The sequence below is a fragment of the Tursiops truncatus genome, chromosome X (assembly GCF_011762595.2).
Source record: "Tursiops truncatus isolate mTurTru1 chromosome X, mTurTru1.mat.Y, whole genome shotgun sequence".
Lineage (NCBI taxonomy): Eukaryota > Metazoa > Chordata > Mammalia > Artiodactyla > Delphinidae > Tursiops > Tursiops truncatus.
Genome location: NC_047055.1, coordinates 128,025,077 through 128,096,940, shown reverse-complemented (window position 1 = coordinate 128,096,940; position 71,864 = coordinate 128,025,077). Strand labels below are relative to the sequence as shown.

At 49.4% G+C, this 71,864-nt stretch overlaps 1 protein-coding gene across 1 annotated transcript; it reads right to left on the bottom strand.

Annotated features, from left to right (window-relative positions):
* Positions 1 to 40,348: 40,348 nt before the first annotated feature.
* Positions 40,349 to 60,365, bottom strand: LOC117310242 (cytokine receptor-like factor 2). Its single transcript, XM_033849348.1, has 8 exons — positions 60,312 to 60,365; positions 60,154 to 60,215; positions 50,188 to 50,351; positions 49,137 to 49,270; positions 47,078 to 47,240; positions 46,193 to 46,298; positions 43,801 to 43,885; positions 40,349 to 41,509 (listed from the first exon to the last, which is right to left on the bottom strand). The coding sequence occupies exons 1-8, from the start codon at positions 60,363 to 60,365 to the stop codon at positions 41,243 to 41,245; spliced, it is 1,035 nt and encodes a 344-aa protein (XP_033705239.1). The 3' UTR covers positions 40,349 to 41,242.
* Between the last annotated feature and the right edge of the window lie 11,499 nt (positions 60,366 to 71,864).

Here is a 71,864-nt window from a genome sequence, read left to right as displayed (position 1 = left end):
CTCCAGTAAAAAAAAAAAAAAAAAAAAAAAAGAATGCAACTATGAGGGTGCAGAAAGAGAAGGGTCCCCGCTGTGTGAGACAGTTTGGGTGGTGAGGGAGACATCTTTGCAAGTTGACAGGATATTTCACTGAGTTCTCTCCATTGGGGTAGAGGTTGGTGGACGTGCAACCAGATGCCCTGCAGACCGAACCTGTCAGCGTTGGGTTGAAGCGTAGATCCTTGCATGAAACTCTTGATGCTTACCAATACCGATTTGCTTTCCATACCCTGTTTAAAGTCGTACAGAGGGTATCGTGAAACGCCCACCCCAGGAGGGTTTTTTGGAAAGATCTTCCAGAAACTGAAACGTAATCAAAAACCATTTGAGCTGTGTAAAGGCTGTATGACTGAAAGCATCTTTGAAAAGGCATTTGACACACAATGCCCCCTTACATCCCTAGGCATGATGACAGCTTAACCCCAAAATATAGTTTTAAAAAAAATCAGTGTCATTTTTTAAAAATCTCTGTACCTGTTTTTCTGGACAATTGGAGGTGAAGTAGTTCCCCCATTGATAGGGTAACCATGAATTAAACTAGAATCAAAATAGTGTGAAAAGAATTTAGTGAAAATAATATTGTTTGGACGTGGGATGTAAATCCTACTGATTTGGCAAAATTACATGCTCCTATGAGCAGAATGGCTGAGCTCAGAACAGTGAGGTAAGCCCTGTTACACACCTCCACTGTCAAGTGGCATTTTTGCCCACTCTAGGGAAAATCCAACTGGGATGTCTTCATGGAGGAATCTGGGGAGACATGGCCCATGTCCATGGCTAAGTGAGGGAGAGACGGGAGGGATGCAGCCACAAGCCCAGGGACACCTGGAGCCCCTAGAAGCTGGAAGAGGCAGGAAGGACCCTCCCCTGGAGCCTCTGGAGGGAGCATGGCCCTGGGACACCTTGACTTCAGAACAGGACCTTATTTGGACAAAAGGTCTTTGCAGATGTGATGAAGGGAAGGGTCTGAGATGAGGTCCCCCTGGATGAGGGTGACCCTGTATCCAATGATAGGGTCCTTACAAGACACAGAAGAGGAGAGACCCAGACACAGAGGAGAAGCCGCATGAAGACGGAGGCAGAGACGGGAGGGAGGCGGCCACGAGCCGAGGGACGCCTGGAGCCCCCAGAAGCTGGAAGAGGCGGGAAGGACCCTCCCCTGGAGCCTCTGGAGGGAGCACAGCCCCACCAACAAACTGACTCCCAAGTTTTGGTCTCCAGAAATGGGAAAGAACAAATTCCTGTTGTCCTAAGACCTCTAGTTGTGGTCACCCCAGGAAACTCATGGTCTCCAAACAGACTTTGGGAGGAGGGGCGGGGGGTAGATCAACTCAAGGTGGTTTGACCCCTGAAAACTTTCAGCACAGGGAATGCTTTACCCACCCAAGTGCACATGTCTCCTGGCCACCCACCCCATGTGACAAATAACCAACTAATGCTACAGGACCTTCTTAGGACCCAAGGCTACCACATGGGACTGTGACCTGCCATCCACCCAGAATCAGAAGAGCAGAGATTAGGACCTGGGAGATCTGAAGAATCTTCTTTGAACCCCAGTCTGAACTTGTGGTTGGAGAACCATGGGTCAGAGTTCTTGTGCCCTCAAATCTGGGACGTTCATTTGCTTTACATAGAGAAATACTGGTTCTAACCCATCACTTTGTAGATGAGGAAAACAGGGAGGGAAGCACGGGGACTCAGCAGAGGGAGAAATGGATTCATGGTTATCCTAGGCGTTCTCGAATCTGACCCAGGTTATAAGGCTTACGTTGTAAGTCCCCTGTGCTCTAAGCAGCTTATTTTACTCTGTGCGACCCAGCAGATGGCACCAAAAAATAGAATAACGTGACTCAGCGTTGGATTCCTCTGTTGAAAACACTCACATTTGTTTATCTTTGCGCATGTCCCTGACTTAGTATTTTTCTGTTTGCTCGTTCACATACTAATAAGTATAGCTTTACTGTCTTTTCAAGCATCAGTATATACGATCTCTTTCTTTTCTTTTTCCTCCCCACTGGATGGTATGAATATTCTATATCATCTTCTGTTTATTTATCATTGTTGCCACCTTCCCCACTCAGTGGTAGCCTCCACCAGAGCTGGGACCAATGACCGAGTTTGCTTACAGCTGCATCCCCGAATCGAGCAGTCAGCTGGTGAATCCACGGGTGGTCCCGTCATCGTTGCGTTGGGAAGACTGAGGACACAGAGGCAAATCTGTCTTCTGCAGCGCCGTTCATCTGAGATGCTCCAAGGCATCCCGTGGCTGAAGAGACAAGACTGACTGTGGTGGGGCAGCAGGGGAGGATGGGGCTGGGAAGAAACAAGCAGACCTTGGCGGAGGACGAAGCATCAGTCTGCCAGTGCTGGTCAATCCCTGTACCTTAGGTTCAAAATAGCCCTGGACGAAACAGTCCTGGAGTAGATGTGGATTCATCTCGGGCCTAGATCCTAAGCTAAGATTGTCAAAGGCACGGGGCATCAAGGTAAGGGGGCCCTACTTCACCTCATCAAGTGAACAGAGGTCTCACAGTGTTCCAGGGTGACCCCAGAACTCACCCCAGTCAGGAGCACAGAGAAGACACCACCTCACAGCTGACCCTACTGAAGTAGACCCAATGGGCACATCTCCTTGGGGTGGTCCCACAGCTGACCCCAACTACGGGGACTCACTGAGCACATCTCACCGGGGTTGTCCCACAACTGACCCCACTCCCGACGTGTCATTAGCTGGAAAGCTTCATGGGTAGGGAATCTTGTCAAAGGAATGCCCTAAACTTGGGGTCTTCACCTGGGTCCAGAGATGCCCAGAAGCATCAGGGATATCCTGATGTTATAGGGGAATTTTTATGTGTGTTTTTCTAAGAGGAGATCTGTACTTTCATATGATTCTCACAAGGTCTTTATCTAAAGAAGGTTTAGATTTCCTGCCATGGGAAGTTAAGAGAATTTAGAAATGGGGCCTCCCCCGACGAAGAATGGAGGGGACGCTGCTTCTAAACCCAAACTTTGGGCGATCCAGCAAGGCAGTGGTCTGGCCATACTGGTGCCCCAATGGCCATGTCCACGGGCCTCCGGTCACATGGTGCTCTTACCAAATGACCCAGGAGACAGAATTCCAGACAATGGCACCCTGTTCAGTTGTACAAAATGGCAGACCCCTGGGAAAACCCACCCAGACCCCAGACCGGCTCATCCCCTACTCCTGGTTGAAACGTCGTCGAAATTCACTCTGATGATCTCTTGAAATGACCGGATTTATTTTTTTTATACTGTCTTGATTTTTTTTAATTGTTTCTTTTGCTTCCAGGCTGAAATTGTATGCCTTATTTCAGCCTACAGCGGATTTTAACAGCTGAGTTATAAGCCCCTAAAAATAGGGCTCTTCAGCCAAAGTGCTGACGCCGCTCTATCTCCTAAGGAATGAAGGTGGCACAGCTATAATTAAAAGGACCCAGAGTACTCTGTCTTTGACTAACCTAAATAGCTATCAGGTTAACTTAAAATAAAGTTTCTCTGCATTACGGAAGGCTGCAGGACATAGAAACCGTGTTCTTCCCTGCAACCAAAACGGATTACCCAATTCCGATGATAGGTGAAGAGAAGCGAGGTTGTCTGTGGGTTTCCAAATGACACTAATAAAATATTCTTTGAAAATGCACGGAGACTGGACAGCAGGTGGGGAAACGGGCTCTGCAGAACCCGTGCAGAAACGGCTAAGATGATTCTCTCCGCATCGTCCAAAGGCACTTGCCTTGAAGGAGGTTTCAGCCAGGCCGTTTGATGGCAAGTGTAGCTGTTAATGCTTAAATCGGATATTAGGTAATAAAAATAAGCACTTCCCCTCCTGTATCTCTCTTTTTTTTTTTTTCAAGCGCCGTGGCTATTTTTTTCTCTCTCTCTTCTGGATCTGATCTTGCGTTGATTTCTTCAGCCTGTGAGAATGAGAGCATCTGGGATGATTTTTCATGTTCATTTTTGCTTAATAATATTTTCTTCTTAAATTTCGTTGGATGCCTTGATAAAAGCCCTCCTGCATTATAACTTAGGTTTTATGACTTCCCTTCACCATTGTTCCCATGTTCACTCTGAGTTTTTCTTTCTTTTTTCTCTTTCTTTCTTTTCTTTTCTTTTTCTCTCCTCTTTCTTTCCTCCTTTCTTTCTTTTTTCTTTCTCTCTTTCTTCCTTCTTTCCTTCCTTCTTTCCTTTCTCTCTCTCTCTCTCTCTCTCTCTCTCTCTCTCTCTCTCTCTCTCTCTCTCTCTCTCTCTCTCTCTCCCCCCTGATTTGGGCTTGCTTCTCTCTTAGCTCCTGATTTCCAATACACTGTTAGGAAAGGAGGTTTTCCAAAGCTGGTAAAATAAGACACGTCTTGTTTTTTATTTCATGTGGATAAATTGATCTCTGGGATGTTCTCTGTGGATTCTTTTCTTCTGAATAGGAAGGATGGGTGAGCCCTAAGATGGGATGTTGAAAAAAGAAGAAAGGGAGAAAGATGGAAATTTCATCCTTAGCCCAGAGGAAGCAGAAGAAGTAGGAGAAACAATAAAATCAATGCGACTGTTCTTGGAGATGTAAAGGTTTCCACCCCACCAACATCGTCATCATCAACATCATAATCATCACCATCGTCATCATCACCTTCATCACCATCATCACCACCAACATCACTACCCTCACCATCACCAACATCACCACCGTCACCATCATCATCACCACCATCATCACCACCAACATCACTACCATCACCATCACCAACATCATCACCACCAACATCACTACCATCACCATCACCAACATCATCACCACCATCATCACCACCAACATCACTACCATCACCATCACCAACACCATCACCACCATCATCACCATTATCATCTTCACCATCATCACCGTCACCATCATCATCACCACCATCATCACCATTATCATCTTCACCATCATCACCGTCACCATCATCATCACCACCAACATCACTACCATCACCATCACCAACACCATCACCACCATCATCACCATCATCATCTTCACCATCATCACCACCGTCACCATCATCATCACCACTACAACAACAACATAATGACCATCTACATGAATTTGGAGCAGATTCTTCAGTTCCCATGTGGCTTTCCAGGTTTCAAAGCTGAGTGTTCTGAGACCCCCCTTCTGAGAAACCCTGTAGTTCTGGATACCTCTCATCCCAATTTCTAGTGTTAGTCATCGTTCAGAACTGCCCCTACTGCTGCCTTCTGAGCCTGGGGCGGGGGTGGTCCTGGTCCAGTCTTTCACACAGGATGAGGGACATTTAACAGGCTTTGGTGGGTTTTGACTTTTGGCTGCTTTTACACACAGCGTCTCAGAATTTTGGGAAGTTGATGACCTGGCAGGTTGTGAACCTTGGGGACGGAGAAATGCCTTCATGCTTTTTATTTCAATAGAGGGTGCGGTTTTGTCCTTGAGCTCAGAGCCAGGCTCCCAGACCATGGAGGTGGTTGCATGTTCAGGCAGAGTCGGCCTCTGCAGGACGGCCAGGAAACCGGGATGTGTGTTCGTCGGATGCCCTCTGCTGGGGGAATCTGAAGCTTCTCTCTTGCTTTCACATCCCTACATCCTGGGGCCTGTGGAAGGGATGGTTGCAAAGATCCAGTTGCATTCCTTAAGAGAGTCTGGAGGAGGGGAAAAACCCAGGTATGGTGACCCTGAAATTCTACCTGTGGTCAGGACCCACTGAGAATGCAAAGGTAAAGTACAGGGGCTGCTGGTGGTGGTACTGGGAAGTTACTTACCCTAAAGGGCACCAAGAGAGAAGGGGTCTGTGCAGGGAGAGATGGTGGTGTTCATACCTAACTCCACATACCAGCAGACCCCATACCTGCTAGCCACTGCGCCCCGAGTCCCAGTCATCCCAGCCCCCAGGAATAAGCGGATGGGCATTACGTTGCTTTCCTAGGGTTGGTGCAAGAACTACTCCAGACGCAGTAGCTTAAACACCACACACTTATCACCTTGCAGTTCTAGGGGTGAGAAGTCTCAAAGGGCTGAAGACAAGGTGTAGGCAGGGCTGGTTCCTTCTGGAGGCTCCAGGAGAGAACCCGTTTCCCCCCTTTTCCAGCATTCCCTGGCTCGTGGCCCATCCCTCCATCTTCAAAGGGCATCACCGCACCCTTCTTCCTATCGTCCCATCTCCTCTGGCTCTGACCCTCCTGCCTCCCTCATATGAGGATGCTGGGGATGACACTTGGTGGATCCAGGACCATCTCCCATGTCAGGGTCCTTAATGACACCTGTAAAGTCGCTTTGCCCCATAAGGTAACCCTCAGAAATTCTGGGGGCTTGGGGTGTGGATGTCTCTGGGGACATCATTCTGTCCTCCACATACATCTCTGAACTGAATGTACCATCCTCATTGCCAGGTTGACCCAAGGGGACTTTCCTGTCACCCACGACTCACCATCAGGGGGCTTCGGGACATCAGACAGTGGACACCAACCCACCCAAGAAGGGGCTGAACCAAAGCAGTCAGTGTAGGAAGAGCTGGAGGGCAAGCAGAAGTGGGAACAGGGCTGAGCTGGCATGGACACCAATCTGCTCCTGGATCACTGCTCCCAGCAGAGCCAGAGCCAGTGTCCGGAAGGTTCCAAGCTTTCACTTCCTTCCCTCAGCGGTTTCCCTACCTCCCCCCAGCTCCTCGAAGACCACAGCATTAACCTCCCCAGACATCACGGACGCGGGCCATCCAGCGCACGTGCACCCAGGTACAAATGCATGTTGAAACCAACGTGGGAGCAGACCCTTACAGGAAAATCTCCGTGCTAGGCAGAGTGGCAGGTGCAACCCAAGGAGACCCAAGTCCCTCCTGAACCAAGCACATTCGTCTCTGGGGACCCACAAAACACCTCTGGATTTCGAAAAGCCCTAACAAGCAAGCGAGGGTGCTTCTGGGGGTGGGGGGTGGCCAGGGCCACAATGCTGGGGGCTAGAAGCCTCCCCTTCAAGCTGCAGGTCACCCGAATTCTACTGGAACAGAGGGACAGCTAAACGGCAGGAACACACACCAGAATGCCACCCCGAACAACCAGCAGAGGTAATTCCACTGTGCGTGGAAAACCCTTCTCCTGGCATATAGGTTTAGCCCTGGAAGGCTTGAGACCCTGGGAAGCAACGTCCTTGTTTCTGATCTGCATCATTTTTACGAGTTTCAGTCGACTTAATGTTCTGGGCTGTAGGGTTGGGGTTAGGGTTTAATTTCCTTTTCTTTTGTGCATTTGTAATTAAAAATCTGGAGTTAGGAAAAGGACAAAGGAAAGAAACCTCATACGGCCCCTGTGCACGAGGACTCTTGATGAAGGGCATTTTTCCTCTTCTGCGACGGATCAAGTTTAAGTGATATCCACACTTAACCAATACACAAGGGGACCCCATCCTCCCTGCAAACGCAGGGCTCTGCCCAGCCTCAGACACACATGGCAAGCACACGCCAGAGACCATCTGAAACGGAGCGCCTGGCTTCTGGGGCCCCGTTTCCCTCTGTGGTACCACATCCATCTGCTTAGAGTGTTTGACCACTGGCAAGAGAGAAAAAAAAAACACTGTTCTGATCTCATATTATATATCACATACAGGTCTCATGTTTTAAAAGGTAACAAAAGGGCTTCCCTGATGGCGCAGTGGTTGAGAGTCCGCCTGCCGATGCAGGGGACACGGGTTCGTGCCCCGGTCCGGGAAGATCGCACATGCCGCGGAGCGGCTGGGCCCGTGAGCCATGGCCGCTGAGCCTGCGCGTCCGGAGCCTGTGCTCCGCAACGGGTGAGGCCACAACAGTGAGAGGCCCGCATACCGAAAAAAAAAAAAAAAAAAAGGGTAACAAAAATATCAGTAATGTCATACAGGACAAGCGCTTCAGAGATCTCCACCCCTCGAAACTGACAATGATGCTGTTCTACCGTAATGGCAGAAAACCACAGCGGTGTGGAAAATACCCGTTCTCAGATGGCAGAAGACGCAGGGTCCTTTGTGGACGGGGGCATCCAGGGAGGATTTGGCCGAGCTGTTGGGTGATCTGTACACCGGTCATGGTGGACACAAACAGCTAACACTGGCCGGAGAGACCTGGATGGTGGTTCTGTCATTTGGGATTTATTTAAACCTTTGGGAGTGGATGTACTGATAGATAGAAAAAGATTGGATGGATGGATGGATGGATGGATGGATGGATGGATGGACAAGAGAGATGATAGATTATTGATAGATAATTGATGATAGACAGATATACATATATCTACATATGCATGCCTATGATAGATATGTGCATATTGTATACATTGTATATCATGTACATTTTAAAGTTTAGTACATACATATGTATAGATACATATGCATATATACACATATATACTAAACTTCATAATGTTCAAGTTGAATATATGTGTGTGTGTATAGATAGACAGATAGATAGATAGAAGGATAGATAGATAGGTAGATAGATAGATAGGTAGATAGATGATAGGTAGATTGATAGATGTCAGATAGATAGATACATAGAGATAGAGATATATAGTATTAGTCAGGGTTCTCCAGAGAAACAGAACCAATAAGCTATATCATATATGTATAGAAAGTGATTTATTATAAGAAATTGACTCACACGATTAGAGGCTGAGAAGTCCCACCATCCACCATTGGGAAGCTGGAGACCCAGGAAAGTGGATGGTGTACGTCCCAGTCAAAGGGCAGGAGAAAAACCAATGTTCCAACTCACACAGTCCAACAGAGAAAACAAATTCTCCCTTCCTTTACCTTTTTGTTCTATACAGGCCTTCGACTGATTAGACAGGGCCCACCTACCCTTGGGAGAGCAATGTGCTTTCCTCAGTCCATTGATTTAAAGACTTATCTCACCCAGAGACACTATAACAAACACACCCAGAGGTCACGTTTAACAAGATACCTGGGCACCCTGTGGCCCAGTCATGCTGACACACAAAATTAACCATCACCCTCCCACCCATGTCCTCCAGTCCATTTTCTATGTTTACCGCTTTATTCCTGCCCTGCAACTGGGTTCATCAGTGCCATTGTTTTTTTTTTTTTTTTAGATTCCATATATATGCGTTAGCATACGGTATTTGTTTTTCTCTTTCTGACTTCCTTCATTCTGTATGACAGACTCTAGGTCCTTCCACCTCACTACAAATAACTCAATTTCCTTTCTTTCTATGATTGAGTAATATTCCATCGTATATATGTGCCACATCTTCTTTGTCTATTCATCTGTCGACGGACGCTTAAGTTGCTTCCATGTCCTGGTGATGACCTAGAGGGGCGGGATAGGAGGGTGGGAGGGAGGCTCAAGAGGGAGGGGATACGGGGACATGTGTGTGCATGTGGCTGATTCGCTTTTTTGTGCAGCAGAAACTAACACGGTATTGTGAAGCAATTATACTCCAATAAAGATCTATTTAAAAATAAATAAATAATTAACATGAACCATCACATGTATGTATACATATATCTACTAAAGTTTATAACGTGTGTATAAACTACACCTATACACTAAACTTAGGTGTGTGTATAGATGTTAAACTTTATAATGTGTATGTACATAATACGTACATAACATACGACTAAACTCTATTAAACTTTATTTTGCAAGTTTTAGCTTTGTAACAGTTTTAGGTTTACAGAAAAGTTAGGAATATTGTTCAGATTCCTCATGTACCTAGAGGCAGGTTCCCCTGCGATTAGTATTTTGTGTTGATAGAGTCCATTTGTTATAATCCATGACCCAACCCTGATACATTATTTCTGTGCTGTTGTCACAGACAGGGCGAGTTCAGGCTAAGATTTAGAGAAGTTCACTGAGACAGAAGTGAACGGCGGGGTTGGAGAGGGACTCATCACTAACTCGTTGAATCCTTGCGAAGGCGGCTTCTTGGGGGTCTTAGCTCCCAGGACCGAGAGTCTTTGGTGCTTTCAAATGCGGGAATGGGTGGAAATCACACACGTGGATCACACACATCCACACAATACGTGCATGCACACAGCAGAAAACAACCCCAGCACTCTTTTCAGGAGACCCATGAGTAGCTCATGGAGGAGTGGGCTGGCCAGCAATTGTCCTGGACCTGACCAGAGGCAGGTGGTCCTGCTGGAGAGACAGCTCTCCTGCCCTCTCTGTCACCTCCCCAGTGTTCAGACCTCAGGCAGGAGCATCCCATTGGCTGAGGTCGGGGCTTGTGGGAATCGGGGCCGGCTCTGGGGGGCATGGACCACTTTTAGCATAAACCCTTCCATAGGTCATGCCCCCAGGGAAACGGGTGGCTGTCCCCCTGTTCAGTGGAAGGGATGGTGGGCAGGAAGATCAAATGTCTAGCGTGTGCTCAGCGCTGTGGTTCTGGGTTTGTCTGCCTGTTGCATCAGGCTGTGGCATATTGTGTTAAGACTGGCTCAAAGCAGTGGGAGAGAAGATGGCCCACCTTGGGTGCTCAGCATCTGGTACACAGACAGCACTTAATACACACTGGCTGAATGCACATCGTCCCGGGCCATCAGCTCCAGCATGTCCAGGAGGTAAGGTCTTCCCAGGACCAGGGGCAAGGTCCCTACCTCGTGGAATTCTCCCATTTCTCCCACCTGGCTCACATCTTTGGGGACCCCTGACAAGCAATGTGGGGGCCCCCATCATGCTACCAAAGGCAGGATTCAAGCCAACCATCTTCATACTCCCAGCTCCTGGCTTAATACCTGCAGGAGATCACACCCTCCACAAATGTCTGTTTTTACCCACAGATGGAATTTCTTAGCTAACTTTAAATGCTAATGTGTAAAATGTGTACAGACATGTCAAGGAATGAGCTTTCCTCCTAACATGGAGGATGCTGGGAAGTTATACAATTTTTAAAAAATTATAACAAAATCAGCACGTTAGATTACGTGAAGACAATATGGGACAGAATGACAGAGAGATGAGTGTGTGGGCATGGTCAGACCACCCAGTTTTGACCAGTTGTCCTCCATAATTCACAAACTGTTGTCTTGGGCAAGTTCCTAATCATTCCAGCTCCCATGTCCACATCTAGGAATATGGAATAAGGAGAGAGAGTGCCTTCCTGAGAGAGGTGTAATGAGATTTAAATGAAGTGATGTATGGAAGAGTCCCCAGTGATAGCAAAGGTCTTGGGAGACCTAACCCTGAGATGCTGCGGTGATGCTGTACCCAGGATTGCATATCTGGGGTCCCCAAAGAGTGGTCCATAGAGAGTTGGACTTCAACGACCTGCTCCTGAGAGGTGGGGTGATGCTGTCCCCAGATCCTATACCTGGGGTCCTCCAGGAGTGTTCTCTGATGGGGGTGGACGTCATGGACATGCATCTGAGATGTGAGGGCTATGCTTTACCAAGTTCTCTGTTTAGGATTTCCCAGTAGTTTGTGTCCAGTGATATCCATCAGGGCACAGCTCTGATCTCGCTCTGTGTGTTGATTTAATAAATCGTGTGACCCTTCCTGTTTCATACAATAAGGAAAGCTTTTATTCCCTCTCACTCTCCATAGAGTTGGGACAACTAAATGAGACTCAATGAAAGTAAGTGAATTACATGGGTGTCCATTGTTTTAGTCTATTGTAATTTATTTTACACAATTCCACACATTTCGTCTGTGGAAACACACACACACACACACACAGTCTCACAGCTCTTATCAAGACCCCTGATAATGCCTTGGGACTGTGGAGAAGGATGTCGCCTGCCATATTAGTAAACAAAGGATGTTGCAGCCACCAAGCCCTCAGCCACTGCAGCCGCCCCCAGCTGTGCTCCCTGAGGGGACTCAGGATGGAGAAAAACAGGAAACTGGCCCCAGATAGCTGAGGTGCAGATCAAAGGAGTGATTTCAATGACCCCAGACGCTTGCATCTTCCCATACATAGAAAAGCACTAAAATCATTTACTTGAGATGCCTGGTTTTCTTTAATTAACAGTCATGTTTTGATGTTCAGACTACCTGGTGTTTGTTGCAAAAACCCCTAGATATTTTGGCCCCTCCCTTACCTCTTTGGAGCTGTCCTTCAGAGCCTTCTGAGTGGCTGTCTCCAGGACTTGAGTCCTCAGAAGTTCTGCCCAATAAAACAAAATTCTTCCGCGGAGCAACTAAGCCCACGCGCCACAACTACTGAACCTGCGCTCTAGATCCCGCGAGCCACAACTGCTGAGCCCACGTGCCACAGCTACTGCAGCCCACGCACCTAGAGCCCGTGCTCCACAACAAGAGAAGCCACCGCAATGAGAAACCCGTGCACCGCAACAAAGAGCAGCCCCCGCTGGCCACAACTAGAGAGAAAGCCCGCACGTAGCAACGAAGACCCAACGCGGCTGAAAATAAATAAATAAAATAAGTAAGTTTAAATAAAAGTAAAATTTTTTAAAAAAATTCTTAACTTTTAGGTTGTGCTTTTTTTCAGTCACCAGGACAATTCCTTCCTGGACCCAGCAGCAAAGTGGACCCTTGGCTTCCAGAAACCTCCCACCCAACTCTGTTTACATCTTCCTCCTAGCCCTCTGCCTGCACCTGCTCTCTCTTCTGGAATATTCTTACCCAGGAATCCGGCCACTTTCCAACTCACCCCTTTTCCCAGAGGCCCCCTATTTCACGAGCAAACAGCTTACACACACACCCCGTCCTTCGAACCGTATTTCCATAGCCCTTACACCGGTTTTAACACACCGTATAATTTCCTTATTTGTTATGGAGGGTGCCTATCGCCCCTACAACGGTATCAGTTTCACAAGAAGGAGGGTCTTTGTTCTGTTGACTGCAAGCCGCCGGGCCCACGATGAGGACCCAACGCCCGTGGACGGAACTGAGTGAGTGGGGAAGTGAGTGGATCCTTCCACGCTGCGGGGCACCCTCCTTTGAGCTCTTCGGAGCTGACAACCTCACCCATCTTTGGTGGGGCATGGCCAGCCTCCCGCTATAAACCTGCTTTCCCAGACCGCTTTTGTTTTCGACGAAGGTGATATATTAGCCCAGTCCTACGCTTTGCCTCTTTCAACCTATTCAACTGCATTTGTTCCTAATGGGAGACAGAGAGGTCCCCAGACGACCGGGCCCGCTGCGCGCTTGTTAGCATCTGTTGGCAGATCGAGGCCTGATGAGGTGCTAATCGGATACAGTGCAGGCAAAAGAGGCCTCCGACATTTCTGGGTCACATCTGTGTAATGTACGGCCCTGATCTGTGGGACTTTCATGTGGCGCTCTGCAGGAATGCGTGTCACCCCGCCGGCCCCTGCCCCAACCCTGGACGGACCCTTGGAACGTCTGAGGCTGATTGCCTCAATACGGAGTACCTTGGGGCTCTGCCCACACTCCCTGCCCGGGAGGGGAAAGCCGCTGGGCTGTGTGTGTGTTTGAAGTGCTTCGTCGTCTGCGTTCTTGATTGCCTAGCCCTTTCTCCCACGTTTGCACGGAAAGAGAAGCTACAGAAAGTTTCTGGGAAGCTCGGGTGCCCGTGCGTGCCCACGTCCAGGCCAGGCACCCCACCCATCCCTCGTGGGGAGGGGACCAGAAAACAGTGCTCTTTGCAGGATGGTGGGACCACCTGCTTCTTCCAGATTATCCCGGAAGTGGGAAGGGAAGAAGGGTTGGACTCAAGATCGGAAGGCCGGGCGCCGTGTCCGCGTCCCGTTTGTTCATGCGTGAGCTCCTGTGGGGTTTCCTCTGTGCCCCTGGAAGTTAACGGTCGTGGAAGCCGACGGGCAGGACAGATGGGAACGGCCCCCTTGGAAACCGATTTTACTCCCCCAAGGCTGTCAAACCCTCTGTGCATGAATTATCAGGCTGCTCAAGGGTGAAATGGGTGCAGGAGTAGCCAACTTGCTCCTGCAGTAGGTGCGCTCCGGGATGTTCAATTGTAATAAAATCGGGTTTTTTTCAAGTGCACTTTTTTGTAAAATGGGGGGGAAATATTTATAGCATCGATTTTACCATCTTTGCTGTGTTTAAGTGCACAGCTCAGTGGCGTGAAGTACGACCTGTTGTACAACCGTCCGAGTCATCCAGCCCTATAACTTCCATCTGCCCAAACTGAGACGCTGTCCCCATTAAACACGCACTTCCCGTCCACCTCCCCAGCCCCTGGCCCCCACCCTCTACTTTCTGTCTTTATGAATCTGACTATTCCAGGGACCTCCTACGAGTGGAATTATACAGTGTTTCTCCTTCTGTGTCTGCCTCTCTCACTGAGCATCGTGTGTTCAAGGTCCGTCCACATTGTAACCTCTGTCAGAGCTTCACTCCTTTTCACGGCTGAGTCATATTCCCCTATATGGGTGGACCCCGTGCTGTTTATCCACCCATCCGTCCATCCATCCATCCACCCATGGACACTTGGGTTGCTTCCACATTTTAGCTATTGTGAATAACACTGCTATAAACACAGGTGTACGGATATCTGCTTCAAAGTGTTTCTTTCGGATTCTTTCGAATATAAAAAAAGAGGAAGTGGTGAAGCATAAGGTCATTCTGTTTAATTCTTTTGCAGGAATTACCATACTCTTTTCCACAGCACTTTCTGGCCTGACTGTGTTTTATTAGATTTCTTCCTTGGCACCCCTAATATCAAACACTTGGATGAAACAAAGAGGAGACACGAGGGGGTCGGGGCACGACAAACATTACAGGACATTCTCACATTTACAAAACAGAAAACCAGAGGCAGGGACTCTGCCAAATCGGCAAAGAGGATTATGGTCATTGGTTTAAAGATCAAATGGGGAAGAAAGACAAGTAGAAGAATTCAGTCTGAGGAGAAGAATTCAGGCGGTCCAGTGGTTAAGACTAGGTGTTTTCACTGCCGAGGGACCGGGTTTGATCCCTGGTCGGGGAGCTAAGATCCCACAAGCCACAAGGTGTGGCCGGAACACACACACACACACACACACACACACACACACACACACACACACACACACAAGAATTCAGTCTGAGAATAAAATTGCATATCCATCCCTTCGTGGTTATCTTTTGAGAAGAAAGGGTTTCAGATGTGGCATTTTTACATAACTCCATCATTCAGGGATAGACAGAGCTCTGGGGAAAGCAGGGCTATGGGGCTTAGTACCTGAGTGAGACTCTTTTCTCTGAGGCAACAAGGAGTCAGGGAATTGACCACCCAACTCAAGCCATTCTCCCGCTGTCATGCCAAGAACACTCAGAGCGTGTGCTGGTCTTCACGCACGGGGGGCCTGCCCATGAGAGTGAGATGGACCCCAAGGAGAAAGCAACATTCTCTAATAAATGTTTACCATCTCTGGACACCAAGGAGAATCAGTGTTTGCAGAAAAGCTCGGAGAATTTAGCCAGGAACACAGGCGGCAGTGATGTTTGTCAGCTGGTTAGTGGCCTATACTGTTTTCAAGGGGGTCCTTGGCCAAATTCCATGCTGTGTCTGAACTGGTAGAATCAGTCTCTGAGGAACGGCCTGTGGCTGCAGCTTCCTGGGGCGGCCACGACAAACGGCCACAAACTGGGGCTTAAATCCAAAGACATCCACCCTCCCCCATCCTGGAGACAAGACGTCAGAGGTGAAGGTGTCCCAGGGCTGAGCTCCCTTTGGAGGCCCCAGGGGAGGGTCCTTCCCGCCCCTTCCAGCTTCTGGGGGCTCCAGGCATCCCTGGGCTTGTGGCCGTGTCCCTCCCGTCTCTGCCTCTGTCTTCACGGGGCTTCTCCTCTGTGTCTGGGTCTCTCCTCTTCTGTCTCTTAGAAGGACCCTGTCATTTAGGATTGTTAGAGATAAATACATAAATAATACATAGATGATAGATGAGATAGATAGATAGACAAATGGATGGGTGGGTGGTTAGATGGATAGATAGATAAATAGAGGATTGTTAGAGATAAATACACAAATAATACATAGATGATAGAAGAGATAGATAGATAGACAAATGGATGGGTGGGTGGTTAGATGGATAGATAGATAAATAGAGGATTGTTAGAGATAAATACATAAATAATACATAGATGATAGATGAGATAGATAGATAGACAAATGGATGGATGGATGGCTAGATGAATAGATAGATAAATAGACAGATGATTGTTACAGATATATACATAACTAGATGATAGATAGATAGATAGGGTAGATAGATAGATAGAAATAGTAAGAAAGAGACTCTCTTGTGAATTGGCCAGAGGTTCTCAGCCTCACCCTACTGACATCGGGGCTGGATGACCCTCTGATGTGGGGCGCCCCGGGCACTGTGGGCTGTGGAGCAGCTTCCCTGGTCTCCACCCACCACGTGCCAGGAGCACCCCCTTCCCCAGTCATGACAACTGAAAATATCTTCCGACTTTGCTAGGTTTCCCCAGGAGGTGAGTATTTCCCCATTCGAGAACCCCTGCTGTAGAGAATTGTCTGTTGTGGGTGTGTGGAAGGCACCCCACCCCTGGTGCCGCAAAATGCTTGACCAGTGGGTCACAGTTGCAGCCCCGAATACCCTGTAGCATTCAGAGCCCGAGAAAGGGAAGGGCTCGGCTCTTTCTCCCCGCTTCTGGGTCCAGAAGTAAATCTTTGCACCGAGAAAACACGACAGGGTGGTTGGCCTCTTAACCACAGTGAGACTCGGTCCATCTTTGCCTCCCGATGTCCATCTGGGAAATAATTCTCTCCCCAACACGATCCACATGCCCAGGGCGAATTTCCCACTTAACAGATCACCGTCTATCAGGATTTGTAGGAAAGTCAAGTCTGACCAAAGCTTCGTGAAAGAAAGCTTCCCTTTCATTAATAGTCTCCAACTTCGGCTTTTTTTAAGGGGGAGAAAAAAGCCAACCATAGAACGCTTCCTTTATTTATTTTCTCCCCCAGACAATAAACTATTTAGCCAATGCCATCCCGGGCTTCTCCCCTTGGTGGTCAACTCATGAATTATGAAGCCTGGCTGGCTGCTAAGAGCCTCTGCTGGCCACTCCTTCTCCGGATGCAGAGCGCGGTAACAGTGGCGGTTTGTCTGCCCTGGGGGAGGGCAGGGGGGCCCTAAAAGGGCTACTGTGTCTGCAAGGACAGGGACGGAGGACAGGCAGCCGGCCGTGCACGACTGTGCTCTCTGTCTGCGCCACTGCAGCAGGGAGCTGGTGGGGCTCAAGGAAGGCATGGATTTTCCGCAAACTCATGCTGAACGGAATCAGTGCCCCACCAGGACTTTTCACCGGTACAGGACTTGGAGCTCCATGGGCTGCAGCAGGAGGGTCCTGCCTTCCGGAGTGACGCCTGCCCCTAGTTCCCCATCAGAGCCAGCCAATAACTACACAACGGAAATCAGGGAATAGGAATTACAGCCCCACAGGCACCTTGGCCTCCCTCCCATCCATCCGCACGTTTTGAATCTCTCTGGGTGATTCTCACCGACAGCCTGGATTCAGAGCCTCCTCCAGCTGAGGTGTCAAGTTTCTTCTTTCTCCCCCATCTCTGTTCCCTTCCCCCTGCTCCCCGCCCCCCCCAAGGACCTTCCATCCTGCAAAATAGAGCTGAGCCCTGGTCACACTCCACCCCTAGGAGATGGCCACGGAGAAGCACACTGCATGCCTCTCCTGGCCCACAACATGGGATGCCCGCAGCTCCCTGGAGAAAGAGGGGGCACTGCATTTCTTGGGGGGATCAGCGCACACTCAGTGGCTCAGCGATGCCTTTGGTCCTAAGGAACAAGGGACACAGGTTCCAAGAGGCACATGAAATAGCATCACCGTCGTCCTGGGTGAGCCCAGCAGACACGCCGGGTACGTGACAAAACATGGCGGGAGGCCGTTCTTCAGGGTGAAGTTAAGATTCTGAGTGTCCATCACTGGCCAGTTTGTAGGCTGTGATCTTTTTTCTTCTCTGCCCCCTCCCACAGTTAAGTGTCCACCCTGACTTCCAAGACTTACAAGTCACATATCACCTTCAGCCACTCCCACACCTACCCAAGCATTTGCTGTTTTCATCTTGACATCATGCATGACTGACTCTCTACCCATGAGAATCTAAAAGCCCCTTTAGCTGCTTTATAGAGATGATTTACAGTATCCAAGGGAATAGAATGTGAGCGTTTTTATTAGAAAGCTAAATAGAAAGCGAATTCTATTGACCTGAGTTTATTCTTCGTAGTGAGGTATTTAGTTCACTGAAAGCTCTAATCTCACCCTGAATGCTTCTTACCCGTGAAGGCTGCATTCCTCCAAGAATCTTTCATGACTATATGTTGGACATATTTTAAACTCCACCAGCCACTAAGATCTCATGGAAATTTTTCCTTCCTGGATACGGTTCTTCATGATTAAAAAAAAAAAAAAAAGATCAAAAAAAAGTGTTAATGGGGACAGAGTTTCAGTTTGGGTGACGAAAATGTTCTGAGATGATTGTGGTGACGGTTGCACAGCAGAGTAAAGGTCCATAATGCCACAGAACCGTGCTCTTAACAGAGATTAAGATGGTAAATTTTACGCTGCATATATTTTACCATAACAAAAGGAGACTGTTACATTCAAAAATTCATTTGGGGCTTCCCTGGTGGCGCAGCGGTTGAGAGTCTGTCTGCCAATGCAGGGGACACAGGTTCGAGTCCTAGTCCGGGAAGATCCCACATGCACCGGAGCAACTAAGCCCGTGCGCCACAACTACTGAAGCCCACGCGCCTAGAGCCCATGCTCCGCAACAAGAGAAGCCACGGCAATGAGAAGCCCGCGCACCGCAATGAAGAGTAGCCCCGCTCGCCGCAACTAGAGAAAGCCCACTCGCAGCAACGAAGACCCAATGCAGCCAAAAATAAATAAATAATTTAAAAAAATATATCATTTGGGGCTTCCCTGGTGGCGCAGTGGTTGAGAGTCCGCCTGCCGATGCAGGGGACACGGGTTCGTGCCCCAGTCCGGGAGGATCCCACATGCCGCAGAGCAGCTGGACCCGTGAGCCGTGGCCGCTGAGCCTGCGCGTCCGGAGCCTGTTGCTCCGCAACGGGAGAGGCCACAACAGTGAGAGGCCCGTGTACCGCAAAAAAAAAAAAAAAAAATTCATTTGATTCTTTTATTTTTCATTGACTTTCATTGTATATCCTTGGCTATAAAATGAACAAACACTTAAATACGTGTTGCCCTCAGGATGTAATAAAATTCCACTTAAGAATAATATAAACCATCTTTTTTCCTGTGAGAATTTGGCCTTGAGAAGAATTTAGGCTGGAGTCGTCAACTCAAGCATTGTTTTGATTGAAAACCTTGACGTCTGCAGCTAACCTTTAGGAATTCAGCTTGTTCTGGTTTGAATCTTCACAAAGCCCTATTATCTAGAGAAAAAAAAGTCCTGACTTCAGCCCTGGCATCACCGCGACCCAAGCACCCAGCTAGATCCTGCCGCGGCATCACACCTGCTCCGCACATCCCCTCTGTATGTCCTGGCAACGTCTGGGCTGGCTCAGACGCTGCTTCTTCCTATGCCAAGAAAACAGGACGTTTTCAGAAATAAGCAGGCTAAAATGGAAACTACTAGATATTAGAAATGTAATCACATCATTTTCACCAGACCCATCAACTCAAAAATACCAGGAGAAAATCTGCAACATTTTAACTGGAAATAGTTTGGACGTTAAGAAATTATATAATCATAAATCCCACCTGCAGAGTCAGCACAGGGACAGCCCCTGTTTGAGCGTCTCACATGTGGCCTCCTACGGGCTCCGGATCCAGGTAAGGACAGCTGTCAATTTGGGGTTTTGCTTCAGCCTGGAAGAAAAACATCGGGGATGGCCCCTGAGGGTCAGGGATCTGGACAAACACCCTGGTGAAGGTTCTGGACCCTTGGTGGCTTTTTTCGCCCCTGAGCTGACCGTGGTCCCAAACAAAGGTGCCCAGTTTGAATCATGCTAACAAAACCGTTTACACCCTAATGCATGCCTGGAGCCAGGTGGACACACTGACCAGTAAAATCAAACCTCTCCTAATTGCAGCACCCACCTGCTCCTCAGAGGTGGCGGTGCCTTTGCCCCAGAAGCTCTCTTGGCCAAGGGTACTTGGAGAGGAAGGGGGAGAGGTCACCAGAGCACAGGTCAGAATTAGAAAGTGTCCATCTTCCCAGGTGCACGTGGCTGCCCTCCATGTCCTGGGGCTGTCTGCTGGACAGGGGCCCCTCCATGCCCTGGAGCTGTCTGCAGATTTGGGGACCCTCCATGCCCTGGATCTATCTGCAGGATTGGGGACCCTCCATGCCCTGGATCTGTCTGCAGTATTGGGGACCCTACATGTCCTGGGGCTGTCTGCTGGACAGGGGCCCCTCCATGCCCTGGGTCTGTCTGTAAGATTAGGGGACCCTCCATGCCCTGGATCTGTCTGCAGGATTGGGGACCCTCCATGCTCTGGAGCTGTCTGCAGATTTGGGACCCTACATGTCCTGGGGCTGTCTGCTGGACAGGGGCCCCTCCATGCCCTGGGTCTGTCTGTAAGATTAGGGGACCCTCCATGCCCTGGATCTATCTGCAGGATTGGGGACCCTCCATGCCCTGGATCTGTCTGCAGTATTGGGGACCCTACATGTCCTGGGGCTGTCGGCAGGATGGGGGGACCCTCCAGGCCCTGGGTCTGTCTGCAGGATTGGGGGATCCTCCATGCTCCGGGGCTGTCTGGGGCTTGGGGAACAAAATAACATGCCTCCACCTCTTATAACTTCATCTTCCTGAAAACAAGCTGACTCCAACGCTGTACCCGTTGAGACCTGGATAAGCCGTCACCCTGGCAAACCCGGGTGGGGAGAACAGCAAACGCTCTCCCAACTGTGAAGGGTCCCCAACCCCCATCCCTTTTTCTTCTCCAGATGCAGGCCCTCCTTACCCCACAATGATTTCTAAACTACTTATTTAGACAGAAACAGGAAGGTCCCTGGCTCTCTGCTTCTCTTCAATCCCACTTTTAACCTGACGCTGCGGTGTTCCAAGTGTTCCAGGACATCTTTGGAGCCGATTGCCAAATGCCAGCTACCTGAGAGCCACGGACAAACCACCGGTTTCCCTTCGATGACATTGAGCTGAACCAGGAACGCCCAGCTTAGACATCTTTGCCCCGGTCCGGTGTCCCTGGGCTGTCGACTGCTACAACGGTCCCATCCTAACGGGGTCGATTTTGAGGAAGAGATTGGGTTCGTTTGGGATGACTTGGTTACCCATGGGGTGGGGGGAGGGTCCATCTTTCACACCCGCCGTGGAGTTTGGGGGCGTGAGATGTGTACAGTGGGCTCTCAGCGGAGCTTGCATTTTTCTTAGTTTTTTTTACCCGCATAAGGCTGTTTTGAGAAGCCGCGGACATCTGCTGCCCCCCAGTGGCGGTTTGGGAGTGTGGTCCAAGGACTGGGTCTGAGAAGAAACACCTCCCACCTCCATCTTGCCTGTGGAGTTGACCCTGAAACTCAAGGAAGAACGGGAGGTATTTGCAGAGGGGTCCAGGTGGGTATTCCAGACAAATACAAGGAAACTCCCAGAGTTTCTGCAGTTTTGCATATTCTCCCCGTGTCTTGGTCTCCGGCAGAGGGCTGAGCATCTTTTGTAGACCCTTAGTTTGGAGCTTTCTCTGTCAGAGATGAAAAGGAAGTGATTCATTCATCTCCCCAGCCCAGCTTTCGGGGATAAAGACGCTTGGCAATAGGAGGTTGAATTTCCCCGACATCCGGAGGAAGAGGTGCTCGGCCGCAGGGACAGAACTGTGTTGACGGCCACCCATGAGTGTCCCTCTTCGTGAGAAGGCAAAGGGGACCTCGTGCCCCTCAGAGGGAATGCTTATAAATACTGGTCCCCAGTGACCCGTCCCCCGTGGGCTCATCACCGTCTTCGGAGATGCAGCCACCTCAGCCCTCATCCTTCATAACGTGGATCAAATCTGTGAGCAGCCCTCGCCTGCCCAGACCGTAGGGTGCTAATGGCACCAGGACGCATCCATGTCTGGGATACGGCCATGTGGGAAACTGAGGCCACAAGCTGGATTTCTTTTTTTTCTTTCCTTCTTTTTTTTTTTTTTACATATACATGTATCTAAGTGTTTTCCATGTATTAACTTACTTTTTTTAATTTTTATTTTATATTGGAGTAGAGTTGATCTACAATGTTGTGTTACTTTCAGGTGTACAGCAAAGTGATTCAGTTCTACATACACATGTATCTATTCTTTTTTCACATTCTTTTCCCATTTAGGTTGTTACAGAATATTGAGCAGAGTTCCCTGTGCTCGACAGTAGGTCCTTGTTGGTTATCCATTTTAAATATAACAGTGTGTACCTTTCAATCCCAAACTCCTAATTTATCCCTCCCCCACCCACCTCCCCCCCACCCCATAACCATAAGTTCAAGTTCTCGAAAGTCCATGAGTCTGTTTCTGTTTTGTTAATAAGTTCATTTGTATCCGTTTTTTTTTAGATTCCACATAGAAGTGATATCATATGATGTTTGTCTATCTCTGTCTGACTTACTTCACTTAGCATGATAATCTCTAGGTCTATCCATGTTGCTGCAAATGGCATTATTTCATTCTTTTTCCTGGCTGAGTAATATTCCATTGTATATATGTACCACACCTCCTTTATCTATTCATCTGTCCTTGGACACTTAGGTTGCTTCCATGTCTTGGCTGTTGTGAATACTGCTGCCATGAACATAAGGGTATATATATATCCGTCTCACTCTTTAGATTCCACATGTAAGTGATATCATGTGATGTTTGTCTTTCTCTGTCTGACTTACTTCACTTAGTATCATCATTTCCAGGTCCTGGAAAAACTGGACTCTCTCTTAGCATCCCTCCCTTTCCAGGAAGAAGGTGGGGAAATGCATTATCCTGTAAAGGTAGCCAGCACCTAGCTCTGCCTCCGCCACAAGAAGCAGGCACCGCCTCCACGACTTCCGGTGAGAGTGGAAAAGGATGGGTACCGAGCCCGTGGGAGCCACTCAGAAGCGGTTTCCATTTTTCACCGGATTTTAAGTTTGACGCCACCACCTGAGCATCCTGCATTTTACGCATCGTTGGATCACCACACCCAGTTTAAAGTATCCTTCAAACTAAGTCTCTGAAGTTGTATCCATGGTTCCACGGACGTGACCCATGGTTAAAACCTCATACAAATCATTGTTCTGAGTTTATGTGTTTTGTAAGACCTGCAATGGCCGGGCAGAGGCATGAGAAGACACACAGTTCTTTTCATTTTTGTGTGTGTGCAATTCTTCTTAGGACGCTTGCTTAATCCCACACCATCATACGTATGTGTGCTGCCCTGTGGTGAATGGTCCCAGGGAACCAGAAAACGGTCCCCTCTAGTAGAAGACTTGCCTTTGTTCTGCAACCAGACCCAGGGTGATTTAGGGCCAGATGCGGCCATTGGCCCCCTGTCGCTTCCCAAAGAGCAGGCAGGTGGCTGCAGGAATGTCTCACACGTCCCCAGACTTAAAAGACCCTCACGAATGCCACTGTAGTCCTTCAGGGTTGCCCTGGAATAGGCATCATTTCTCCAAGCCTGGGGGGGATGCCAAGTCCCAGTGCATTCAACCTGTTTACTCTTTAGATGAATTTAATTACCAGTCGGGACCCTGTGCGTGCAGGTCTGGAAACACCACCTGATGAAGCCGAATCTTGAGTCCTTGTGAGAGCTCTTCCAGGCCTCCTTCCAGGAAGAGCTGTTTTTCGTTAAAAGCGAGAACACTATGTTACCTGTCACAGGGATGTCTCACGCACCCTGTATGTCTTCTTTCATAAGCGAAACAGGGGTGATTTCCTTTGTCGCTGTTTCTCCAGAAATGAGGGAATCCTGCCATCTGGCTCTGCTCTTGGAGCTGGACGTTCCTTAAGGCCGGTGAGAGTTCAGCTTACTTACGAAGGGCTGGGCATAGAATTATGGGTAACGCTGCCGTGATCAGTGGAACTTCCCACACCTCCCGTTTCCCAGAAGCAGAAAAGTGATTTTCTTTTTTAAGAAAAATTTATTTTAAAGGCAGAGGGGACAGCTGGAATCATATCCATAAAACACCAGCAAAAAAATATATTACTCAGCCCTCAAAAAGAATGCAATCACGCCATCTGCAGCAACATGGATGGACCTAGAGATGATCATACTAAGTGAAGTAAGTCAGACAGAGAAAGACAAATACCATGTGATGTCACTTCTATGTGGAATCTAAAATTATGACACAAACGAACTTATTTACAAAATAAAAACAGACTCACAGACATAGAGAACGAACTTACGGTTACCAAAGGGGAAAAGTTGGTGGGGGGGATACACTGGGAGTTTGGGATTAGCAGATACACACTGCTATATTTATAATAGATAAGGACCCACTGTAGAGCACAGGGAACTCTACTCAATATTCTGTGATAACCTATATGGGAAAGGAATCTGAAAAAGAATAGATATATGTGTATATATAACTGAATCACTTTGCTGTACACCTGAAACTAGAACAACATTGTAAATCAACTGTACTTCAATTAAAAAAAAATCAGTGCATGTCTGTTCTAGGAGGGGCCATAATACTTGTGAATGGGTTTGTTTTGATTTTGCATATGGGGTGAAGCAGCAGATATGGTCTTATTCTTGGTAGCAAAGACTGTGTCATCAGAAGGTAACGTTTTTCTATTTGGGGGCCAGTTTACCGGCTGGAGGCTGCTTTAGGAGAGCACATGCATTTGTTCGGAAGGCAGGTCTCATTAGACATAGAATTAAGTGCGTGGGTGAACTCAGGACCCAGTGTAGGATCACAGAGGGGGGTTCTGCAGAGAAAGGGCTCACACTCTCCCAAGTGTGGGTCTGCAGACAGAGGGGAAGGCAAGGACCAGTGCCCTTTTTACTATGTGATCAGAGCTCAGCCACCCAAACTGAGCTTGTGAGCATCTGAGGTCGTGCCTCAGGCATCGCTCTGCCACCTCAAGGCCCACGACATCGGCAAGACATATTGGTACCAACAAGGCCTACTTCCGGGGGCTGTGCTAGCCGGGCAGAAGTGACCTGATGACAATTTTGCACCAGACGCTTCACAGCAGCCTTTTGCAGGATTACGGACATAACTGTAGAAACAGAAAGTACAACAGGCTGTATGGAACCTTATGCATTTAGGCAGAAAGAAATAGCAGAATAAACAATATCAAATTTTAGGCATTTAGGCAGAAATAGATGATAGAATAAACTATATCTAATCTTATGCATTTGGGCAGAAATAAATAGAATAAACTGTATGGAAACTTATACATTTAGGCAGAAGTAAATAGCAGAATAAATAATATCTAATTTTATGCATTTAGGCAGAAATGGATAGTAGAATAAACTGTCTAACCTTATGCATTTAGGTAGAAATAAATACTAGAATAAACTCTATGTAACCTTATGCATCTAGACAGAAATGGTGTAATAAACTATATATAATCTTGTGTATTTAGGCAAAAATGAATTGTAGAATTAAAACTATCTAATTCTATGCATTCAGGTAGAAATGAAGAATGGACACAATATATCTAATCTTATGGGTTTTGGGGGTTTTTTTGGGTTTTTTGCCTAAATAAATACCGGGTGAATGGCCCGGCTTCGAAGAGGAGGCTTTTCGTGTAAACGAAGGCTTTACGTCACATCTGACACCGTCCTTCTCACCCCCAGAAGCAGGCTCCCTAACAAACGAGGCTATTGGCTCTCTATAAACAGGCGTCTCAAACCTCGGCTGCCGTCTTTGGGTGTCCTGTCCACACTTCCCACCTCGGGAATGCTGGGAAATTCAGCATTTGAGATGCTGTGCCGGGCACCAGGGTCTGCGGGGGGGAGGGGAGCGTGTGTGTTCAGATCACAAAACATCGGTTTGCAAATTCCCCTTCATCATTTCTGAAAACGGACAGAAAAATAAAAGGGGGGCGGGGTGGCGCCCTCAACAGCATATTTTCCATCATGAAGGCACGTGATTCTCATCAAGCAGCTCAGAGGAAGCAACACGTCAGGATGGAACTTGGGGAGATGCTGACCTTCTGGGGAGATAAGCAGGCAGTAAAGGCAGGTACGTGCCAGGAAGTGAAGAGCCAGGTGCATTCCTTTCAGAAAAGGGATTTATTCACACTATTTACGACGCCCAGGGAACACAAGGCAGGACAGCAGTCAGGGATATTCGCCCCTGGCCCTGGAAGGAACTTTGAAAGCAAAGCAGTGCCCAGATGCTGCAAAGAGGGGCTGGATTTGCAGCTACAACCAAAAGCCAGCTTCCGGCGAGGAATCCGGCAGAATGGAGAAAATGAGCATTGGCGACGGTTGGGGACAGCAAAAAAAAGATGCTTTGCACATGTGGCGACCCGCCCCTGGGGACAGAGGGCAAAGGGAACAAGGGCTGTGCTCCCAGGCGCCCACAGGATCAGGGCTCACCGTGGAAGGCTGGTACCCAGAGCCACAACTGGAACCAGGATGGAGAAACGGTCTCTCCCCTCCAAGGGGAGAGGGCTGCAGGTGGAGAGTGGGATGGGCTCCGGGTCCGGAAGCAAGGAAACGTGCCCCCCAGGAGAATGAATTAGAAAAGGTTAGGATGCACTGGGCATGGCTTCACCCAATGGACCATCACCTGTCCCGCTGGGTCACCAGACCTTGGAATCTAACACAGGTGTGATCTCATGTGCAAATTCTGCACAGATTCGGTGAGCATTTGTGGTAACGCCAAACGTTCCCTTTTCCCCTTCATCCGCAGGGAAAGAGGACGCCCCTCTAGTGTGGAGCTGGTTGGTGACCGTACACCACGCTAGCTCAGTGCTGTGCAGACACATCCCTTCCTGGGAAGGGCAACCGTGTAGATGAGGGTGAGAATGTCCAAGGTGAGCTGTTAGAACCTTCTTTTGAAAGCTGTGGGCTGCAGGTAGAATCGAACAACTGATGTGAATATGCATGTGATGAAAATGTATTGCTTAATGCATAGCAGGGGTTACTGTGCTGATAGGGAAGGGGTCCAGAATTAGCCACTGTGGCATAAAATTATTTTGAGCCGAAGGCATTTGAGCTCCTGAAATTCTTTATCTGTCTGAACGCAGAGCCTCTGCCAACAGCCAGTTGTCATAAACCCACTCTGTGGAAGCAACTGTAATCTTGTTTCCTCGGCGATGAGGTTGGTACCACACCCACACAGACACTGTTACACAAATATTGTATCTCCCATCTGTTCTCCTAAGGGCACATTTATCTTCCCAAAGAGTCATCTGTTTTTCCATAAGTGCCCCTTCTCTCCCCATTTCCAAGAAGCCATTTGTTCTCCCAGAAACACCCTCTTTTTCTCCTCATTCCCTATGAATAGGGTATAGAAAGTCTGAAATTCTAACCCCCTCCATGAGTCAGATTTCTCTGTGAAGTCCTGTGCAAAAATGCATCATGTAATGTTTTATTCTCTTGCTAATCTGTCTTTTGTCGGTTTAATTTGCACGCGCCAAGGACCGAACCTAAGAGGGTAGAGGAAAAGTTTTTCCTCCCTGACAGTATTAATAGAGGGAAAGATGATACAGAGAGGCTGGATCCAACATTCCCTCACTTTCTCTCCTCTCCCATATTCATCTTGGCTCTTTTTTTCTTCCTTTTTCCCCTCTTCAAATTTCTGCCTCCACAAATACAAAGGAAAGCCAAGCTTTGAGCTTCCTTGAAATCGCTACTCTTGTGAGTCTGAAGTTGGCCCACAGTGAAGGGCCCCCCTTTGCATGTATCTAGGAAAGGAGCCCTGGGATGCTGGTGGCAGGCAGCACTGCAGGAAGGGACTCCAGCGGTGAGAATCCAGGTGGCCCTAACAGGTAAGTTGAGAAGCCATATACAGACCCTTGAACAAGGACCTCTCAGATCCTTAAATCTTAGTGCCAAACTTCTCAGATGACTTTGGTTATCATTTGGGCTTCTCTGTTGCCCAGCGTCTGGAGGGTGAAGACTCTTCCACGCCAGAGGCTGAGCTACTGTCTCTGTAAACCAGTAGATGACCGACCGCAAGGGCATCTGTTTCAAGTCTATGTGAGTTGAGCTAATGTGAGTCGGGTCTTAAGAGAACAGGCTGGCTTTGGGAATTCTGGTGCAATCATATTTCTGAGTCTGTAAGGTTTGAGGGGGCAGTTCCACTACTGGGGTAAATCCAGCTAAGGAAACCCACCCTTTAGGTCCTGGGCTGCCATCCAGAGGATGTTTTTTGTTTTTTGTTTTTTGTTTTTTGATTTTGTCTGCACCACATGGCATACAGGATCTTAGTTCCCTGACCAGGGATGGGAACTGTGCCCCCTGCAGTGGAAGCACAGAGTCTTAACCACTGGACCACCAGGGAAGTCCCCTAGAGGACTTTAGTTATAAAGACCTGGCCACCCTGCACAAGGACCTTCTACCCTTCCTGGTTTCCAGGGCAGCCACACCCAGCAGTTGAGAAGCACCCGCACTGCAGTCAATCAGAACCACCTTTGTCATCTTGAGATCAACGAGAAACCCTGGGGTCCTGTCCTGACCTGCCGATGAAGCAGGTTTTCCCAGGTGTGCAGCCCTGCGATTGGTTTGCAGACCAGGAAATGAGGCTGTTACCTTCATCTCTATTAAGTTCTCGCTTGTCCTCTGCCAGTGGCTTCAGGCTGGCCAGGGGCTGTCCCTGAAGCCTTTAGCTGACCCTCCCTGACCTGGCCACCTACATTCATGACCCACCACGGCATCCGGGTCAAGACCTCCTGGGGCTGAAAACCGGGGGCCTTTTGTGTTGGCCGTTGTCTTAAGAACTCCCAGCACCTTTAGAATGTACATTCTCTTCCAGGACACGGAAGAATGTATGACGACTGACCATGAAGGAGGTTAGGACACATGGCCCAAAAATGTGTCACTTTGGTACACTGATTATTTTGAGTGGACGTCACTAGAAAACCGGCAGATGCCGGGAGGGTCTTTCTCTGAACGTAGATACTTAATGTTCTTCCAAAAGGAACCCGGTTGTCATCAATCCCCTCCAGGGAGTGTCATCAATCAGGAATATTGACTCTTGTCCCGGGAAAGGAGGTTCCGCATCAGCTCCACATCCAGAGGGACATTGTCACAAACGGTCATACCTGCCATCTGTTCTTTTTTTTAATTAATTTTTATTAGAGTAGAGTTGATTTACAACGTTGTCTTAGTTTCTGCTGTACAGCAACGTGAACCAGTTACATATATACACATATATCCACGCTTTTTTAGATTCTTTCCCCATTTAGGTCACTACAGAGCACTGAGTAGAGTTCCCTGTGCTCTACGGCAGGTTCTTACTAGTTATCTATTTTACATGCCGTAGTGTATATATGTCAATCCCAGTCTCCCAATCTATCCCGCCCCCCCATCCCCTGGTAACCGTAAGTTTGTTTTCTACATCTGTGAGTCTATTTGTCTTGTAAATAGTTTCATTTGCACCCTTATTTTAGGTTCCACATATAAGCAATATCATATGGTATTTGTCTTTCCCTGTCTGACTTACTTCACTCAGTATGATCATCTCTAGGTCCATCCATGTAGCTGTAAATGGCATGATTTCATTCTTTTTTATGGCTGAGTAATATTCCATTGCATACATGTACCACACCTTCTTTATCCATTCATCTGTTGATGGACACTTAGGTTGCTTCCATGTCCTGGCTATTGTAAATAGAGCTGCAATGAACATTGTGGTACATGACTCTTTTTGAATTATGGTTTTTTCTGGGTATATGCCCTGTAGTGGGATTGCTGGGTCATATAATAATTCTATTTTTACTTTTTTAAGGAACCTCCATACTGTTCTCCATAGTGGCTGTATCAATTTACATTCCCACCAACAGCGCCAGAGGGTTCCCTTTTCTCCACACCCTCTCCAGCATTTACTGTTTGTAGATTTTTCGATGATAGCCATTCGGACCGTCTGTTCTCCTAAGGGCTGAGCCATCTTTCCTGAGAACGTTTCGGTCTGCCTGAGAGGCCCACACCCCCTCCCCTCCCCTGTTAAGATGGCCTGTAACGTCTCAAACGTCTCGGCTTCTCAGCTCTCCTCCTGTGAGGCCCTCGTGCGCGTAATGTAATGTTAAACCTTAATAGGTCTGTGTACCTTTCCTCCCGCTACTCCGCCTGTTGTCAGTTTATTTCGCAGGCCCAGCTGTGGCACTTAGGAGGGCAGAGGTAAAGGCTTTCTTCTCTGACAACCCATATACCAAGTCATAAAGTGACTCTCAAGAAGGCTTAAAAAAGCTAAAACCCAAAAAAGTGTATTCTCTGAAAACAATAAAATTGTACTAGAGACGAATGACAAAAAGATAGCACAGGAGTTAGAAGGGAAAAACGCAGTAAAATAAATTCAGAGAAAGTATTGGAAAGGAAATTATAAAGATTTTTTAAATACGGGGGGAGGGCTTCCCTGGTGGCGCAGCGGTTAAGAATCTGCCTGCCAGTGCAGGGGACACGGGTTTGAGCCCTGATCCGGGAAGATCCCACATGCCGCAGAGCAACGAAGCCCGTGCGCCACAACTACTGAGCCTGTGCTCTAGAGCCCACGAGCCACAACGACTGAGCTCGTGTGCCACAGCTACTGAAGCCCGTGCATTTAGAGCCCACGGTCCACAACAAGAGTAGCCCCCGCTCGCCACAACTAGAGAAAGCCCGTGCGCAGCAACAAAGACCCAACACAGCCAATAAATAAATAAATAATAAAATAATAAAAATAGGGGGGAAATACAACCAAAGCAAAAACGTGGTTTTACAACAAAACTGACAAAGTCGATAAACCCCCGGTGAGGCCAACAGAGAGAAAGAATGAACAAACAGCAGATTGCAGAAACATAACCAGGAGAGGAAACAGAAATCGTGGTGTCGGCATTAGAACAGAAGAAATAGGGAATTCCTTGGCTGTCCAGTTGTTAGGACTCTGCGCTTCCACTGCACGGGACAAGGGTTCAATCCCTGGTTAGGGAAAAAAGATCCCACAAGCTGCAGGAGTGCCCCCCCCCGAAAAAAAAAAGAAAGAAAGAAGAAATAAAATAATTATCTGCAGCTAAATAATTATGACCTAGAAAATTCAAAATAATCTAAAGATGAATGAATGCCTAGAAGAGTTTATCTGGCAAGAGCCCAACACAATATCAATATACAAAAATCACTTGTTTCTACCTAGTAGCAAAAAAAAAAATTTTTTAACATTAAAGGAAAGATGTCATTTAGGAGAGCATAAAATCTAGGAGCTTAGAAAAAATTCCAACCAAAGATGTAAAACTCCTCTGATCGGAAAAATTTCCAAAACGTTACTGCAAATGGAATCGGGTGATATACTTAGGTTACCCACCAGGGCTCTTGGCCTCCTCAATCAACAGAAATTGATCAGAGGACAGACAAAAAATTCAGGCCAGGCTTTATTTGGGCCCCTGATGCAGCAGGGTGAGCGCGAGGGCGGTGAGCTGGCTCCTTACACGGGGTGAGGGTACGGGTGGGTCCAGGGGTCGGGCAGGAGGGGAGGCTTAGGTGGTCTGCCCACCCCTTAGGTGGTGTTGAGTGCAGGGGGCATCCTCAGGACCCTGCTTTCGCTCCACGCTCTTCAAAAGCGGCAACTGGGTTTTTTGGTCTCTTTGTATCTTTTAGGTCCAGGATTTGTCCCGACTGCGCATGCACGCAGTTATTTTTGGTCCCATAGAGTTTCTTTGTATTTTGTTGCGTCCAGATGCAAGCATCGCCGCCCTGCAGCAAAGAGTCCCAGGTCCCAGCAGAGGGTCCCAGGTCCCAGCCTGTCTCCCTTACAGGTTCAGACGCTCTGTATTTGCAAGAGATTGATTGTCTTCCCATCATCATCTGGAGATCCCACCCAAGTCCAATTAGAATTTCAACAAGTTTTTTTTTTCCGTTGTTATTGACAAGCTGTTTATAAAGGTTGTGTGGGAATTCGAAAGGGCTCAGATTCTCCAAACAGAGGGGATGGAGGGGGGCAGACGGAGAGAAAAGAAACACAGTGTATCAGACAGCCAGATGCCACGTTTATTAATAGAGCTGCAAAATCAAGTCAACCGGCCACGGGGCAGGGTCTGGAATGAACGCCGCAGACCCCAAGAGAGTCCAGGACGGGGTCCTGGGTTACAGACCTTAGGGGACAGCAGGGGGCGCTGTAGACACGTCAGGACCGGCTGCCTCGGAATAGCTAAAAAGGCGTCCCTCGCTCCCACCTGACTCAACATCTCCATCCAGGTGGATTATGTAAACCTCTGTGTGGCTAGTAAACCGTAGAGCGCTCAGAAACTCAGATAGGAGGACTGAGGCGCCACCTCGGGGAAGGGGGATTTGTTTCTACGAAAGTGTGAAAGGACAAAGTAAGCAAGAAAAGACTCCTCAGATCGAGTTCCGCCAGCCAGAGGGCTCCAGGCACCCCAGGGAGGTAGGGCGAAAACTCACTTCCTGCCGGGATTTTCCCCTAGGCCCTTCCAGACGTCTCCATTGTGTTTCTAACGTGTGTCTTGCTTTGCCGTGAACTGCACCCTCCTAGAATTCTCCAGGTGTGTGCGTGTTTTTTTTTTTTTTAATGCTATCCTGTCACTGTAGTGTTGACAGAATTACTCTTACTGTATTTGGGGGATTTTCGGGCATGGTGTCAGGACACATGCCCCTTGTGCCTGTCACAGAAATGTGCTGAATTTAATTATCCTGGTTCACCAACCCCCCTCGCCCCAGGCGCCATCAGTCTAGCGACCCTGCCTTGCTGCGCAGGAGAAAACAGGGTTCCACAGGAAGGTCCGTTGGTTTTCACATCTGTGTGGCCGGACCCATTAAGCATAAAGATACCTAAACACGTCTTTTGCTTAATCGTTGGCTTGAGTTTCTCGCCTCTTTTTTGTGTCCTTTCACTCCGTGGGGACTCAGAGTTGGCCTGAAAAATAGTTTAAGCTGACGACATTTGAGATTCAACAGATGCTGGAAAGAAAAAACAACTTTCTAGAGCTTTCCTTCTCTGACCCAAAGGGGCAACTGCTAGGAAATAGGCTCCATAAATTCCTCATCAAGGTGGATGTACCCCAGAATTCAGAACACCAGAAAACCTCCCCTCCCCCCAAAAAACTAAAAATTAAAAACCTCCCCCCAGATCCCTGCTCCAGGGGAGTTTTTGTCCCCAGGAGGAGATGGAAACATCACTCATACCCATACAGACATCATCACAAACTTTCTCATCTCCTGTTTGTGCTCGGAAAACCCACTTCTCTTTCCAAAAAGTTACTTGTTTTCCCCTCCGTGCTTTTCTGGCCAGCTTCCCTTTCACCTCAAAGCCCCAGAATTCTAACAATCCTTTCCGGTGACTCAGAACACGCCACCCCCAAGTATGCCGCTTTGGCCTGTGGAGGTCCCTAAAAGCCACACAGAGCCAGTCGACTCCAGATAAGTAAGGAGATTTCCACGTATAAAGGAAATGCTCATTTGTAAAGATGTATCTGTCTCCCATACCTGGAAAAAGAGGCCGCTTCAGAACTCTTATCGCTACAGAAGGATCCACTGAATCTACGTAACAAGCCCCGATAAATACCCTCTTTCACCATAGTTTCCTAGTCAGCTCCCCACAATTTGCCTTCTCCCCCAGAACCCTCAAATCTGTTCTCCTTTGTTTAGCTTCAAAAAGGTATATATAACCACCCCTTGGAATTACTTGCCTCTGGGTACCCCCAAGTGGAACCGAGATGCTCTGCTAATAAACTTCAGTTTTTCTCCTGATAATCTGTCTGCGGTCGATCTCAGTTACAAGGTCCCACCCAGAGAACCTAAGTTCTGGGTCTTGCAGCCCTGAGAAGGTTAACCCAAGAAAGCAGGGTCAGCAGTCACACAGGGGGGACTCACTCGCTTGCCTGTTATAAAATTTAACTATTTGCAAGAATGCCTGCGCTATGATCTGGGCGTTTTAGAACGTGAATATGTGAGCATGTGTGTCTTAAATTGGTTTTGCGTCGACGAACTCGGTAAAAAATGTGATTTTGACTGAAGACTGGGAGCCTCTGCATTCATGAAGCTCAACACCTCTTAAATTCATGGGTTTTCGTGGCAGGCAGGCAGGCAGAGCCTGCCTGTGGAGCCTTCAAAGATGCCTCTTAGGGGATTTGTTTAATTGAAGAAAATGTGAAAATATAGTAAGCGGTGATGTTAACAAAACACAGACATTTTTACGATGTCTTTTTCCATAATAACCAGAGGCCCCTTGCTAGTCCTGGCAGATGTCTGGAATTTTTGTTTTTGTTTTTTTCTATGAAAAACCAAATTATTTGCCCTGTATCACAGAACCACCCACACACAGCCTCTGACACTCACAGCTTCACGGGTGATAGGATACAAGAGATTCTGCTTCCAACTGCAGACAGAACGTTTCATTAAAATGAGCACTGATGTGTCCTGTGGGATTTCTGGGCGTGTGTTTTCACGGCTAAATTCTGAACACACATAAGACAACGATAATTCAAGCGTGGGGTGTGTACTTCGTGAACTTGCTTTCTGGGGTTCTGGGCTTAAGCTAATCAATGGATTCAACGGGGCTGATGGGAATCTTGTTTCTTGCTGTCGGAGAATGGATTTATGCACATGGTGAGGTGGGACTCGGAATGAATGCAGGGGTGTTCTCAGTGGGTGAGTCTCCGGGGGCCGCTGTAACAAAGTACCCCAGACGGGGGGGGGGGGGGCCTTCAACCAGGAAGTGCATCCTCCCCCAGCCCTGGGGACCAGACGTCTGAGGTCAAGGTGGCCCAGGACCGCGCTCCCTCCAGAGGCTCCAAGGGGAGGGTCCTTCCCACCTCTTCCAGCTTCTGGGGGCTCCAGGCGTCCCTGGGCTTGTGGCCGCGTCCCTCCCGTTTCTGCCTCTGTCTTCCTGGGGCTTCTCCTCTGTGTCCTCCTGTGGTCTTCCGTCCGTGTGTATCTATGTCCTAGTGGAAGATAGGGGCCTTCTGCATGGAAAGAGGCAGGTAACCATTGTGGAGAAAGAGTGTCGCCTGCCATTTCAGTAAACAAACGACCTTTCGGCTGCCAAGCCCTCAGCTACTGCAGCTGCCCCCGACGGTGCCCCCGAGGGGACTCAGGATGGAGAAAATCAGGATCCTGGCCCTAGAGAGTTAAGATACCTATCAGAGGAATGATTTCCGTGAGCCCAGACTCCTGCATCTTCCCGTACATAGGAAAGCGCTACCCTCATTTACTTGAGATGTCTGGTTTTCTTTAATTAGGAGTAATCTTTTGATGTTCGGCCACCTGGGGGGGGGGTTGTTTGTTTTTGTAAAACTCCTATATCCAGGCTGCTCCCTGCCCTCTTTGAAGCAGCCCTTCAGAGCCATCTGGAAAGCTGTATCCCAGGCTTGAGTCCTCAGGAATGGCCGCGACTCAAACATAACTCTCAACTTTTAGGTTGTGTTTTTTTCTCATGGACAGAGTCATTCACAACTTCTTCCCATGAGTTTAGGGGTTTGTGTCCCTGAGGCTCATCATGACCACCGGTGGGCTGGCATCAGCTGGCACCTTTGTCTGGGGGAGCTGAGAGTTCTTAGCTGTGACCCCTGGGAGCCCACAGTCCTGAGGTTCCCCACCCCTCTGTGGGGTGCAGCAGGCAGGAGTGTCTCCAGATGGCCAGTGGGTACACAGAGCCCAAAGCGGCCTTCGCGGGTGGCCCAGAAGCACCGGGGAAAGTGGACACTGTTCCTTCATCCAGGGGGGCACAGACCCCAGCTGAGGGACGTGGATCCCCAGTGCACGATGCAGGGCGGGGCTCTGCCGCAGCGCCAGGAGTGCCCAGCGGCCACAGACAGGACTGCAGCACGGCCACAGCCGCAGGTGTCCCCATGGAAGGGCAGCCACAGGCAGGACCAGGTGCAACCTTGGACAAGCCCACAGAAGCCAGCGTGGAAACCCACAGGAGAGCACACTCCTCTCTGCCGGACCAGGAGGCCCCGAAACCCCAGCCAGGGAGCTTTGTCACCTGCCCTGTGCGAAGGAGCAAAAAAGGAAGACGCGTGGGGTCTCCCCAGATGAACCCCCAAAACTGTACCTACTCAGAACTGCATAGGACACGCTAGTTTTTAAAACTGAACGATAGTTGATTTACAATGTGTTAGGTTCAGGGGTGCAGCATAGTGATTCAGTGACATTTTTTCCAGATTCTTTTCCATTACACATGATTACAAGATATGAGCATAGTTCGCTGTGCTCTACAGTAGGACCTTGTTGTGTGTCTATTTTAAATAGAGTAGTCGCTATCTGTTATTCCCAAACTCCTAATTTATCCCTTCCCCCCTTCCCCCTTTGGCAAGCCTAAATTTGTTCTCTATGTCTGTGGGTGGGTCTACTTCTGTTCTTTAAAAAAATGATACAAAATGACACACTGTTGTATTCCTGCCCTCCTGGGAAAGGCAATGCATGGGATACATTTGTGCGGCAGAGAAGGAAACGTCTCACAGTTTGCTCAGAGTGTGGGCGGAGGTTCCCCGTGCCCTGGAAGTGGAGGATGGAGGTACCATTCTCTGAGACTCCCCCAGAGAAAGCACTTGTTTCTGTGCTCACAGCGCTTCTCACACCAGGGGGGTGTGTCTTCCTCACGGAGAGCTTCTCCGATTCATTGTGGACAGCAGGCGGTGTCCCAGCATCCTTGGTGACCCTGAGTTCCCCGGTGTTAGCGCAGACCCCTCAGGGTAAGGGACAGCCCCACCAGACTGGCCACACTTCAGCCAAATGTTAGGGACCCACGTGGTAAGTTATGAGGTGTTGGTTCCCCTGGCAACCAGCCCCCATCCTGAAGGCCTCCAGGGGCCCCTGTTGGGTTGAAAAGGACTTACTATGAATAACAAAAGAAGTGCTTCTCCCACCCCCCACCCCCCCATCCCTCAGGACATCCCGAGGGTTTTAGGAGCTCTGTGACTGGAACCAAGGCAAAGAACATATATTTCTTATCTTTTTCTTCCAGGCGTTTCACACACCTCTCACCCCCTGCCTCTGGCAACCATCAATCTGTTCTCTGTATCTGTGAACTTGTTGGGGTTTTTTTTGTTTGTTTTAGGTTACACACGTAAGTGATAACATAGAGTATTTGTCTCTCTCTGTCTGACTTAATTCCCTGAGCATCGTATGCTCTCCAAGTGCATCCATGTTGCTGCAAATGGCATTATTTCCTTCTTTTTGTAGCTAATATTCCATTATTTATACATATATATATAGAGAGAGAGAGAGAGATGATATAGATAGATATAGATGATAAATGATAGATAGATGTTAGATAGGTAGGTAGACAGATGATAGATACAGATGATAAATGATAGGTAGATAGATGATAGGTAGGTAGATAGATGATAGACGATAGATGATAGATGATAGTATAGATAGATATAGATGATAAAAGATAGGTAGGTAGATGATAGACGATAGATGATAGTACAGATAGATACAGATGATAAAAGATAGGTAGGTAGATAGATGATATAGATGGTAAATAAAAGATAGGTAGACAGATGATAGATAGATAGACAGATAGATAGATGGGTAGATATCACATTCTCTTTACCCCTTCCTCTGTCAATGGACACTTAGGCTGTTTATGTATCTCGGCTATTGTAAATAGAGCTGCTATAAACATGGAGATGCAGACATCTCTTCGAGATCCTGACTATTTATTCTTTACGTAAAAGCCCAGAAGAGTGGACTTGCTGGATGGACTGTCCAATATATTTCATATTTTATCACCACGTAACATCATTTTCTAGATTCTTTCCGTCATTACTGCCCAAGCCCCGCTTATCCCACCTCGACTGTTAAAGCCACACTGTCATCCAGTGGAAACTGGCATTCTTTCATCCAAATCCAAGGTTGTTTTCCAATCAGCAAAATCAAGAGGGGAAAATGTCAACAGGGATAGCAGAACATTCGAAGGTAAGAGAAAAGAAGGTTTTTAAAAAATACCCACCACCTCGTGTACATATAATATGTTGATCTTGGTACGAGCCTTTCCAGCTCCCAAGCCTGCGCTGGAGCATCTCAGGGCCTTTCTGGAAAAGGGATTCCTGGGTGACTGGACAGATAAGACTTCTTGAATGTGGAGACAAGAGAAGTGGGGTTTTCCTCTGGTTTTCCAGTGGTTGCAATGAAATCCCACCCAGACCTTGGTGCTGAGCTGTACCGTCCCCTCTTAGGAGACCAGGCAGCGTCTAGCCTGAAGGGCCTGGCTGTCTGTCCCTCTCAAGGCTCCACTGCTTGCCCAGAGGGAGGAGGGAAGCATATTGGCCTGAATTCTTGCCATATCAGGTAGACAGAGAGGCTTTCCTGGGCCAGTGGGGTCAGGCCAAGGATGAGGGCAGGTAGGTGGGCCACAGGCTGACCTGGTTAGATAGTTCCAGCCTGCATTGTGTCTCCCCCCAGATTCCTATGTTGAAGCCCTAAACCCCAGGACTTCAGAATTGGCTGTATTCAGAGATAAGGTCTTTAAAGAAGTGATGAAGGGAAAATGAGGTCACTAGGGTGGGTCCTGATCCCATAGCACTGGTGTCCTTATAAGAAGAGGAGATAAGGGCACTGACACACACAGAGGGATGACCACGTGGAGACGCAGGGAGAAGACGGCCGTCTGCACGCCCAGGAGAGAGGCCTCAGGAGGAACCAGCCCTGCCCACGCCTGGATCTCACATTCTAGCCTCCAGGACTGGGAGAGGCAAATGCCTGTTGTCTAAGCCCAGCCCCCCGCCCAGTCTGGGTTACTTGTCACAGCAGCCCTAGCTGATGATGCAACATCTGTCCACCTCAGGGATGATTCTGGAACCAACTTGTTTCCTGAGTCACAAATAAAATCCACATGGAGGCAACTCTCAGGAAAATCGAATGCTTACCCCACTGATGGGACTAGATTCTGGAAACCTCCACGCACTTCCCCCAGAAAAGCCTGGTCTGAAGCAGAGGGCCTCGTGCCCACCTGGGACGTATAGGCAGGGGATTCCACATGACCACACATCTCGGCTCTGTGACCCCAGGGGAGGGTCATCTGTGGCCTCAGGTCCCCGGGAGACGGAGGGCTGCTTCCCTGGTCAGTGCCGGCCCCTTGCTCCCGAGAAGGGGGCTTCAGCGTCCAAGCAGCACAGACTAGCCCTCCTCTGTCTTCCAGGATTCAGTGGGCAACTTGCTGTACACCTTCCTCAGAGTGTGGTGCACACACCGGCCATGTCATCTCCCCTCCAGCCACTCCTGGGGAGGCTTGTAGAAGCACAGCTGCTCTGACTGCAGAGGCACCTGCTGAATCAGAACCTCTGGGCAGGGGGACACAAGCCTTCCGGGGGGCTCCAGTGTGTGAGACCCCCTCTTTTCACCCCAGTGAGTGAGGAGAAGAGAAACACTGCATGATTCCCAACTCGAGGACTCTGGTGCAAAGAAACATGGACCAGGACACGAAAGATTCAATGGTGGGGACACAATTAAAGCCCCAGGGTGGGGCTTCCCTGGTGGTGCAGTGGTTGGGAATCCGCCTGCCAATGCAGGGGACACAGGTTCGAGCCCTGATCTTGGAAGATCCCACATGCCGTGGAGCAACTAAGCCCGTGCGCCACAACTACTGAGGCTGTGCTCTAGAGCCCGCGGGCCACAACTACCAAGCCCATGTGCCACACCTACTGAAGCCAGTGCGCCTAGAGCCCGTGCTCTGCAACAAACGAAGCCACCGCAATGAGAAGCCCGCGCACCACAATGAAGAGTAGCCCCCGCTCGCCGCAACTAGAGAAAGCCTGCGCGCAGCAACAAAGACCCAACGCAGCCAAACATAAATAAATTAATTAATTACTTTAAAAAAATAAATAAAAGCCTCCGACAGCCCAGAAACAAGGTCCCAGGTCCAGGCGTGCAGCCCACCATGAAATCTTCCTCGGGGAAAGGTGACTTCTGGGGTTCCTGCTCTCCCACTTCCAACCCTGCACCACAGCTCTGACCCAGGAATGACCTTCCCAAACGGGAACAATCACATAAGGCCCACCTCCCAGCTTCCAGGGAAGAGAGTGGCCTTACTGCAGCTGGAAACCTGGCCCCAAATTGCAACACCTGCATCCTACAGAGAGGAGACAATTAGCAATGTTGTCTTGAGAATGGGAACAGGTTGCTGAGCTCAGAAACAGGGTGAGAGTCCTTCTATGCTTGCAAACCGTTAGCGGGCTGCCTGGCTTGGTGTTTGTTCACGAATAAAAGTGTTTTCTTTCCATTTCTATCTTTGTGGAGGAATTTTCTGGGGTGGGGAGAGATTTTGTTAAATTATAAATCCCCAACACCACACACACACACACACACACACACACTCACACACACACACACACACACACACACACACACAGACTCCAGGTATATCTGATCAAGTTTATTTACTGCACCCTGCAGAGAGAGACAAGATAAACTCAGTGCCAGCCGGAAAAAAAAAACAAAGAAAAAAACAACTAGATCTCAATAATCTAGAAATCTAGACACATCCTGTACGTGAAGCTTGAGGGCATCAAACTAACATTGTCCACTATCTCCACACATATCAGCAAGATGTTTACATCTCACCGTAGTTCTCATGCCAACACTTTTTTTTCTTTTTATTTCAATATAAAAAAAAATAATAATAATGCACACTCAGCGGGGAATGTCTCAAATGCTCATGCAGGGTTCTTACATTCAAATGTCTCTTAGGAGTGATGTCCTGAGTGTGGACTCAGGAATTAAAGCAGTCTGCTTAATAAAATGCCTCAATGCATGCAAAGAGGGTTTTTCCCTTTCGGATCAAGAGCTGGGTGGCTGGTTGTTGCTGGTAACGCAGAATTCCTTTTGTACCTGGGGGCGCCGTGCCTCACCTGCTGGGTACAGGTGCCGCGTAGCGAAAGATCTGAGGAGCCACTCAGGTGCGAGCAGTAATGGCGAAAGGGCAGGACTGGGTGGGCACGTGCGAAGGAAGGTGGGCTCAGGCCGCGGGCTGTCCTTCCTTAGGATTTAAGTGAACCGTGACAACGTGCCAGGTGACAGCAAGAACAAGCCCAACCAACGGTCTGCCGCCTATAGGGAATCCGCCTTCAAGCCCTTGGATATCGACATGCATGGGATGCATTGGTTGGATGGGTGGGATGTTGGGTGACCCCAGACACCAGCATCCTCGGTTCTGGGGAGTTCCCTTCACAGCGGTGTTTAGCCCCTGAGATGCTGTCCTGGGTCCTACGATGTCAACGTAGATTTTGATGCTGGCTTTTGAGTCTGCACCCCCTCAGAACATCACGTATGAATTGTCACTCATCACAAACGTAACATCCCCGAGAGAGACCACCTCGCCGCCCTGGGGGGGCTGGCGAGGGAGCTGGCCGGGCTCCCCGGTGGCCTCTTCCTCCGCTGTCTGCCGGTACACAGGGCTCGTCACCACTGTCTTGGGCATCTCGGCCAGCTGGACCACCACGGCCTCTTCCGGGAGAGACTCCCACTCCCCGTCTTCCATCTTATTCACATGAGCCACGTTCTGCGTGTCCTTGATCCACTCCTGCCAGGATGAAACACTGACTCAGGCTCCGTGCGGCAAACCCCTCCCCTCGGGGCCCGTGCATCGCCGGGACCCTGGCAGCCTCCCTCCGGAGGTGATGCCACCCCCAGCAGAACAAAAAAGCTCTCATGTTTAGTATCTTGGCATGGAGCTTGTGGTTTCAGACCAGCCTTTTTTTTTTTTTTTTTTTTTTTTTTTTTTTTTTTTTGCGGTACGCGGGCCTCTCACTGCTGCGGCCTCTCCCGTTGCGGAGCACAGGCTCCGGACGCGCAGGCTCAGCGGCCGTGGCTCACGGGCCCAGCCGCTCCGCGGCACGTGGGATCTTCCCGGACCGGGGCACGGACCCGTGTCCCCTCCATCGGCAGGCGGACTCTCAACCACTGCGCCACCAGGGAAGCCCCAGACCTGCCTTTTGTCATCAGCCTCAAAGCGGCTGGCCTGTGGTCACTCCTCACACACGAGGACCGCCTGAGGGGCTTTTCCGGAACCCAAAACAGGCAACACAGATTCCTCCCCGCGCCCCCACCCCGCAGGTATGTTCTCTGAGATGGGAGTGACTTTTCAGAAGGAGGGTTGTCACTCAGCAGGTCCAGGGGGCCCAGATGCTAAATCCTAACAGGTGCCCTGGGATTTCCTGATGCTGGCTGGGAGCACATCTGGAATACGGTGCTCCAGGGGACTGTATTCCACCGGGTGACTCCTCTGTTCCCTATAACATCTCCCTTCCCCGGCCCAGCCTCCCCCATCTCCTTCTTCTAGCCCCAAGTATTGAAAAGCTTCAGATTTCCTGTCCTAAACTCTGCTGTAACCCCCTCTCTTCTCCCTTGAAAGGAACTGGGACACCCCTAAATATGCCGCTTTTTCAGCTGCAGGCAATGGAGAATGCACCGCTGCAGAGAGGATTCTCTGCTCTCCGTTTATCCTCCCTAGAAGCAGGGCATAACTGTCCCTTTTGGCAAGGAAATGTACATTTGTAAAAGGTCACCCTGACCCTTCCAACTCCAGAGACAACACTTAGCACCTGGGAGAACTTGAGTCCGCATAAAATCTTACTAAAGAACCCTTATTTCTCATGCATTTCCTAGTCACCTTCTCATATCTTGCCTGCCACCCCCAAGTCCCCAACCCCTTTTCTTTTACTTGGTGTCTCCTCCACACTCTATCACCCTTTGTTTTCACTTGTTTTCATGTGCATACAAAATAAACCTTTTCTCTTCTTAATCTTTTTTTTTTTTTGTCCATTTAATTTGCAGGTATCAGGGACAGAACTTAACAGGATAGAGGCATGTTTTTGTGGGTTTTCTTTCCATTTCTTTCCCTCTCCTACACCTATAAGTAGTTTTAAAATTCACCTTTTTGCTCCTCTGGAAGGTTAAATAGTGCATCCCTTCCAAAATAAAGATATGCCCCAGTGCTAACCCTCAGAACCTGGGAATGGGACTTTATTTGGAAATAGGGTCCTTGCAGATGTGATGAAGTGAAGGGTCTGAGATGAGGTCCTCCTGGAGGAGGGTGGCCCTACATCCAATGACAGGGTCCTTCTAAGGCACAGAAGAGGAGAGACACAGACACAGAGGAGAAGCCCCATGAAGACAGAGGCAGAGACGGGAGGGAGGCAGCCACAAGCTCAGGGACGCCTGGAGCCCCCAGGAGCTGGAAGGGGCAGGAAGGACCCTCCCCTGGAGCCTCTGGAGGGAGCGCGGCCCTGGGACACCTTGACCTCACACGTCTGGTCTCCAGGATGGGGGAGGATGAATGTGTGATGTTTTGAACCCCGCCGTTTGTGGCAGCCGCAGGGAACTGGCATAACTCTGATCCCATGGTCCCGTAAAGTCTACGCCTGGGTGTCCGCTGCTGGCAATCTCCTGGGCACGCGGTGCTGATTCCCTCCGTCTCATTCCTCCCAACTCCTTAAGCATTTGTCATGTGAATGAAACAACAACCGTAAAGTTTGAAAAAGGAAGTGTAGGTTTTGTTGTCAGCTCTGCAGAGGGAACAGATTAAGAACACAACTTCCTGATAAGATCAGAAAGTGATTAGGCTGGAAAATCCCGTAGTGGGGGCCACTGATCTCCGGGGCTGATTTCAAGAGAAGCCACCCTCGGAGGCCCTTGGATCTGCTCTCTCTGACCCAAAGAGAAAAGAACGTGCTGCTGCTTTCAAATGCAAAAGGGCTCCCAGGCATTTAAAGAGGCTGCTGGAATAAAAGCCGGGTTTTACGTGGTGCACAGGGGGGTAGCAGGACGGCACAAAGCAAGCCTGTTTCTCATGCCCAAGGACATGACGCTTACCTGGAAGTTACCTTGGTGAGACTCAAAGAGCCCCGAGAAGGTGAACCTGGGATCCGGCACACTGGGCATGAGAACCTTCTTAACCCTGAAATGGACATGGAGAGTCTGGTCGGACAGGCTGGCGCCCCTGAGCAGGGCTGTGGACGTCCAGGCGGACAGACCCCACCCACCGCCCCGCCATGAGGGGCCCGGGATGGCTGCAGACTTTGACCCCAGAGGCTGCACACGTTGGCGGAACTGCGTCCCCAATTTCAAAACATGTGCCCCGCTCCTACCCTCGCAGGTACCCTGCTCCCAGCATCCACGAGAAGCCCTCACCAGGAATGTGATGTTAGGGGCGTGGAGCCCGTCTCTGCCAAGGAGCAATTCTTATTACCCAGGAATCACTAATTCTGTTGACACTGTGGACTGAATTGTGTCCCCACCTCCCCAAATTCATAACTTGAAACCCTAACCCCTCAATCTGACCGTATCTGGAGGCTGTACTTCTTAGGAGGTAATTAAGGTGAAATGAGGTCATAGACATGGGGTATGAATGTGAACAGGATACACCACCCCAAAATATGCCACTTGGGGATATTGTGTATTTGGAGGTGAAGGCACTTGAGAAACAGCAGAGGTAGGAGAAGCCCTCTGCCCTCCCCCACCCACCTAAAAGCAGACCACAAATTTCCCTCTTTACAAAAAAAAAAAAAATTCCATTTGTAAAGGTGCCCCCCCCCTTTACCTGGAAATGGACGAGTCACACCACTGAGAGGCACCAAGATGCTTCCACACAGACAACGTTTATCTGCCTGTAGTTTCCCCCACACATTTCTTAGTCACCCTCCCACTAGTTACCCACATCCAAACTCCCTTTTCATTTGTCTTCCTTTTCCACTTCTCCACAAATTATCACCTTTTGTTAAAATGGTACAGAAGCCCCCAAATTAACTGCCTTGTTAGGTGTTCACTTCCTTTCTACGAATCTCCACGCGCTTAAAAACATTACATCAGTAAAGAAACATGCATTTTCTTACGTTACTCTGTCTTTGGTCAGTTTAATTCGCAGGCCCCCAGATACAGAACCTAAGAGGTTTTCATCTAATAAGATGCTAACCCTATGTGACTGGTGTCCTTAAAAGAAGAGGAGATTAGTACACAGATGCACACAGAGGGACGACCGTGTGAGGACACAGGGAGGAGAGGGCCGTCTACACACCCAGGAGAGAAGCCTCAGGAGGAGCCAGCCCTGCTCGCACCTGGACCTCAGATTCAAGCCTCCAGTACTGGGAGAAATAAACGTCTGTTGTTTGAGCCCCCCCACCCCAGTCTGGGGTGCTTTGTTATGGCAACCCCAGGAAAAGAATACAGTTGATTTCACCTCTCGTCGTGAACAGGGACTTCCTTGAAGACAGGACAAGTGTTAGTTTTTTCCAAGAAGTGTACCCCTCAGATTCCCTCAGGGATGATTTCAGTTTTGTATTAAAAACATCAGACATGTCACCTGTCAACACGCTTATCTGATTGCTTCATCTACTCCCTTGCAGAGAACCATATTGCAGGCATCTGTCTGAGCTGGTCAAAGAGAGAAGAGCAGACTGAAGAAAAAATGGGGCGATTTGCAAGAATCAAGAGAAGCTGTATCCAACCATGACGGGACGTCCTTGAACTTGTCTAACTTAGCCTAGCTCAGACCCAGCCTGAGTTGTCCAGAATGGCGGTCCACGTTTCTCTATGCATCACTCCAGTCGTTGCTATGGAAACCTCATCCTAAGAAACAAAGATGGCACCCAAGGCCCTGGGCATCAGTGCCTTCAAACATCATCAAGAAGTAAAAGGCCCGGGCACAAGTACGTTTAAAGAAAGATGGAAATAGCGGTTGTTAAATTATCGCACGGAAGGTTAATGGGGAGAAATATTTAATATCATATTTTTGAAATGCTTTCTATGGTCTCAAAGAATATTGTTTTGCTGTATCTGTAAGTGGATTTACAAACCAGACAAGCTTTCTTCTTGTCCAGTTCTTCTCACCTCACTCACCAAATTGTCTCATTTAATAAATCTCAATAAAAATTAAAAGTGTTTTAAGTACCTGTCATTGTAACATGACAGGAGGACACAGCTCAGTGGGGCGTGTGTTTGAAGCAAGGTAACGCTCTCATAGGAATGACCATTCTTATATCCTACCGTCTCCCAGAGAATATTTGTCAATGAATTCTGCAGATATCTCACCTTTGGCATTATTTCCCTCTCAATTTTCTTGTCATATACCACTGGCAAAGTGTGTACTATAGAGAAAGTGATATTCAGCTAAATAATCATATCAGACAATTCTTTTTTCCCCCCCAGTTCAGGGACATATTGGAACCAAAGCCCATGTGTCCGAGGATTCTGTCAGGGTCATCCTCACCTCCGTAGTTTCCATAAAGGCAGAAGGAGAAGGGAGGCCATCAGGAAGGTGGCCATGCCGGCAATTAAAATAAAATTTGGGAAAAGCCTCCTTTCCTGGCACAAATCTAAAGCAAAACAGAATGAGGGCTGTAAGTTATCAAGATAATTTCAACATAATACTAGATCACACTCCAAACCCTGCCACCCACATTGTTTTTTCCTTTATAAATGTCAGGGTCAGCAAATCTTGATTTTGGTGTGAAATGTCCTGGAAAGAGAGATGGTGGCACTGGACAGGCAAACATCAGGAAGGAGGGAGAGTAGATTTAACTCACTGCCAGGGCTATTTGAGGATATCAGGGCTTTCTTTGGTCTATCCATATCTATCATCTATCTATCTATCTATCATCTATCTACCTATCTGTCTATCATCTATCTATCTATCATCTATCATCTATCTATTTACCTACCTGCCTATCTACTTATCTATCTACGATATATATCTGTCTACTTACCTATCCATCTATCTAGCTATCTATCACCTATCATCCATCTATGTCTATCTATCTATATATGTCATCTATCTATCATCTATTTATATCTGTCATCTATCTATCATCATCTATCATCTATCAATCTATCCATCTATCACCTATTTATCTATAGATCTCTCTATGCATCTGTATCTATATCCATGGAACCACATTCATAAATGACACATTATTCTTGCTATGAAATAAAAATGAAAATTAGTCCAATAATGATGGAATCTAGAAGAGGAATTCTTCCACCGTGACCTCTGGAGCAGGACTTGGGGTCATCCGTGTTTTCAGGTGCCCCATTCCACCCTCCCCCCAACGTAGGGTGCCGGACCATGTTGTGCAGCGATGCTGTGTGACATTACCTGTTAGCTTGCCCCTCTGCTGGCGTATCACCTCTGACCAGTCACTTGGGTATGTGTCAGAGCCGTAGCTGGACTCCAGCGTTTTCACTCTGGCCCGAAAGAAATAACACTTCTCATCATCCAAACTGTCGAGCGTGACATTGCAGGTTTTTGCCTCCTTGGACTAGAGGGAAAAACAGACACGATGACCCATGATTGACCCAGACTTTTTCATCTTCTACCAGGGATTCACACAAGATTCCTCCTTGCAGGATTTCCCTCTCTTGTTTCACTTCCTCTCTCTGCCCAGATATTTATCCTCCAAACGGCAGCAAAAACAAATGTGGCCGCACCTCTACACCTCCCTCCAAAAAGGAAAAAAAATTCGTTATGACAAACATGATGACAGACGCTTTTGAAGAATTACTAAGTTCTTTCTTTTAAAAAAAAAAGTAATTTTTTAAAATAGAAGTATAGTTGCTGTACAGTATTATATGTTACGGGTGTACAATATAGTGGTTCACAATTTTTAAGGGTTAGACTTCATTTACAGTTATTATAAAATATTGGCTATATTTCCCAAGTAACTTTTTTTATGAATATAAAAGTAATGTATGCTGTGGCTTCCCTGGTGGCACAGTGGTTAAGAATCCGCCTGCCAATGCAGGGGACATGGGTTCGAGCCCTGGTCTGGGAAGATCCCACATGCCACGGAGCAACTAAGCCCGTGCGCCACAACTACTGAGCCTGCGCTCTAGAGCCCGCAAGCCACAACTACTGAAACCCGTGCGCCTAGAGCCCGTGCTCCGCAACAAGAGAAGCCACCGCAATGAGAAGCCCGTGCACCGCAACAAAGAGTAGCCTCCGCTCGCCGCAACTAGAGAAACCCCGCACGCAGCAACAAAGACCCAACACAGCCCCAAAATAAATTAATTAATTAATTTAAAAAGAAAGAAAAGTAATGCATGCTTACATTTGAGACTTTAGAAAACACACACACACACACACACACACACACACACATACACACACACAAAGGCAAAATAAGACACTTAAAACCCGTCTTTATCCTAGCTCCAAAATACAATCACCGTTAACAAATTGATACCATTTCTCTCCTTCCGGGGGTACGGTATTCATTGAACACAATATTTAATGTACACATTGCTTCTTATCACTAAATATTCTTCAAAATACCTTTTGATGGCTCTTAAATATTTTATTATAAATGCACCATAATTTGTTTGACTATTCTCCTGCTGTGTGCCACATAGGTGGTCCCTAAGTCCATGTATTTATTGTAGATAATGTTTCGATAGACGTCTTCGTGCATAGAGCCTCATCCACATTTTGAATTATTCCCTGAGGATTGATTTCTGCAAAGGGAATTAATTGATCACAACAAGGACGGAGGTCTTAAAGTTTCCTGGTGTTCAACATCGTTAAAAATGATCACATTTTATGATCAGCTATTTAGGAGATCTCCAGTATCCCTCTATTTTTTTTAAATTTTAATTTATTTATATTATTCTTTTTTGGCTGTGTTGGGTCTTCGTTGCTACGCACGGGCTTTCTCTAGTTGCGGTGAGTGGGGGCTACTCTTTGTTGCGGTGGGCGGGCTTCTCATTGCGGTGGCTTCTCTTGTTGAGGAGCACGGGCTCTAGGCACGTGGGCTTCAGTAGATGCAGCACGTGGGCTCAGTAGTTGTGGCTCCCGGGCTTAGTTGCTCCATGGCACGTGGGATCTTCCCTGACCTGGGCTCGATCCCATATTCCCTGCATTGGCAGGCAGATTCTTAACCACTGCGCCACCAGGGAAGCCAAGTATCCCTCTATTTTAATGTGTATTTCTTTGATGAGCAGTGATTCTATTCTACTGATTCCAGCCATTTGTCCGTCTTCTCCCTTTTTGGATGAGTGCCCCCTGCTTCTGTCACATACACCAGGCTCCACAATCACATGACCAAGTCCTTAAAATAAATCTCAATATCTTTGTCTCTGTGTCTCTCCATCTTTCTCCACCGTTCGCATCTTGGGGATACTTACGTACATCCGGCCTGAGAAGACGTCCCTGCCCTCACCTGCCACTCGGCGTCAAAGGTGCTCTTGTGCTGGATTTCATACACGAGATCTTTGTACCACAGGTCAGAGCAAGTCACTGTCACTGCTCCCTGATGCCACTGGAAGCTCAGATCACTCAGGGATCTGGGTTTCACTAAGAAGGAGAAATAGCACAATGACTAACACCTCTACCAAGATAAACATTCCACATCTCTGAAATTACAGTGGTAGCTGGGCTTGGATTCACTTTCCTCTGACTGTTCCAATCCTTCCTCTAATACCTTATGAGATGTGGGGTTTCCTTGTCTTTAGTACATTGACAATAGAACTTTTAGCCAGCTCTCCAAGGACCCTTAGGTGTCTCGTGGAAAGAGCGCTCTGAAATTGCTTGAAAAACTTTTCTGTATCTGTTATGGGATGAATTGTGTCCCACCAGAAAAAGACACTTTGAAGTCCTGGACCCTAGCACCTCAGAATCTTTGGGAAGAGGGTCATTACAGGTGTAATTGTTTAAGATAAGATGAGGTCATCCTGGAGTAGCGTGAGCCCTAATCCAGTATGACTGGCATCCTTATCAGAAGAGAAGAGACACAGACACAGAGGAGAAGCCACGTGAAGACGGATGCAGGGACGGGAGGAGGCGGCCACAAGCCCAGGGACGCCCAAGGTTACGAGCAGCTCCCAAGAACTGGGAGAGGCTTGCAGCAGATTCTCCCTCAGAACTTCCAGCAGGAACCAACCCCACCCACATCTCGACCAACCCCAGAACTGGAAGATAATGTTTACTTTAAGCAACCCAATTTCTGATCATTTTTTATGGCAGCCCGAGGAGACTTATACAATGTCTATGAGGGATTGTTTTCAGGAGGGGGTCCATAGCTCTCATGGGATTCTGAGATGGACCTGTGACATCCCATCCCTCAAAACGGGGGTGGGGGGGGGGGAAAGAAACTCTGCCTCACAGAAATCCAGACCAAAACACGAATCTTTGGAGAGAGGGTTTCACTACCTTTGTATGATGTATCCTAATCCAAAATGGACAGTCAACCCTCAAGGTACTAAAGCACGTACGGTAACTGCTGATCCACAGACTCTTGCTGAGAAGAGGGTGTGTTCCATTCCTGATGGAAAAATACAGAACTTCATCTTTCTCTACTTCCAAGAGGCACCCAGTAGTGTAACCCTGTTGAAGGGTGTACTGGGAGCACGGTCTGCAGGCCTCATTGCTGCTTAACCTGTGATTTAAAAAGAGAAAAATTCAGCTATGTAGCATCTTAAAAATAACAACTTAAGGGCCGTTCCTTTGCTCCATGACTCTGTCACTGACTCAGATTGGGTACCACGTCACTCGCTTCAATGACCCCCTCCCCTTACAAAACTACAGCAAGACCTGTCGAAACAGAAAAGTACCCCTCTCTCAAATGTTTACCCCCCTTGAATGGATCTTGTAGGGCTCGAATTGTGGCCCTCCAAATGGCATGCCTACGTATCGATACCAACCCCGGAACCTGGGAACAGGACCTCATTAGGAAATAGGATCTCTGCAGATGTGATGAAGTGAGGGGTCTGAGATGAGGTCCTCCTGGAGGAGGGTGGCCCTACATCCAATGACAGGGTCCTTCTAAGAGACAGAAGACGAGAGACACAGACACAGAGGAGAAGCCCCGGGAAGACAGAGGCAGACACGGGAGGGACGCGGCCACAAGCCCAGGGACGCCTGGAGCCCCCAGAAGCTGGAAGAGGGGGGAAGGACCCTCCCCTGGAGCCTCAGGAGGGAGCGCGGTCCTGGGACGCCTTGACCTCAGACATCTGGTCTCCAGGATGGGGGAGGATGAATTTTCCTTGTTTTAAGCTGCCCAGTTTTGGGTACTTTGTTGCGGCCGCCCTAGGAAAGTAATTGACCTGCAGAGTAACCCAGCCCTTGACTCAAAGAGGCATTTTTATTTTATATTGGAGTAGAGCTGATTAACAGCGTTGTGATAGCTTCAGGGGCACAGCAAAGTGAATCAGCCATGCATATACATGTATCCAGTCTCCCCTCCCATCCAGGCTGCCACATAACATTGAGCAGACTTCCCTGTATTATACAGTAGGTCCTTGTTGGTTATCCTTTTTTTAAAAATAAAATTTATTTATTTATTTTTGGCTGCATTGGGTCTTTGTTGCTGCGCGCGGGCTTTCTCTAGTTGCGGTGAGCGGGGGCTACTCTTTGTTGCGGTGCGCAGGCTTCTCATTGCGGGGGCTTCTCTTGTTGTGGAGCACGGGCTCTAGGCACGTGGGCTTCAGTAGCTGCGGCTCACGAGCTCAGTAATTGTGGCTCGCGGGCTCTAGAGCGCAGGCTCAGTAGTTGTGGCGCACAGGCTTAGTTGCTCCGGGGCATGTGGGATCTTCCTGGACCAGGGCTCAAACCCGTGTCCCCTGCGTTGGCAGGCGGATTCTTAACCACTGCGCCACCAGGGAAGTCCCTGGTTATCCTTTTCAAATGTAGCAAACTCCCTAACTATCCCTTCCAGGAGACACTTTTAATAGGGATGTCCCAAGATTGGGTAAAAATTTGAGGCTTCCCTGCAATATTAAGAAGAAGCCTATAGGACCGAGTGTGAGACCAGCTTATACTCCATCCTTAAGATCTCAAACCCAAGCAGTGACGAGACGAAGAATTATCTCCTTTATGATTAAAGAAATGGATGCGGGACTTCCCTTGTGGTTAAGAATCTGCCTACCAATGCAGGGGACACGGGTTCGAGCCCTGGTCTGGGAAGATCCCACATGCCCCGGAGCAACTAAGCCTGTGCGCCACAACTACTGAGCCTGCGCTCTAGAGCCCGCGAACCACAACTACTGAAGCCCGCATGCCTAGAGCCCGTGCTCCACAACAAGAGAAGCCACCGCAATGAGAAGCCCGCGCACCGCAACAAAGAGTAGCCCCTGCTCGCTGCAACTAGAGAAAGCCTGTGCGCAGCAAGGAAGACCCAACACAGCCAAAAATAAATTAATTCATTCATTAAAAAAAAGAAAAAAGATATAATCAAATATCTATTTAAAAAAAAGAATCTAGGTGGTTTCGAGCATGAGTCAGTCATCACTGCGTTAGAAGGTCTGGGAGCTGTGGCTGCAGCTGTGGTGAGGCCTGAGAGCTAGAGAGCACACACATGCACACTTGCACCTTCTGATCCTTCACGCGCTCGCGTCCTGGGCCTCCCAGCTGTTGACATCTTAGAAGAGGAAATATTTTAGCCAGGGGCATGGTTTTCCCCTCCTCAGGGCACTTACTTTTGGAGGAATGTCAAATTAGTCCCGGGGTATTCACTTGCGTTCCATGTAACCTTCACAGTTTCGAAATTAAAGTTGATGATTTGAAGCTGCAAAGTTTCTCCTGGGTAAAAAGACACACATAGAGGAGACTTCGAGGCGATGCTGGAAAGAGGTTGATGATTTGAAGCTGCAATGTTTCTCCTGGGTAAAAAGACACAACTAGAGTAGACTTTGAGGGAATGCTGGAAAGAGCTTGAAATTTGTAAAATGATGTCAGCACTCATGTTATAAGAATGATACAGTGCTTTTTAAAAAAATATGATGATATATTTTATTTAACCCTATATATCCAGAATATTATCATTTCAACATGATATTTATATCTATCTATCCATCTATCTATCTACCTCTATCATCTATCTCTATTATCTATCTATGTATCTATCATCAGCATCATCTAGCTATTATTTATCTACTATCTATTTATGTATCTATCATCTATATCGTCTATCTACCTATCTATCATCTATCTTGTCATCATCTATCTGTTACCTATGTCATCTATCTGTAATTATCAACAAGATATTTTATATTCTTACTATGTGTCCAGAGTCTGTTATGTGTTTCATACTTATAATACAAGAGTGATAGAGTGCTTTAAAGGGACAGAGAAAACCAAGATTCTCACAAACAAACCGGTCATGACTTATGTCACTAAGAACTGCAGGATCTATGAAGGTCGGTGAGAAAACTCAATCACTTTGAGAGACAACAGTCGGTGCAAGATTACAGCTGGCTTTCTTCTCTCGTTGGCAAGAGGTAATGATTATCGGTTAGTGTGAAGAGTAAACGGTGAGTGCCGACTGTGTGTCCAGTGGCACCATGTTTTGTGGGCACACAGAGAGGAACTGGACACTGTCCCCCATCCACCAAAGTCACTGTCTTACTCAGAACACCACACGTGACGAGTCGAGGAAAAGCTCAAGGTCAAGTGAGTCCTTCAACGTTTGCTTCAGACGCTACTTAGGCTCCACACCTGTCAGAACGGCCATCATTAAAAAGACCACAAATAATAAATGTTGGCGAGGGTGTGGAGAAAAGGGAGCCCTGGTACACTGTTGGTAGGGATGCAAATTGGTGCAGCCACTGTGGAAAACACTACGGCAGTTTCTCTAAAAGATAAAAACAGAGCTGCCGCAGAATCCAGCGATTCCACTCCTGGGCATTTATCGCAAAAAAACAAAAACTCTAATTTGAAAAGACACATGCGCGCCAATGTTCACAGCAGCACTCTACAATAGCCAAAACATGGAAGCAACTTAAATGTCCATCAACAGAGGAATGGATAAAGAAGATGTGGTGCATGTGTACAATGGAATACCACTCAGCCATCAAAAAGAATGGAATAATGCCATTGGCAGCAACATGGATGGACCTAGAGATGATCAGACTGAGTGAAGTAAGTCAGACAAAGACAAATATCACATGGTATCACTTACATGTGGGATCTAAAATGTGACACAAACTAGTGAAAGTAACAAAACAGAAGCAGACTCACAGATACAAAAACAAACTAGCGGTTACAAGTGGGGAGAGGGAAGGGGGCGAGTGTCAAGACAGGGGTAGAGGATTAAGAGGTACAAACTATTACGTATAAAATAAATAAGCTACAAGGATATATTGTATAACACAGGGGATATAGCCAATATTTCATAATAACTCTACATGGAGTATAATCTTTAAAAAATTGTGAATCCCTATGTTGTATACCTGAAACATATATAATATTATAAATCAACTATATCTCAATTTTAAAACTCATAATATATATTTTTTATAAATTTATTTATTTATTTGTTTTATTTATTTATTTATTGGCTGCGTTGGGTCGTCATAACTGCACGCGGGCTTTCTCTAGTTGTGGCGAGTGGCGGCTACACTTGAAGCCAATACACAGGCTTCTCATTGCGGTGACTTCTCTTGCTGTGGAGCGCGGGCTCTAGGGACACAGGCTTCAGTAGTTGTGGCACACGGGCTTAGTTGCTCCGCGGCATGTGGGATCTTCCTGGACCAGGGCTCGAATCCGTGTCCCCTGCACTGGCAGGTGGGTTCTTAACCACTGCGCCACCAGGGCAGTCCCAAAACTCATTATATATATATATATATATATATATATATATATATATATATATATATATATATTTTTTTTTTTTTTTTTTTTTTGCGGTACGCGGGCCTCTCACTGCTGCGGCCTCTCCCGTTGCAGAGCACAGGCTCCGGACACGCAGGCTCAGCGGCCATGGCTCACGGGCCCAGCCGCTCCGCAGCCTGTGGGATCTTCCCGGACCGGGGCACGAACCCATGTCCCCTGCATCGGCAGGCGGACTCTCAACCACTGCGCCACCAGGGAAGCCCTCATAATATATTAAAAATAAATAAATAAATAAAATGTGTAAGTTTTTTCTTCATCCCTTTGAAATATAGGTAGAGACTTTTCGAAGTTAGTGAGCTTTAGCCAGCTTTGGGACCTAGGCATAACTTTCTCAAGGAAGCCAACTCTTTGAAGAGCAAACATGAACGGTGTGGAGCCCCATTTCTGTGAGGGGCTACGAGTCTGGCTCCAGGTCGTCAAAGCACCTTCAGTCAGAAAGACAGGAGTTAATTTTTCCCTTGGAGAAAAGCCAGTGATCTGACCCAGGTGGTCCCTCCACCTGGAAGGTGAGTTTAGGAAGAATTATGGTTACAAATGGTGCTGGGACGTCCTCCCGTTTGAGAACGCGGGTGCAGTGGCTGGTGTCCACCTTGCTCTAGAAGAGGGTTTGTGTCCTGTCAACCTCTTTCTCAAAAGGCATGTGCATCAGAGCGTAGTCTTGTTCAATGCTTGTTCAGTCATGAAATCGTGTCTCTCTTATCTCTACCTTGGTGGAGAAGAATTCTGGGTTGGCGAGAAATGCCAGTTTTGATTCTATTTCTCCGGTACCATCAGAAACACCTCCATCTCTCCAGAAATTACCGCCAACCTGGGCCATCGGTGGTTAACCATCCTGGTGGCACCATTGCCCCTGAGAGATACCATCTCATTCCTGTGATTTCACTGTTCCCACCTGAATGTCGGCTCCCGAACGGAAAGAGCTCAGGGCCAGCAGGACCCATTGTTGCTTAGAAAGTGTGTGCTGATTTTATGGGATATTATGAACTTATTCGGAAATTTTAAGAGATGAAGGTGTAAATGGCAAAGTGTACCGGGACAGCCCTGGTGACAAAGGTTGTCTGCACCAAGGCAAGGGGGGGGGGTGGGGGGGTGTCTCTGGGTGTCGATTTCCTCATGCTTCTTTTGACGCTGGTTCACAAGCGTTCACGAGGGTTAGGCGCGTTCGGGGCAAAGGCGCATTAGCACTAGCCCCAACAGAAACACCGTAGCCTTATGTGGAAATATGATCTGAATTCCCAATGGAGTCGTGAAGTCTGAATCTGTTGGTTCAAAATGGATCGACGGGGTGGAAATGGCCCCGGAGGGACCTCCCTGCGCAGCTCCGGGACCTCGGGTGGGATGGGGGGAGGCTTTCCTGAGACTGTGCCCAGTGGGACCGCAGGTGTTCACACACCTGTGATGACCTCGGGCAAAAGAAAAGCAGGCAAACCACAAAGGCCTTTCGTAAAGCAAGTTCTGCATTTTCCAGGAAGTTCCTACAAAGGTTCTGAGTGAGCCCCGCTCCACAGAGGGATGAGAAGCGCCTCGGGTGGGACCCTCTGTGCATCCACGACCTTAACCCCTACTTCTGCCCACCGATGTGCTTCAAGTGGGTCAGAATCTAGAACTGGTCTAAAGGGCTCTTTCTTCACTCAAACTCCATGTGCGCAGTGGTGGCAGGTAGAGGGGGGCTGTCAGAAGGAAGCTATGGGTCTCAAGGGATCTGTGGCCCCAGGGAGCTCCGCTCGCAGCCAAATCTCTCCTCCCTCTGCCTTCTGTCGCTGGCAGATGGAGTCGTCGATTCGGCCACGTGAAAACAGAGCACCGGGCATCGCACAGAGCTAGGGAATCATGTGGGTGCCAGCCCTGGGGACACCCCACATCCAGGCTCTCTCACCCTCCTCACTGTGTCCACTTGATACCCAGTTTGCAACCCCAGGGCTGCAGCAAAGAAGGCCCCTAGGGACCCTTCCAAACCAGGTAGGCGAGAGGCCAGCTCGAACGTGGACGGTCAAGCATGGGGTGATGCCTGGGGACAGTTCAGAAGCTACATGTCACGAACGTGCCACCACCTGCTCCCATCCGGGCCTCCCTTGAGCTGGAAAGCAAATCGAAGCTGTCTAGTGCAAGAGGGGACCAGATACCTCCCGTCCGCCCCCTCCTGTTGCTGCCTTTTGACAAAGCTTGTAAGGTGATCATGCAGCCTGGAAACAATTCTCTGGGAAAGCCCCAGGAACCAGGCTCTGAGGACAGAGAGCAAAGGTGACGCTGATCATCGTTCTCAGAAGGCGCGGCCAGCCGTGGGATGGGATTCAAGGGTGACCCGCGGACAACGGGTGACTGGGGAGGCTCTTGTCTTTCTCGGGGGCACTGTGGCGGCATGATCTCACCACGGGAAGGGAAATATTAATTCAAACAAAAGCCTTTCACCTCTTTGGAGGCAGACAGAACAGCAAAGCAGCCCAGATTCTCAGTTCTGCAGACAAGAGCTCTTCTATTGATTCTTTTCCATTCAGACCTAATCCTGAGCTCAGTCAAGAGTGGGTCCTGGGGCTTCCCTGGTGGCGCAGTGGTTGAGATTCCGCCTGCCGATGCAGGGGACACGGGTTCGAGCCCTGGTCTGGGAGGATCCCACATGCCGCGGAGCAACTGGGCCCGTGAGCCACAACTACTGAGCCTGTGCTCCGCAACAAGAGAGGCCGCGATAGTGAGAGGCCCACGCACCGCGATGAAGAGTGGCCCCCGCTTGCCGCAACTAGAGAAAGCCCTCGCACAGAAACGAAGACCCAACATAGCCATAAATAAATTAATTAATTAATTTTAAAAAATAATTTAAAAAAAAAAAGAGTGGGTCCTTTGCAACAGGCAAATGGAGCTTTGCCCGAAACTCAGGAACCTGTGTAAGCCCTTGTCACTTTGACAAAGAAAACACTGCAGTTGCAAAAGACACCATAAAAAGAAGAGAGCAGAGATGTTCAAAGAAAGGGCATTTCAGGCAGACAAATGGCTACGTTCGCCAGCGTTGACTTACTCAGCTCCGTTTCTTCTGAAGCCATCAGATGTCCCAGCAGGAAGAGAGCTGAGGCTGCCCAGGGCAGAAGGATACGCCTCATGCTTGAAGGAGGAGAAAGCAGTGAGCAGAAGGTCAGCGCCTCAGCTCATCGTACAGAGGTCACCCCGTCTTTAAAATGTGGAAAAGAAACTCGGGAAATGACTACAGGAAACAGCCATGCTTTATTTTAAAAGATGACTCTTGTCAAAAAAAAAAAAAGTACAGGATCATTTTTTCAGCCCCGCCGAGCACTTTTGCAGCCCCGCCGGATACATCTCACTTGAAACGGTATCAGATATGATCTACACCCAGGATTCTCACCCTCTGCTGGGTTGTGAGAATCCTGCGTTTGGAGGTCGAGGTCCAAGCGCGGTCCTGCAGCCCTCGTCTTGCTGAGGCTTCCTGGCTGCTCACCCAGAAGCAGGGACGCTTGGTCCCCCTCCCAATGGCCTCAAGCCAAGCAGGGGACAGCATGGTATCCATAAAGGACAAAGTTTGGGGACGTGCAGAATCCCAAGGAGAATCGTTTCCCAGATGTTACCAGGGAGATTTGTAGGTGGGCTTTTTCCCACAGAAGCAAGCCTGGATTGATCCCCAGTGGCCAGTTTATGGCCCCCGTGTCTGAGTCCAAATGTGCCCCGGGAGTGGGTGACTCTAACGCAACACAACGCCCACCATGACAACCGTGCTTGTGAAATCATGTCAAAACTACGAAGCCGCTTCACAGATATGCACTGACAGAATCTGTGGGCAGCGGGAGATGGGCAGAGGAAACGCCAACTGCTCCGTTGTAGCGTTAAGAACTCAGTTCCCCAGAAGCAGACAGCGGCCGATTGGCGTCCGTGGCGTACTGCAGGGCAGGCTGAGACTCGGGTCTTCCTGGCGCCAGATCAGGGTGCTTCCACCGCGGGCATCCTTCTGGAGGCCAGAGGTCCAACACTGCTGTCCCTGGGCTGAAATCCAGGTGTGGGCAGGGCTGGCTCCTTCCGGAGGCTCCGGGGAGAATCCGTCTTCTTGCCTTTCCAGCTTCGAGAGGCGCCCACCTTCCTCAGCTCATGTCCCCACGAGACACCAACCTCTGCTTCTCTGACTCTGAAACTTCTGCTTCCTTCTTGCAAGTAAGGGCCCTTGTGCCCACCTGGATAACTCAGGACACTCTTTCCGTTTCCAGATTCTTTTTTTTGGCCGTGCCGTGGCGGCTTGCAGGATCTTAGTTCCCTGACCAGGGATTGAACCCACACCCCCTGCAGTGAAAGCACAGAGTCTTAACCACTGGACCACCGGGGAAGTCCCCATCTCCAGATTCTTAATCACATCTGCAAAAGGTCTTTTTTTTTTTTTTTGGCGGTACGCGGGCCTCTCACTGTTGTGGCCTCTCCTGTCACGGAGCACAGGCTCCGGACGCTCAGGCTCAGCGGCCACGGCTCACGGGCCCAGCCGCTCCGCGGCATGTGGGATCTTCCCGGACCCGGGCACGAACCCGTGTCCCCTGCATCGGCAGGCGGACTCTCAACCACTGCGCCACCAGGGAAGCCCTGCAAAAGGTCTTTTGTCCTGTCCGGTGACATATTTGCAGTTGCCAGGAATTAGGACGTGGACATCTTTGGGGACATTAGTCTGTCTACTACCCAGGGATTACGACGTGGACACCTTAGCGTGATAGATGATAGATTGACAGACACAGACATGCATATATACTCATGTACATTGATGACAGATTGATGATAGATAAGTAGATAGATGATAGTGAGATAGATGGTAGGTAGATGATAGATAGATAGATAGATAGATGATAGATGATAGATAATTGATAGAAAGCCTCTCATGTTAGGTCACGGTTTCTCAGCCTCAGCACTCCTGACATCGGGGCTGGGTGACGCTCTGATGTGGGGCATCCTGGGCCCTGTGGGGTGCACAGCAGCTTCCCTGGTCTCCACACACCAGGTGCCAGGAGCTCCCCTCCCCCCATCCCCCCCCCAGCCAGGACAGCCAAAGGGCTCCAGGCATCCCCAAGCTTCCCTTTGGTGGGGGGGCCCCTTATCCCTTCATCTCCCCCCACTGCTCCCTCCTTCCCGCCATCCAGGGCAGCTAGAGCTTCTAGTTCTTTTCCAGAGCAGACCTTGCCCTGAAGGAACTGTTCATTTCAGAAATTTTACCTACAAAAGGAAATACTCAGGCAGACCACACGGGGAGAAAAGGCCTGGGAGGCCACTCTGAGGTCGGAGAAGAAAGCCAAGCCTCACCGTGGTGCTTCTGCAGTAGGGATGGGGATCCTGTGAGATTAGGATTTTATGGGAACAGAGATGAGTGGTCCCCGAAGATGGGTTCTCACAGCTCCCCGGGTCAATGACGTGAAAGAGCGTTTGCCCTTCGGGAGGACCCAAGAGGCACAAAGAGAGGCTCGGAAGCCGCGGTGCTCTCTCGCACTCCCTGGAAAACTGTGACAGGCTGTCCCCCCATGTTTTACGGCTCTGAGACGCTGGACCGCTCCGAGAAGGGTGACCCGGTGGGAAAAGCATGATGGCCGGGGTTGTGCTACCTCGGTGAACTGCGCGGGAAGGTTTTGCGTTCTCTGGTCCTGCCCTTCACGGGCGCATAAACCTGGGCGGGGCGGGGGGGGGGGGGCGGGGGGGGGGAGAAAATGGGCAGGCGAGCCGTCCCCTCCCTTCTGGATTCCAGAATGGAAACAAACTGCACGTGAATCTCGGGGGCCACGGCCATGTCTCGTGGAGATGACACATCAAACCGCATGCCGTCTCCTTCCCACTGTCCGCCCTCTGCGCTCAAAGCCACAAACGGGTACTGTGCCGTGCGCTCTTCTCCGTATCAGAGGTGCAGGGTGAGTCAGCAGCGAGAAAAGCAAAGAGGAGGGAGGTTATTAAGACGTGGGTGTGAATGGAGCTGGAAACGTCAGTGTTTCTGTGCTTTCTTCTGTTCTGCCCACTCCCCCTGCGTGTGGGAACGGTTTGGGTGACCTGTGGCTGTAGCCCCAAACACCCCAAAGCTCAGAGGCGCCCATGAACAGCAGCTTGTCGTGTCTCCCGATTCACAGACTGGTTGGGACTCAGATGCTCAGGAGCTTCAGTGTCGGCTGGATCCATCGTCAGCGGGAGGACTGATTGAGTGGGAATATTCTAGAAGCTTTGCTCACACACCTGGCCTCTGGACTGAGTAGTAGCTGACAGCCTGACTGGTCCCTTCCCTGACCGGAAGACTTGACTGCATGGAACGTTCCACAAGGTCCGGTCACTTCCGCTGTCTTTGATTGGCCAAAGCAAGCCACGGGCCAGCCCAGACTCAAGCGACAACGAACCCCCTTGGGAGGAGCTGGAAAGAATTCACACCCAGCCAGATTTCTCCGCAATAGCGATCTCTGTCTGATCAGGTTCCACGTGATTTCCATAAAAGACAGCTCTTTCTTACATGAAGTCAAGATATGATGGGTTCGCAGCAATGATAATGAACCACAGTGTTGGTTCCACCAGCCTTAAATGTCCAGCTTCTGCCACACCGAATCGTGCCAGAATGTGCAGCGTGACACGACCTCTCACCTCTACTCCCGCACCGGTCTGTTCCTGAATCTGCCCGGCGCTGCTGGATGTAATGTCAAAAAGGCACGGGGGTGGGGCAGCTGAAAGCCGTGAGCTGCGCGCTTTGCTCTCAGATTAATCTCAGCGAAAGCGTGTCGGGGTTTACTGTGTATTGAGAACTGTTGCATGACAGAAGGGTTTCCCCGCTCAGCAGACAGCAGAGGCCTGGGAGCGATGAACGTAGCACAGCAGCATTTTTACAGCACAGAACCATGTGGGAAGCTCTTTGCTATTTCATTTGTTTGAGGAGAGATTTGAAGATGGGCAGCTGTACTGATCCAGAACCTTGGAAACGGAGGGATTGTCTTCGGAGGGGGCGTGAGTGGAACTCAGGGGGCCTACGCATCTGGATCTGGGAGAAGGATGCCTTGTCCGCATGTGGTTACGTTAACAGCTCTGTCTGAGGACGGGCCCGCAGACACCATCGGTGTAGAGCATGGACCAGTGCACAATGCTTACTTATATCACAAGCCAAAGAAAACTCACTTCTTAATTGCATGGTGTGTTTTTGGCCAGAGAGTTACAACGTTGAGTACAAGGGCCTGCCTCTGCTGAGTAACGTTCCCTTCATAAACAAGTGAGTCTTGGAAGAGCTGACGTTTTTGTAGCCCATCCCAGCCTCCTGTCTTGCCCTGCTCCATCCCACCTATCCCCAAACCCAGCCTGGCTTCGCACAGAAATACCAGGAAGGGGTGGAGGAAGTGACCAATGACATGGGCAAAAATGGGGGAACCAGAGCAGTTCTCCTGGACTTCTCCTAGAACGAGGAAATACAATTCGGCTAAGGAAAAGGTCTTCATGTGTGACGTGATAAAGTCTCATAAATGAAATTACGAGTTCGACACTAGCTAAGTGGAGGCCTAATTAAATGTAACGTGTTGGCATAGTCGTGCAATGATGATGGGCTTAGTAGGACTCTGTTGGTCTGTGTCTACACATCCCGGGTGCATATGGTGTCCACCCTGTGTCTGACACGCAGAAAGTGTATAATCCTGAAAGCTGACAGAGGGACAAATGGAGGAACATATGGGTGGATGAATGGGTGGCTGGCTGGCTGGCTGGATGGGTGAATGATGAATGGACAGATGGGTGGGTAGAATCATGGAAGAATCATCCAGTCTGGGTTCTCAAGGTCCCTGAAAGATGTTGTTGTGGATTGAATTTCCCCCTAAATACATATTGAAGCTCTAACCCCCAGACCTTATTTATTTGCCTATGACCTTATTTGGAAATAGGGTCTTTGCAGATGATCGAGTTAAGATGAAATTTTGAGTAGGCCCTAATCCAATATGACTTGTGTCCTGCTAAAACGGGACCTTGGGCGTGCCAACAAACATACAAAGGGAGGAGCATGTAAAGACACAGGGAGAAGATGGCCATCTACAAGCCAAGAAACCCCCGAGGCTCCTAGAATTAGCAGAGAGGACGTTGAAAAGATTCACCCTCGCGGCCCTCAAAAGGAACCCACCCTGCTGACACTTTGATTTGGCACTTCCGGCGTCCAGAACTGTCAGACAGTAAGCCCCCCCTGCCAATCCCCCCCAGCCCGCTTGCCATCTGTGGTGTTTGTTACGGTTGTACCAGGAAACTCATACAGACGTCACCCTAAGTCTGGTAGGGGCACCAAGCTCGTTATGGACAGAACATTCCATCTCGTGTCCGAACGGCTGCAATGCACAGGAAGTCCACCTGTTCCCCCGACCCAGCCTGTCCTCTGACCACACAGAAAACCCATCTCTGTGTGAGCCCCGTTCAGATAACTGAGGATGGCCAACGCTACCTTGGTTTCCAGGTTAAATGAGCCTCATTCTCTCATGAGCTCCTAGACGCTTCGGTAGCCTGATGTCCTGGCAATGGGCCCTCAGATTCAAGATGGTGGGTGACCCTCCACAGAGGTCATTCACGTGGCTGAACAGAAATACGGGAAAGGGAATAAATCCATCACAGGGAGGGGGACAGGAGGGGCAGGCGCTGGCGGAGCACAGGGTTCTATAGGATTCTGGGCTAAGAAAGAGGATTGACTCTTACAGGGATGGAAACATCCAAGTGGGGGAAGGTGAAACTGTAGGGGAAGGGAGGAAAAAAAAACTTTTTCCTCTATCCTCTTAGGTTCTTTTCCTAGGCCCCTGCAAATTAAACTGACAGAAGATAGGCGAAGAGGGAAGAAGAAAGCAGAAGTTACACCTGCAGCGTGCATACGTGGGGGAGAAACTCAATGATCAGTAACTCAAAGGGATGGTTAGAATTTGGGGTTTATATACCTAACTTAGCAGGTTATGGGGAGGTGGAGAAAGGACACTTAGGGGAAAACAAACGTCTTTTGAAAAGATAAGTGGGTTTTCAGGTGAACTAACAGAAGATCAGAAAATGTGGGATAATGTTTGTGTACACAGATATGAGTGCTCTTTCCACCTCCTTCCTGGCCATAAACTCCCCAGGAGAAGGGGCTGGCGGTGGATTTTATTACCTTTTCCCTTCTGGGAGCAGATCCTCCCTGAAGGGAAATTTGTGGAGCCCTATTTCTCAGAAACTGCTACTTTTATTCAGACAGGGAAGCTCCAGGAAGAGGTTTTTTTTTTTTTCCCTGCATCTGTTGAATTTCAACTGTCTTCAGGTTAAAATCATCTTGATACCAAAGTGGCCTATTTGGGGTGTGGCATATTCAAATCTCCTTCACAGGCCTGGGTCGACGATTCTCCAGGAAGTCTGGGAGCCCCTTTGCCCGGAGGAGCCTGGGTAAGGCATAAGGCGGAAGCAGATGTTAGGAGAAAGATGGACACCCAGCAAGACCGAAGAATCCACACCAGCTCCTGGACCCACCAACCCAGTGTCGTGGCCTGAAGTGGGGCTGACCAGCCAGCACAGCTCGCCTGGGACACCGGAAAAAGGGAATCAGCTGTCATGCTTCCCCAAAAAGCCTGTATACGCATACTCCTTTAAAATACATATATACATTTATTTTATTTTTATTTTTGGCTGTGTTGAGTCTCTGTTGCTGCGCGCGGGCTTTCTCTAGTTGCAGGGAGCAGGGTCTACTCGTCGTTGTGGTGCGCGGGCTTCTCATTGCGGGGGCTTCTCTTGCTGCGGAGCGCGGGCTCTAGGCACGTGGGCTTCAGTAGTTGTGGCGCACGGGCTCACATGTGGCACACATGTGCTTAGTTGCTCCACAGCATGTGGGAGCTTCCTGGACCAGGACTCGAACCCGTGTCCCCTGCACTGGCAGGCGGATTCCCAATCGCTGCGCCACCAGGGAAGCCCCTGTATAGGCATAACCTTTAGAGTTCTGGGTTAGCCAGGAGAAGAACTAGCAAAGAGAAAGAGGGGCTGCAGGTGTGGAGGGGTGACCGACAAAGTCCAGGACCTTTTCTCTGGGATGCTGTCTAGATTTGGGGTTCTAAGCCTTGCCTTGGATGTGGAGTAATTCTCCAGGGATGGTAACGCATCACCCCCAGTTTGCCAGAGACTGAGTGGTTAATGTCCAGGGCTCTGCAATCTAGGGTCACAGTTTCCTTCTTAGTCCTCTCACCCCTCAGCCACAGGCTTAGAGACCGCACTACATCTCTGACCTGTGGGCCCATCTCTGACCCTGAGCACAAGGGTGTCATCGGGGCCGTGCCTGGCCTCGGGAGCCCTTGAAGGCTCTTCCAAGGGCACCAGATACCCCTGGGCTGGCGCAGTTGCTCCAAGGACGGGGCAAGGCCAGCACTTAATACCCTGGGCATCACCGACCCCACGGTCCATCTCTGTAGGACTTTTCCTGTGTTCCTAAAGGAATGGATCCTTTATAGGGCGACATTGGATGAACTAAACAGTCTGGGAGGACCAGAACCCAGCCTGGGTCCTTGGAAAGGGATCTCCACCTTCTCAGGTGTGGATGCCTGTAAACAGGATAACTTTGTCTGTGAAAAGGAGCGAAGCCCTGACACAGGCTACAGCGTGGATGGACCTTGAACACAGGATGCTCGGTGAGAGAAGCAGACCCAGAAGGACACACAGTGTGTGGTTCCGTTGGTAGGAAACGTCCGGAACAGGCAAATCCACAGAGACAAGAAAGGAGATTCATGGTTGTCGGGGGCTGGGGGAGGGGGAGGGGGAGTGACTTTTCATGGGGACGGGGTCTCCTCGGGGGGATGAGAAGGTTTGATAGAGGTGATGTTTGCACAACACTGTGAAGGTCCTAAACGCTTCTGAGCTGTTTACCTGAAATGGTTAAAAGGGTCAGTTTTATGTTACGTGCATTTTACACGAATGAAACCTAAGGATCTGGTGTTTTGGCTTTTCCTTTGATTTCTCCTTTCCCGGCTTCTTGGTCTAACTCTGTAACGGAGCCAAACTCGGGTCCTGTGTGCAGTAAAGCCAGTCTCCTTCACCCCTGTGGCGAAGGAAAGTGCAGCCTTACTGCAGGGCCCAGCAAGGAGAACAGGGCTGGTGCTCGAAAAACCCGACCTCCCCGAAGGGCTTCGGCAAAGCATTTTTAAAGGCGAAGCATGGTAGGCGTGTCCCAGGATGTGCGATCAGCTCCTGCACAGTTCTCTGATTGCCTGACGGTGAGGGACCAGGACAGGGTCACAGGGGTTCACGTCATCAGTCCTCAGCTGCCAGGAGGTCTGGGGGCTGTGTGCTCATGATCACAGAGATTTAATTTTATTTACTTTTTCCTTATGGATGGCCCGTTCTCCACTACCGTCTACTGTTGCACCCACCCTTTCCCCACCGTGGGGCCCTCTCTGCCATAAACAGAGTTTCCGTTTATATAAGAACGTGTTTCTGTTCTGTTAGTGTGTTTGCCTATTCATAACCCTAACTTGTTATTCAGGACGGTGCTCCTCTACCTCTCCCCATTTTTTTCTTCTTAAAAATGTCTTGGGCTTCCCTGGTGGCGCAGTGGTTGGGAGTCCGCCTGCCGATGCAGGGGACGCGGGTTCGTGCCCCGGTCCGGGAAGATCCCACATGCCGCGGAGCGGCTGGGCCCGTGAGCCGTGGCCGCTGAGCCTGCGCGTCCGGAGCCTGTGCTCTGCAACGGGAGAGGCCACAGTAGTGAGAGGCCCGCGTACCACACACACACAAAAATGTCTTAATCCTTTTTTCTGGGCTTCCCTGGTGGCGCAGTGGTTAAGAATCCGCCTGCCAATGCAGGGGACACGGGTTTGAGCCCTGATCCGGGAAGATCCCAGCAACTAAGCCCCCATGCGCCACAACTACTGAGCCTGTGCTCTAGAGCCCGTGCACCACAACTACTGAAGCCCGCGCGCCACAACTACTGAAGCCCACACACCTAGAGTCCATGCTCTGCAACAAGAGAAGCCACCACAGCGAGAAGCCCGCGCACCGCAAGGAAGAGTAGCCCCCGCTCGCCGCAGCTAGAGAAAGCCCACGCGCAGCAACGAAGACCCAACGCAGCCAAACATAAATAAATAAATTTAAAAAGAGAAAGTAGATGGTGGGTCCAGGAGCTGGGGGAGGGTGATGGGGAGTGAGTGTTTCATGGGGACAGAGTCTCAGTTTGGGAAGATGAACAAGTTCTGGAGACGGACGGTGGGGACGGTCACACAAGGTGAATGTACTTGGTGCCCCTGAACTGCGCATGTAAAAATGGTTAAGATGGGAAATTTTATGTTGTGTGTTTTTATCACAATTAAAAATAAATTTTTACAAGTATACGTTCTGCCTCTGAAATATAAAAAGAGTTTTCTTTTAGAGGAAGGACCCAACGTTGGAAGGAAGGGCCAACAGTAGGAAAAGCTGGCAACCCTGAAGTCTCTGACGTTCGTAAAACAGCGGAAAAGTGACTTTATAGGTCACGCGTGAGGCACAATTGCCCCTTATTTGGCACTGAGCTTTGTGTCACATTAAGCCACATTCAGCCACGGTGTCTTTCCACTCCCACTTTTCGTGGCTCCTGCTTCCCTTTTGTGGCAAATGTCTTTCGGGATTGGCCGCGGGGAGCTGGGCGGGGATGCCTTTGTGGGCGTGTGTGGGATGTGTGGACTACTTTCCATCACAGCCGTGTCTAACTCTGGGGTCACTAGCCAGCCCAGTGGTGTGCCGTCTATGAATATCCCTACCAGCCACGGTCCTGACTCACTGGCCCACGATGGGAGGGGCCAGGGGTCGATGGTGGCCACGCATCTCTGTGTCAGGGCACACGCATCTCTGTGTCAGGGCACGCGTGCCAGGAGCATGTGTGAAAATGCAGGGCAGCGAGCCCAAAGCCGGTCCGTGGAAAGGTGCACCAGAGCCGCACCCAGCAGCCTGTCCCTCAGCGTTTCAGACCTCATTCCCGGACGCCGGGATATTTGGGAATCGGTCAGCGTTTCGAAATGAGCCCCTGCTTGTGCTCCCTTGCTCTGTTCCAAATTCACGTTTGCTTTCCTGTCGCATGCTCACTGCTTGGACCTGCCCCTGGCAAGCGAGCAGTTTGATGCTCTGAAATGCGTGAAAATGAACACTCCTTTTCCCAGGAAATCACATCTGTTCTCCGCTGTTGTTTTGATCCTTATGTGGGTCCTTCCTTCTCCCTGACGTGGCAGCCAACACCCATGATATTCCTCTCTCAGCATTAAGCAGCTTCCGAGTGGCCACAGAGACGTCCTGGCCCTTTGCCTTCTCGCCTACTTTATCAGCATTATAAGTGGGCACGAAAAAAAATAAAGCCTGTAAGCCCTTCCTCCAAAAGATCAGGAGACACACTTCGGAGTACATTTCAACTTTCGTGTATAGAAGTGATTGAAATTACAGCCGAAGATGCAATAACTGTAAACTGAGTGCCGGCCTCCTGACACCGAAATTCTTTACCCTGAAAATGCCTATCTTACCCCAAGAAACAGCCCTCCAGGGGATCGCCCCCCGAGGCTGACTTAGTGAAACCCGCTTTTGTAACCTTTGGAAGCACACGGAGAACTTAATCGACGGGCTCAGAAAGGGCTTTCTGGAATCTCGGGGCGGCCCTACAAACTTTTGCTCTCCTGGTTTGGAAAAGTTGGGAGGCTGTGTTCCTACTACCCCCGCCCCCAACACACACACACAGCCCTCCCCAGCTTGGTCCTGGGACAGTTTGCAGGGCCCGGCAGCTGCAAGGTCCTTCGAGCTCCTTGGAGCCGACGACCCAGGTGCATCTAAGCAGGTATGAACCATGAAACGCCACGGTTCTTAACCAGAGTTAAGAGGCTAGAAAGGCTGCAGAAATTACCTTGGGATCAAGTGATCCCTTGATCCCTTAACGGGGGGGGGGGGGGGGGGGGGGCGTGCAATGATGCCCCGAGACTGGGGGAGAAAACGTGACCTTTGCACGTCGCACAATCTGAGGCAGATTGTGCCTCAGATAGGACGGCAGGTGGAAAATGGGGGCAATCACACTGAACCTGCTGCTGATGTATTTCTGCCCCCTCACCCAAAACGCCTGCAGCCCTGGTACCCACATCCCTGTGGCTTCGGGTACTTGGGCTGCCAGCTCTCTCGTCCATTTCATTTACACGGAAGCACCCCGGGTGGAAAACGCAATTAAGGGTGTGTACACTGCTTAGCTGTGTTCATCCAAAAACCCAATATGTGTGTCTGGCAAAGGGAGACGTGGATTTTTCTGGTTTTGCCTCCTCCGGTTATTATTTTTCTTTTTTAGTGAGCAGACAAAGCCATCCCTGACATTCTCTGTCAATGCTTTGTCCACATCTCAGAAGCGTTTCACTGTCCCCCAGGAAGGACCTTGAAATCCCACAGAGCAGCCCTCTCGGGGAACACAGTAAGCGGTTAATACTCCACCACCGGGGATCATGAAACAACAGAGTGCGTCTCTGCAGCCACGTCTAGGACACGGGAATCTACCCTCCGCTTTGGTTTCACAGAAAGAGAAACTCTGCAAAGAAGCTGGGCAGGAAATACAGAATTCAGGAGATGCCAAAGCTAATTTGGGATAAGCAGAGATTCTCGAACAGTGAGGTGCGTCTGAATCACGCGGAGAGGAGGTCTGGGGAAAATGCAGGTTCCGAGCAGTGGATCTGGCTGGGACCTGAGGCTCTGCGTTTTTAACCTGCCCCGTGGGATGCTGACACTTCTGGTCCCGGGTCCCCTCGATCCCTGCTCTACTGGTCCCCTGGAAAAGGGAGGTCCTAAACGGTTTAGGGGATGGAGGGAAAGAAGGATTGAGGGCAAAATGAGTGGTGGTCTCTAAATTCCGCTTAGACCTCAGCACCTTGTGGAGAATCAGTTTTATTTTCCACCCACAGTGGGTGTCGGCAGCGTCCCTACCCCAGGCTCTAGACCGAGGAGATTTTTCAAGCAGAGACTAACGCTGAGTTGCTGACACACAGCCCTCTCCCCGTAGAAAAGCTCCATCTCTCCCATCCTGGAAGTTGTCAGCAAGCCTCAGGGACTGTGGATAAGGGATGGAAATTTGGGGTGAATGGGGAACCCCTGGGGTGACTGATAGAAATGTGGGGTGAGCCTGAGGGTCTCTGGGGTGAGGCATGGATATCTGAGGTGATCGGGGGGGTGGTCTCTGGAGTGAGCCCGGGCATCGTCAGAAATCGGGTAACCCTAAAGCTGCCTGTGCCCCGCAGACGCAGGATCGAAAGTGCAAGAAGGCTGAAAATTTATCTTTGTTCCTTCTCCCGCGACAAGATTCAAAAACAAGAAACACAAGAGGAAGCCAACAACAAACACCTTATCACAGCCCAGTGATAAAAAGAGACCGCGGGTGTGTGAGCTGGGGACGGGGCGCAGCCGGAGGGCACAGAGCGAAGGGCCACGCAGACCCCCCGACACAGCCGCGCACCTGCCGAGGCCGTCACCGCGCCTCTCAGAGCTTCGCACTCTTGAGGGGTGCGGGGCGCTCTCTCCATTGTGAACCCCTCCCCCGTCACCCCGCAATCTCTCGCGCATCTGACCTCTGCCCACGGGTTACCTGCTTTTCCAGGAACAGCAGCTCCACACAGCCCAGGGGGCTGGGAGGGAGTTTCCGAAACTGCAGCAACAATGGAGATAAGCCCGGGAGATAAGCATGCTATTCTCCTATTTAAATTAAAAAAACAAAAAAACCCAAAACTGTTACCGAGCCTGTTCTGCAGCCCCCCTGCAGGTGAGGTAGTGCCTGGTGTGGAAGAAAAAATGCAAATGAAAGAAGGAGGCCTCCTTGGTTGGGCCCGGTGGCCTCTCCCGGGCTCCAGATTTGGGCGAGAGCTTCCCTCCGGGCACTCAGGTTGTCACGTACCAGCCCCTTGCGGCGTGGTGTCTGGCTGGGGTTGGAAACCCGAAAACGGAACGGCCAACGATTTCTCTCCTGGGTTGCATCACAGGGCATCCCCGGGAAGAATCGTTTCTACATTCGAAAGAGAATCTGGGGGCTTCTGAGAAGCCCACCGGTCCAGCATGACCCCTGTGCCCAGTGGTACCTCTCCCACGAGGGAGGAGCACTTCCCAATCCCCCACTGCTTACGCCGAGCCATCCACGGTGGGGCACCGCCCCTGCTTTGCCAAAGATGGGTTTCTGAGTCCTGTGACGAGGGAGGCCCCCTTCGCTGCCCGCCGCTCTTCAGACCCCAGCGCGCCTGGACCGGGTTTGCAGAGAGCGCTACTGACCCCTAGTGACCAAAACTTCCCAATCAAGGCGCAAACCCCAGGACAGGATGCCACCCTGCTCCCCGGCGGGCAGCTTGACAGCATTTACCATTTCTTGGGGCCAAGAGCACCCTAAATATGATGCTCCTCCTGAAGGTGTTGCCCAGAGCGCCTGCCCCCAAACTTCACCCTGAACCCCTGAGCCCTCCGTCCACAGGGACCAGGGTCTGCCCATGGCGGGGTGAGTGTCATCAGAAACAGACCGATTCCCAGCAGAAGCCCAGTTCTCAGCGTCCCCTGGAAGACTTTGGGGTTGAATAATTAAGGGGTGACAGGTAAGTATTTCAAAAGATGCAACCCCCTAAAAAAACACCCTATATTTTCACTGATCCCCAAACTAGAGAGACCTTTCCAATGAGGGGAGGGCAGCAACGAGACATTTGGCAAGAAAGATCCGGGGGGGTCGCCCTGGGGTCTGAGCTGTCCACCTTGCATGGAGGGGTGCAGAGGGAACACCGGACGTAAAGGTCAGCAGTGTCCTTCCACTGGAATTCTAAGACGCATCCGTACCTGAATTTGTCTCTTCTTTTAAGGACGCTGGTCCAGTCGGACGAAGGACCCACCCTAGGGATGTCATCGCAACTCATTACATCTGCAAAAACCCTATTTCCCACTGCTGTCAAAGTCGCAGGTACCAGGGAGTCAGATTTCAGTATATCTTTGGGGGGACAATTAAACCCACACCAGGGGACATTGGCCAGAGCAGCTGTGACCACCCACCCAGCCACCGAAGCATCCAGGACTTCCTGCACCTTCTGACTCAGCAACTCCTGAGCTACAAGGAAGGCCTTTGCGCTCAGGTCCTGCTGGGCGGAACTTGGGAGGGTAGGTCTGTGCTGAAAGCTCTTTACTTCGCTGGGCTGGGAGCCCGGCTGGCTAGCACCGTGTCCTGGGGTTTGTGCTTTCATTGGGAAGTTTTGGTCACTAGGGGTCAGTAGCGCTCTCTGCAAACCAGGTGCAGGAGCGCTGGGCTCAAAAGTGAAACTGAAGTTTGAATTGGGCATCGTGGTGGTCGGGGGTGGGAGTGGGGAGGGAGGCCGAGCTGAGA

Excerpts from the sequence above, each read along its gene's own strand:
- LOC117310242 (XM_033849348.1), bottom strand. The coding sequence starts at position 60,365 with ATGCGGTTTGATGTGTCATCTCCACGAGACATGGCCGTGGCCCCCGAG. Across the intron at positions 50,352-60,153 it reads TTCCCGCGCAGTTCACCGAG|GTTAAGCAGCAATGAGGCCT; the intron begins GTAGCACAACCC and ends TTTAAATCACAG. Across the intron at positions 43,886-46,192 it reads CCTTTATGGAAACTACGGAG|GGTTAAGAAGGTTCTCATGC; the intron begins GTGAGGATGACC and ends TGTCCATTTCAG.